Source organism: Rutilus rutilus, assembly GCF_951802725.1.
Source record: "Rutilus rutilus genome assembly, chromosome: 8".
Lineage (NCBI taxonomy): Eukaryota > Metazoa > Chordata > Actinopteri > Cypriniformes > Leuciscidae > Rutilus > Rutilus rutilus.
Genome location: NC_140222.1, coordinates 10,558,665 through 10,619,612, shown reverse-complemented (window position 1 = coordinate 10,619,612; position 60,948 = coordinate 10,558,665). Strand labels below are relative to the sequence as shown.

General features: G+C 41.4%; 3 protein-coding genes across 4 annotated transcripts; all 3 read right to left on the bottom strand.

Annotated features, from left to right (window-relative positions):
- Positions 1-5,785: 5,785 nt before the first annotated feature.
- On the bottom strand, positions 5,786-8,715 carry LOC311294842 (galactose-specific lectin nattectin-like). The gene is made up of 6 exons (XM_084415884.1): positions 8,658-8,715; positions 8,465-8,532; positions 8,163-8,293; positions 7,343-7,468; positions 6,202-6,313; positions 5,786-6,016 (listed from the first exon to the last, which is right to left on the bottom strand). Exons 2-6 carry the CDS (start codon positions 8,523-8,525, stop codon positions 5,949-5,951), a joined length of 498 nt encoding a protein of 165 aa, XP_084272010.1. The 5' UTR covers positions 8,526-8,532; positions 8,658-8,715; the 3' UTR covers positions 5,786-5,948.
- Positions 8,716-28,481: 19,766 nt separating this feature from the next.
- LOC311294960 (galactose-specific lectin nattectin-like) lies at positions 28,482-44,804 on the bottom strand. Of its 2 annotated transcripts, none has more exons than XM_084416087.1 (6): positions 44,281-44,804; positions 43,700-43,767; positions 43,529-43,614; positions 29,237-29,362; positions 28,948-29,059; positions 28,482-28,762 (listed from the first exon to the last, which is right to left on the bottom strand). In XM_084416087.1, the coding sequence occupies exons 1-6, from the start codon at positions 44,409-44,411 to the stop codon at positions 28,695-28,697; spliced, it is 591 nt and encodes a 196-aa protein (XP_084272213.1). In that variant the 5' UTR covers positions 44,412-44,804; the 3' UTR covers positions 28,482-28,694. The 2 variants fall into 2 exon arrangements, with proteins under 2 accessions (XP_084272213.1, XP_084272212.1); XM_084416086.1 differs by lacking the exons at positions 28,482-28,762; positions 28,948-29,059; positions 29,237-29,362 and adding exons at positions 41,591-41,788; positions 41,972-42,083; positions 42,261-42,386 and having other exon boundaries at positions 44,281-44,624.
- Positions 44,805-46,129: 1,325 nt separating this feature from the next.
- Positions 46,130-47,718, bottom strand: LOC311295564 (SLAM family member 9-like). The gene is made up of 3 exons (XM_084417036.1): positions 47,419-47,718; positions 46,881-47,186; positions 46,130-46,647 (listed from the first exon to the last, which is right to left on the bottom strand). Exons 1-3 carry the CDS (start codon positions 47,702-47,704, stop codon positions 46,511-46,513), a joined length of 729 nt encoding a protein of 242 aa, XP_084273162.1. The 5' UTR covers positions 47,705-47,718; the 3' UTR covers positions 46,130-46,510.
- Between the last annotated feature and the right edge of the window lie 13,230 nt (positions 47,719-60,948).

Sequence of the window (60,948 nt, the reverse complement as noted above, 5' to 3'; positions counted from 1 at the left end):
TTCATCAGTGGTGAATGTGAGTGATGCGACTCTCTCCTGGTACGCAGGAATCAGTGTATTGTCCAGCATCAGTGTGTGTGATCTCAGCATCAGTCTCTCTCTACCTCTGGAGGTGGAATATCAGGATAAAAACACCTACAGCTGTGTGCTGAACAATCCCATCAGCAACCAGACCACACATCTGGACATCAACACACTCTGTCACACATGTGCAGGTACCACAGCACTGATGATATATGTGTGTGTTTACTGACCTGATCTCTGTCTTCTGTTGTAGATCAGACACATTCACACACACTAATAACTGTGTCTCTTTTCCTCTCCTTCAGGTTCTTCAGTCTCAGTGTCTCTGATAGTGTTGATCTCTGCTGGATCTCTGATGATTGTTGCTGCAGTCGTGATCTTCTGCATCTGCAGGAAATGTAGAAAAACTGATCAAGGCAAGAGTTTTAAACAAGTATTATTACATGTAATGCTAAAAATATATATGTATAGCCCTAATAGACCTTAGTCAGTTTAGATGCCATGTAGATTGAAACGAGGCTGTGAAGGATAGAAGTAAAGTCTTTACAATGGCACGCACTGTAAAGGTCCTAGATCATGTCATTTTCACAACTTACATCCTTTAAAACTGTTTCATGGAGTTTTGTATACTGAAAGTTTTTTTGTCTGACAAAAAAAGGAAATGAATGTGACAAAAATGCACGTATTTCTGCTGTTCTCTGTACGTGTCAGAACAGAATCAGAATCAGAGTTATTTTAAAATTCAAATTCAAATTAGCTTTTAAACTAGCTTTAATAGTCAAACTAGCTTTAATAAGGTTACATTTACACAACACAAATCTGAACAGATTTTTCATGACATTTGAAATTGGTATTATGTAAAAATTGGTATTACTGTCATGTGGCATTATAATAAGTATTTGATTTCTGACAGCCTCTAAACACTTCAGTCTGTCATTAATATCCACTGTAATAGAATTTTTAATATTTGCATGTCTAAATGTAGTATGTCGATGAGACAGACATCTCAAGCTGCTTCACGTTAAGAGTAGCAAGGAGTTGGACCTGATCAGATAGTAGAAAAAACTGAACTCAAACTTAACATCATTTAAAGGCCAGATTTAAAATGTTGTATTATAATTATTATCTTGTGTTTTGAACAGAATGTTAAAGAGGAGGATGAAGTGGTGTATGCCGATGTCAGAAGATGTCTTCAGTCAATTCAAGATCCATGAGTCTGTGGTTGAGATTTGGGATTGGTGAGAATAACTAGAATATTAACATTAACATGTACATAAAAGTGCACTTTTATTTTTATTTTTAAGATTAAATGAAATACGTTTTCTCATACGTATTACCTCGTTATTTCATCTGACTCCATAAATGAAAACGGTTTAAATTATATTTGAGCATCATTAAATGAGTGAACGTTTGATTATTATTTTTAACTCTTTAAGTATATTTGACCCGTTCAGATTAGGAAACTATGTCGCTCGGAGGTCCTTACATCTTCTGTTTAACAAGGGTTTCAATTTCACAAGCTCGTCAGTTTTGGTCACTAAACAGAGGTAAATGCTATATACAGTACCTGAGATTGGTCGCATTCACGCTAAATATATTTTGGTATAGCCCCATGGAATTGCATACACTTGAATTTAAAGTAACCTTTACTTCAGTAGAGGTATGGCCACTACTACAGATATAAGCTGACCAACTTTACTTCTCTTATAATAGCTTTGGATTGGCCATGCCGTGGTTTCGCATGTACACTTATCTAAAGTAACATTAAATTAAAACAGAGGTAAGACCCACCCAGATATAGGTTGGTCAAGCAGCATTTGCTGTTCTAAACGGAAATTCAGAGAAATACTGAAATTACTGGCATCAGCCTTACACTAGCAATGCTGTCACATGTTATGTTTCATTGCATTTTTGTTCATGTTCCTGTGTCTCCTCTCAGTTAATTCTTATTGCCATAAATTCTCCCTGTTAGTTACCTACTGTATGTTACTGACGAATCACACCTGTATTTAGTTTTGTTCTCTGTGTATAAGTACTGTTTTGTTCAATCCTCTGTTGGTGCTTGTCAAGATATAGTGTGATTATTCTACGTCTATTCTCTTGGTGTTTATTAACCCTTGCTCCTGCACCCCCTATTTTGGTAAATAGAGCATAAATGACATACACAAAATAAAGATGTCATTCTGACAGACACATAACCAACATACTTTATGAATTTATAAAAATGATGTGGCTGTAGTGTAGACACTTAGAAACACGATGGTGAAGCCACAAGTTTGGTCATGCTTTGTTTCAAATCTGACGATGTTATCTGTAAAAAATATGAATTTTATGAGATGTTTTCTATGACCATGTCGTGTGTCGGTGTCACCCTGTTCTGCTAGGACCTGTGGTGGATTTTTAATAGACAAAATAGTAAACTGTATATTAGATTAACCATGTTACTAACATCTAACCTTACTTCCTTTTTCAGGCCTAACATTATAACGCTTTGAAACACAATGTACTTAAACTTTCTGTCCTGTGTTTTTGGATGTTGTATTTTTGCCATACCCCTTTGACTTTGGGTGTGTGAGTGTATAAATAACAAATTTAGGAAATGAAACTAGACAGGTGACTAAGTTTGAACCTTGTGATTAACAATGAAGTAATCATTAAAACAAAGTTTGCTTTACCTAGTAACAGAAGGGTTTGCATGTGAAGAATCAATCAAATTCATATCATTTTGCCATACTTCCCTATTCTATATAAACTGTTGTATTCGTGTTAGCTGATGGGATTCTCAGTGGAATTTGTCTGAGATCCTCCGGCCTTGCTTCTTCTTGGGGGAGATTCTCTGAGAACTGCTCGAGAGATCCTCCGGCCGTGATTAAAGCATTTAGAGGACATTTGCTAAAGTCTGTTTGTCGATTATTCCTGCGCAGGAAGAAAGCTAGTTAGGGAAGCAAGTTAGTTAGGTAGACTATTAAACGTCGATTGGAGACATTAGGGAACATCGATTGGAGACAGCCCAGGTGGACTTCTATGTTTTGTTTTTCATAAGAAAAAAGTGATTTCATTTAAAAAGCTTTGTTCTTTCATCTTCATCTTTAAAAACATGCAAGGCAAGTTAATTCACATAGCACATTTCCCACACAGTTTTAATTCAAAATGCTTTACATAGTCATTTAACAAAATAAAGGTAATAAACAAAAATGTAAAAAGCAGTAAAATGGATACATTCATTAAAATGCAGAAAGAAAAAAAGGGGTCTACAGAAAGAGTGCTCGATCAGGGAATTCACAGCTAAACAGATACTTTATCAACCTGGTCTGAAAACTAGCCACATAATCAGCAGTATTTATAATATGTTAATTAGAAGACAACAGTGTCACAGTGACAGATTAATTTCTAAATAAAAAAGCACAGCAACGTCTGCACTTCCTGAGAGTGCTCAGGAGGAACAACGTCGGGAAGGAGCTGCTAGTGACCTTCTACCGCTCCACCGTCGAGAGCATCTTAACTTACTGCATTACAGTGTGCCTAAGGCGGCATTCATATCGCGCCTAAAAACGCATAGAAAACGCTAGGCGCGCCACGTTCTCCTTTTTCCAAAGCGCTCGGGTGGTTGCGCTCCGGAGGCGTCTGTCGTTGCTAAGCTTGGTTCTTGTCACGTGACCTGCGGTGCGTTTGCGGCATTCTGAAAAGTTGAAAAGTTGAGATGTTTTTATCTCGATGCGGCGCGGACGCGCTTGGAAAAAAACTAGCACGGTGCTCACCGCGACCGCGTCGCTTCCATTATGAGCGCGCATACCGCGCGCCTACATTTGAAATAACGAACTTGCGCGCGCAAAAGACGCGATATGTGAATAGGCCCTAATGCAGTTTGATACAAAAGAGAATTCCCAATGACGAATGTAAAAAACAGTGCTAGCGCGCCCTCTATTGGCATCATGTAATTTGACACTCGACTAGTTAACCCTTTAGTGACAGCATATTCTATATGGGTTACACAACATTGTGCGGGAACGGCAGGGGAAGAAACAAAAAACAACACAAAACTCACTCTTGCACCCACACTCTCTCACACTTAAACACAATCTCTCTCTCACACGCACACGCACACGCACACGCACACGCACACAATAACAGCAGGCCCTGACAGGAGGAGGGCAGAGTAAAGGTACACAGGACCTACAATTTCCACACTTTTATTAGCTCCGGGTCATCATCAAACATCCTGTGTGTAATAAATTTGTGTGTGTGTGTGTGGGGGGGGGGGTGTACAGTGTGTGGTCATTGAAAATGTGTTCTGATAACTATTCTTCACAGAAAATGAGCCAAGGCCAATGTAATGGTAATTTTAATTTTCACACTCTAGGTGTGCTCCTGAATTTTCAATATAATGATTAATGTGAACACTGTGAGACAAAGGGGGAGACAGCTGAAAAGGGAACCTCTGACCCCTTGGGATCAGAGGTGGTCCCATTTGGGACTTCTGAGTTTGTAGGAATAAACTCAGCAGGATTAGGTCACTAGCAGAGAAACCTTCCCTTGTTTAGATAAGGGCCTGTGAGCAGAAGACCTTGAAGGTACTATAAAGGCTCCTCTGCCCTCCCTCCCTTCGTCGCACTTGTTTCACAGACTGTACTAATGACTTCTGTGTGGCAACTGGGCCTTCTTGCAAGAAGAAAATACTTTTTTAATGATCATTTGAATTTCAGAGTGTCTCTTACACAGTTGATGATTGTTTAATGAAAAAATTGCCACAACAGCCAATGAGTCTGAGTTTGAAAAAATAATTAATCGTATCATTTTTCTTTTGATAAAAAATTAAAACGGGTCCTGCAGACCCGAAAACCATACAAGGGTCAGTGTTACACTGCAATTCCGAGCATTCTCCCTGGTTTCGTTTCTCTTGGTTTTGGATTTAATGGCTCTTGGAGTCCCAGTTTCACTCAGACTGATGGGATTAGCACACGAATGATTTGTCTATGCAATTTGAATGATAGTGTTATGCTGATTGGGCCTGTTTTCTCTTGAGCAAGCCAGATAACCTGCCTAACCGGTTTTCACTTGATATGAGTCAGATCACTGAGAATCTCACTTTTTGTTCTGCAAATGGCTTTCGGAGCCCAAATGGCTCTTGGAGCCAAAGTCCCAGCTCCATACGTTGAATCGTTAGGCTGATTGGATTAGCAATGCAATAGACTGTTATGATGATTGAATTAGGATTGGCCAGACCCTCAGTCTAGGATGTGTTACCTAAACCTGTATACTCATTTACATGCTTTGTTTGAATTTGTCTCCACCTTCAAAAGTCCCTCCTCCTAAAATGCCTATAAGACACCAGGTAAAGTTATGTTACTTTAGATTGTTGGATGACTGCAGCAATGACAGAGAAGTTCTCAATAAAGAATAACTTCTGTTTGAACGCGATCCCAACGTCTCCTGGTCTTTGCTTCGATGAAGGATTAAGTTTCCAACACCTGTGTGTGAATACGATTCTGGATTACTTAAATAAACTGCATTTGGATCCTCAACCTTTGTGTCTCAGAGCAGTTTGTGACAAAAGGGCCCTGGATGAGTTCCATATTTGCTTATAATCCAGGAAACAAACATGTAAATGTCTTCTTTGCCAATGATAAAAAAAAAAAAATAATAATAATAATTTGCCAATGATGAAGCATGTGTGCAGCTCCAGCATGCTTAAACCCCTCTCCTGATGATGACATTATTTAATGCCATACTAATAAATAATATCCACAGTGCACAATTTGCTTTTTCAATGTTTTTATTAATTTGAGGAGTGTTTCAGAGAAGATATTGAAAAGAGATTAAAGTTTAGAAGAGATTTGATTTCAGAATAACATTTTTGTAAAGATAATATCAGAAAGATGTAGTAAACAGTTCAATCAAAGTAACTGTGGAGCAGCATGACGGTCTCACAGGTCCTTAACACAGATATAGGAGAATGATCTTGAACAGGGCTCATCGTTCCAGCAACGGTTAGCTGTAAGGTGGAATAATGAAATAAGTTATTGATTAAAGTGGTGTTAGAATCAAAATAAAATAGATCGTTCAACTTAAGTCACTTTGTGAAATCCAAATGAGTCATTTCATGTTACTGTATGATGTGAAATTGTAGGATTGTAAATTATATCTGAAAGTATTCAAATAATCAGACTGTATTCTTACAGGAAAAGTTGATCTCCAAACAGTTCTCAGGACGCTTGTAATTGTTAGGTTCTCCAGTGCACCAGTGGGTATACATAAAAAGAGTTCCATCACTCCACAACCATTGTCCATCCTAAAGAGTGAAGAGAGTGAATACAAAGAGTGAATACAAATTAAGGTCAGATTTGATGTCATGTTGTCACATGATGTATTCATTAGAAACTTTGCCTTTACTGTTTAAAGCAGAATTTTTAGTTTAGACAAACGATAGGTCTCTTTACACTCTAAACAAAAATTGGGTTCTTTTTCTACCCAAATCCTGGGTTGAGCCTTTTAGGTATTTTTGGGGGGTTATTTTATCAGTATTTGGGTAGTTTTCTTGTGTTACCCCAGAGCTTGGGTCAGACGTAACAAACCAGGGAGTGTGTTATTTATCGCAGGCTTTTGCCACAGGTGTCTTCAGGAGAGAGCACAGCACTGTCAAAATGGTGTAGGCCTATGTCTTCTGTAAAATACAGGTTTGTGTACATTTTCTTTCATCTATAAATTCGTTATTGTGCTGTATATTGTTTAATTTTATGCAAAGCAACACAGGGGCAAATACAGCAAATACAGGGGCGCGATGTGAGTCACCAATTCTACACAAGTGTCACATGACTCACGTCGGTCTTTTCGCCTGATGGAAATGCCGGATGCCTTGCATAAAATTTTATTCAAAAATATGCAGAACATAAATACATATGGTGTTAAATATGTTCTCAGAACTGTGCACTGATTGTTTATGGACAGGTTATTGAGTCATTCATATTTCGGCTACGAGTGCAGGGCGGCGGTCTGAAGTTAGAGGTTCCCCTGCTGAACACGACCCAAGTGCCGGCACAAGATCCATCGCCGTTACGGTGAAAACTGGACAACAGAGATGGGTCGATTACACTTGAATTACTTAAATGTTTATTTTTTACTTCTAATATTTCTTAAACAAGCTTAAATGTTGGCAATATGTACTAAAAATTATGTAAAAGAAAAGAATCAACTCTTATGGATTAATCAACCCAATTTGCTGTAAAATAAACCCAGCATGAGTTCTGTCCTATATTTACCCAGCCCGTGGGTTGTTTTTAACTCAGTGTTTTTAGAGTGTAGGACAGAAAATTGAACTTACTTGTACACCATCATGAGCACCAATCCAAGTACGTGTGGAAGGAGAAGGCAACAGACTCAGTAGGAAATCATTTTCCTCTTTATTATGCACAGATGCGAGATTCGCACCAATACTTTGACAGGTTCTCTAAAGAGACAGATTTTTTTTTTAGCATAAAGCAAGTGGCAACATTTTAGACATTTGCAAATAAGGTCTGCTCCACTTGATTATTTGCTCAGTACCAGTTTTCTGTACTATTTATTTGAAGAAAAGAACGTTTTAATATAAAAAATAACATTCCCACTTATAGTAGGTGTCTTTAACTAATATTACAGAAAAAAAAAAAACCTGTAAGATTTACTTTTTAAAATCCTTGTAAGAATTTGAACTAAAACATATTTTAAGTAAATTGTACTGCTCTGTTATTATCAAGTAAAATCTACTTACTATTGACCTTAACATTCATTGACATTTAATTGACACTTAACATTTAAGTAATTAAGTAAATAGTACTTAATTATATTTAATTAATTTACTTTAGTTTAGTACAGATTTATAAAAGTTGAGTAGGTTTTACTTAATTTTATATCGTTGATATTTACGCTTGAATTGAGTACTAATATAGAATTTTTCCTAACTAACTTTTCCATGTAGAAATTACATTTTTTTTTTTTTCTGTAGCATTTACTTCACCACATAATCATTTATATCAGTTTAAATTAATCATTTGACAATGCACTTATTTTGTCCATATACTGTATGTCTTTACATCTGTCTTTTAGATGTAGTTAAAGACACCTAATATAAAGTGTGACCAAATCATCGTGTTGTAACACATTACCTCTGCTGTGATCCAGTTAGCCGGTTGAGAAATGTACTTATATTTTCGGAGATCAAAATGTATCCATCCATCAGGGCTTTTTTTGGCAAAATCAACTGCATCCAGGCCATTAACATTTCTTGTAGCATCCACTTCAAAGAATGTTTTTATTTTTTATTTATGTAGCTTATTTTATGTTTGTGTGATTATGTGCTGAAAATATGTGTACTTTATACACTGTAAACCCCTTATTAATCATGAAAATATTAGTCAATGGAATATTGTACATTTCCAAAATGTTTGGAAATAAATGTCTTGGTTACCTTCTGTATTCCCCATGGAGAAGATAATGTAAAGAAGCAGACAACTTTTCAGCATTGCCATGATGAACCTGAAATGAATAAGCAGGAAAAGTTAAATGTCTGCATGCACTCATATGCTGCACACTGCAATTCTCAATGCATTTAAACACAAAGTACAACAATACTTCAGGAAGAACATTTATTCAGAACTCACTTTGGTTTTTAAATTGTTCCCTTTAGCAGATTTTGTGAAGAGCTAGAGCCTGTGCTATACAGTTCTCATATCTACTGAATGAAGAGGGGTAATATTAATACACATATCAGGAAGTAACAACCGGGTATCCTATGGGCAAAGATCAAACGTTACCATTCACGGCATATAAAGAATTATAGTAGTAATTAAGAGAGGTCAATGTTCATGTGTCTTGAGTTCCTGTATGTGTGCGAGTGTACCAGGGTTCAAGGTTCTTCACTGAAAAAAAAAATAAAAAAATAAAAAAAAATAATTCTTTTCTTTTTTTGCAAGTTTTTGCAAGTTTTTGCATTCATATTTTTTAAAGTAAATGTCACATATATGGAATTAACTAAGCTAGGTAAAATTAAAAAGCATAAGTAAATTTAACTTAGAGTTAGAGTTAGAGTTTGTGGAGTAATTTCTACTTACTCATTTGAAGTTTACTTCGCAATACTGTTTCAAGTACTGTACATTTCACTCATTCTTTGTTTGTAAATTTTACTCAATATACCCTGAAAAAATAACTTGTATGATTTACTTGATAAAATCCTTGTAACAATGTATACATTTTAAGTATATTTTCCTGCTTCTCTGTACAACTTACCTGTTATTATCAAGAACAATCTACTTAATATTGAACTTAAAATTAAGAAACTGAACTTAAAACATTTGATGTTTAATTGACACTTAACATAATTGTAGTAATTAAGTAAATATTACTTAATTATATTAAATGTATTTAATTTCACATACATAATCAAGTAACATCTACTTAACTAAGTTAAGTAAATTTAACAAAATTAACTTTTTACTCAAACAATATAACACTGAATGAAACCAAACTTTTAAAGTGTATACTTTACTTAGAAACATAAGTAAATAAAACGTCTCGGTTACGGATGTAACCCTCGTTCCCTGAGTGGGAACGGAGACGTTACGTCGGATGACGACGATTGGGGTTTCGCTTAGAAGCCTATCACCTTCGAGTATATAAAACGAGCCAATGGCAATGAAATGCCATGGGTCTGCGGAATTTGCATAGCGTAACTCCGCCCGCCGCAGGGGGTATATAAGGAAGTACGCTGCACAATGCAGACATGCCTTCGCTGAGGAGCCGAGACTGGCCCCAGGCGTTTTTCAGCGGTACAGCGGAAGTGGCAGGAAGACGTAACGTCTCCGTTCCCACTCAGGGAACGAGGGTTACATCCGTAACCGAGACGTTCCCTTTCGTGGTCACTCCGAGTTACGTCGGATGACGACGATTGGGGTTCCAGTCTAATCACGCCACCTCGGCTGTCTTCCAGTGCCCTGCGTAAGTCTGAGCTCCCTGTTGTGAGACTAGCACGAACGAAGGAGTCCTACTTAACACAGGGATACCAAGGTACACTGGGAAGCATATCTCCAGAGAGAAATATGCAATCATGCCCAGCCATGATGGGGGGGACCTAGAATACACATATGACCCAGAGGGATGCATATGGAGAATCACTGGGGTGTCCAGCCGCAGGTGGAATTTTAAACCCCAGGGGTGGCAAGGTGGCTTGCCAAGGGAAAGACACACGCTCACAAGGAGACTTACAGTGGAATACACATGTGGGGGTCGCCCAGAGGGGGAACCATGCACATGGAGGCACCTAGTCAAGCGCAAAGCTGCGTTATGGCAGATTGGCATAACTCAGGCGTTGACGTCACCAGTGCTGGAGGAACTCAGAGCTTATCAGACTCACCTGAGAGAATATCGCACGTATCCCGTCCGTGGAGAGGAATGGCGAGCAAGCGAAGACACCTGAGCAGAATCTAGCACCGGCTGGTTGAAGCGAGTACATGAGAAGAAACTGGCTCTACGCGGAGATTATAGAATCTCGCGAATGTGTTGGGTGTCGCCCAGCCTGCAGCTCTACAAATGTCTGTTAGCGAGGCGCCATGCGCTAGAGCCCAAGAGGAAGCCACACTACGTGTGGAGTGGGCTTTCACACCAAGGGGGCACGGGCGACCTTGCTGCTGGTATGCCAAAGCAATGGTATCCACTATCCAGTGAGATAACCTTTGCTTTGAGAGAGCCTTTCCCTTCAGCTTCCCACCATGACAGACAAAGAGCTGGTCTGAGGTCCTGAAACACCGCGTTCTGTCTACGTAAGCACGGAGGGCGCGTACTGGACAGAGCAGTGCCAAGGCTGGGTCTGCCTCCTCCAAGGGCAGCGCTTGCAGGTTCACCACCTGGTCTCGAAAGGGGGTGGTAGGAACCTTGGGCATATATCCAAGCCGGGGTCTCAGGATCACGTGAGAGTCAGCCGGCCCGAATTCCAGGCACGCTTCGTCAACCGAAAATGCCTGCAGGTCCCCTACCCTCTTGATGGAGGCCAATGCAACCAGGAGCGCTGTCTTCATTGACAGGAACTTAAGCTCCACTGATTGCAAAGGCTCAAATGGAGCACTCTGCAGGGCAGTTAGAACCACTGAGAGGTCCCAAGAGGGAACGAGGGGAGGACGAGGAGGATTTAGTCTCCTCGCTCCCCTCAGGAACCTGACGATCAGGTCGTGCTTTCCCAGAGACTTACCATCAACTGCTTCGTGATGTGCGGCAATGGCGGCAACATACACTTTCAGGGTGGAGGGAGACAGCCTTCGCTCCAACCCTTCTTGCAGGAAGGAAAGCACGACACTGATCGGGCATTTCGTGGGTTCTTGATGTTTAGAAGAACACCAGTTGACGAAGAGGTTCCACTTCAACGCATAGGCATGTCTCGTGGACGATGCTCTAGCGGAAGTGATGGTAGCCACCACCGCAGGTGGTAGGGTACTCAAACCTGCCTCGTCCCGTCCAGGAGCCACACGTGGAGGTTCCAAAGATCGGGACGAGGGTGCCATAAGGTGCCCCGTCCCTGAGAAAGGAGGTCCTTCCTCAGAGGAATTGGCCAGGGAGGTGCTGTCGCGAGGAGTACTAGTTCGGAGAACCAGGTCCGGTTGGGCCCAATACGGGGCAACCAAAATGACCTGCTCCTCGTCCTCCCTGATCTTGCGCAAGGTCTGCGCAAGAAGGCTCACTGGGGGAAACGCATACTTGCGTAGGCCCCGCGGCCAGCTGTGCGCCAGTGCATCCGTGCCGAGCGTGCCCTCGGTCAGGGAATAAAACAGGTCGCAATGGGACGAGTCGTGGGAGGCAAACAGGTCTACCTGTGCGTCGTCGAACTGATCCCAAACCAGCTGAACCGTCCGGGGATGGAGTCGCCATTCTCCAGCGAGAGGCCGAACTCGAGACAGCTCGTCGGCCGCCTGGTTCAGGTGTCCCGGGATATAAATGGCTCGAAGCGACCTCAGATGCTTCTGACTCCATATGAGGAGGTGGCGAGCGAGTTGCGACATACGGCGGGAGCGTAGACCACCTTGATGGTTGATGTACGCTACTGTTGCGGTATTGTCTGATCGGACTAGTACGTGCTGACCCCTGAGCAGCGCATGGAAGCGGTGCAGGGCGAGACGTACAGCCAGCAACTCGAGGCAATTGACATGCCAAAGGCGCTGGGGTCCTGTCCAGGAGCCCGCGGCAGCATGACCATTGCACATGGCGCCCCAGCCCGTGTTGGAGGCATCTGTTGATACAACAACATGCCGGGAAACTCGTTCTAAGGGCACTCCGGCCCGTAGAAAACTGAGGTTCGCCCACGGGGTGAAGGTCTGACGGCAGGCTGGAGTCACTGGGACTTGGAGCGTGCCGTGTTGCCATGCCCACCTCGGGACTCGATCGCGAAGCCAAAGCTGAAGCGGTCTCATATGAAGCAACCCCAGCGGCGTTACTGCGGCTGCGGATGCCATATGCCCCAGGAGCCTCTGAAAAAGTTTCAGTGGAACCGCACTCTTGCCCTCGAACTGACGAAGACAAGTCAGCAGTGACTGCGCGCGCTCGCTCGTAAGCTGCGCGCACATGGCGACCGAGTCGATCTCCATACCGAGAAAAGAGATCCTCTGCACGGGGCAGAGTTTGCTCTTCTCCCAGTTGACCCGAAGGCCCAGACGGACTAGGTGCCGGAGCACTAGGTCCCTGTGTTCGCAAACCTGGTCTCGAGAGTGAGCTAGGATCAGCCAGTCGTCGAGATAGTTCAGGATGCGAACCCCGTGTTCTCGGAGGGGAACAAGGGCTGCCTCGACGACCTTCGTAAAGACGCGAGGAGACAGGGCTAGCCCGAAAGGGAGAACCGCGTACTGGTATGCCTGCCCCTCGAAAGCAAACCGTAGAAACGGTCTGTGTCGAGGTAAAATGGAGACATGGAAGTAGGCGTCCTTCAGGTCGATCGCTGCAAACCAATCCTGCGGCCGCACACACTGGAGGATGTGTTTGGCCGTGAGCATCTTGAATGGCAGCCTGTGAAGGGAGCGGTTCAAGACGCGCAGGTCGAGGATTGGCCGTAACCCACCGGACTTCTTGGGTACAATGAAGTAAGGGCTGTAGAAGCCGGACTTCATTTCGGCTGGAGGGACAATCTCGATCGCACCCTTCGCCAGCAGGGTGGCGACCTCCGCTCTCATGACAGGGGCATTGCCACCGACCATAGTGAAGCGGATTCCCCTGAAGCGGGGAGGAGATCTCGCGAACTGAATCGCGTAGCCGAGCCTGATGGTTCTCGCGACCCAGCGGGACAGTCTGGGAAGCTCTAGCCAGGCCTCCAGAAAGTGCACCAGCGGGGACATAGGAACCACAGACGTACCGTCGGTGGGGCAGCGAGGCGGAATGACCGGCACCGGCGAGGGTGGCATAGCGGCCCTGTGCGGGGGCACGGTCATTAACCGCGTCCTGCCAGAGGAGGCCAGGGGAGGGCGCGCGTCCCACGGGGGCGTGCTCTGGCAGGGGTCTGGCGACAGAGGGGGATGAGAGGAGCGTGGCCCGTGGGCGGCGCGTGCTGTCATCCCACACCTCTGGGACAGAGGAGGGTGGCAGTGGCGGGACCCGAGGGTGGCGCGCACTGCGGCCCTCGGACTCTGTCGGCTCAGGATTGGGGAATTCAATTCTGTCTTCAACCACATCAAAGTACTGCTCGTCGTTGGACGAGCAGCGGGGAGTGGAGAACAAAAGATTCTCCCCCGGCCCTCCACCGGGGGAAGGAGTGGCCCTGCTACCAGCTCCTGGGACAGAATTGAAGCCAACCCTGAGCAGCCCGTCTCGGGAGCGCCGCTCGGCCTGGCGTTTAGCGGGCGGCGGGGCTAGAGAGGGCTGTGGCGCCTGCCTGCGGCTCTCTCCACAACGCGGCCCGGGTGAAGGTTGCTGCTGGGGCCGTGCGGGAGGGGCGGCCGCGGGAGGGCGCCCTCGGCGGCGAGCAGGCTGAGGATTCTGTGCCGACAGCTGAGCAGCGGAGCGTCGGGGCAGAATGTACTTGATAGCCTCAGTCTGCTTCTGGGCGGTCGAGAACTGTTGGGCAAAATCCTCGACCGCACCGCCGAAAAGGCCGGCCTGGGATATGGGAGCATCAAGCAGACGAGTCCGCTCGGGCTCACACATATCAGCCAGGTTCAGCCAGAGATGTCTCTCCTGGACCACAGCTGTGGACATCACCAAACCCAGGGAGCGCGCGGTCACCTTCGTCGCTCGGAGAGCGAGGTCGGTGGCGGCGCGCAGCTCATCAACGAGCCCTGGGTCTGTCCTGCCCTCGTGCATGTCACGAAGCATCTGGGCCTGGTAGACCTGCAGAATGGCCATGGCATGCAAAGAGACAGCTGCCTGTCCCGCCGCACTGTAAGACTTCGCCACGAGAGTGGACGAGAATCCACAGGCTTTGGACGGGTGCTTAGGATCATCACGTGATGAAGCGCCTGCCGGACACAGCTGCATCGCGACAGAACGTTCAACCGTGGGAATCCCAGTGTACCCACAAGCATCAGCTCTATCGAGGGGAGGAAAGGCGGAGAAAGCCGACGAACGATCGCGGGAAGACATGGGAGCCTTCCAGGACCGCGTGACTTCCTCATGCACTTCCGGGAAGAATGGTATTGGGGTTGGGCGGCGACGAATGTCAGCGGCCGCTCCCAAAAACCAATCATCCAGCCGCGAGCGCACTGGATCGAGCCCAATGGCCGCGGCTGCCCGGGAAAGCATGGCAGTCAACTCGGGATCAGACTCGGGCAATGCTGGCACGCCCGAGGGCGGCAACACAGCTGAATCCTCACTTCCCGAGGACTCATGCCCACCTTGTGATGCAGTGATCGACATTGCATCCTCCTGTGGAACGCGAAACGAAACGCGCGGGGCCTCCGTAGAGGGACCGGCGGTTTCGGTTTGCACGCTCGCGGGTACCAATGCTGAAGAGGGGTGTGTGGACCGTGGACGTATCGGCGGTTTGTCCCACACAGATACCCTCAGGTCACCCTGGCCACCAGCCGAAGTACAGCCTCTCGGGGAGACCGTAGATCGGGGTGTGGATGAGGGGACTCTCGCTCTGATGAGCTCATTGAGTCTCGACCGCAGCATGGAGATGGTCATGTTCCCGCAATGAGAACATGAATCATCCACAAACGCTGCTTCAGCGTGATCAACGCCCAAACACGCTAAGCAGAGATTGTGCCCATCAGGAGAAAATACATCGCGACCACAACCAGAAGTGCACGGGCGAGACATCTTTAAAAAGACGTGCCACATGCAATGCTCTTTTTGTGAGAGGAAAACTCCGCGGATGTTGAAGCGAACAGGGAGAAATCACACTAACTGTCAGATCACTGACAAGATCAGCAGGGAAGTGTGCACTCGCTGAAATCGCCGTCACACCAACACCGGAGAGCTCGCTCGTCTCGAAGGTAAGAGAAGACTAACTCAGAATCTTTGGCTTGCAGGAGTGGAGAAGTTCTCGGCTCCGAAGCGAAAGCATGTCTGCATTGTGCAGCGTACTTCCTTATATACCCCCTGCGGCGGGCGGAGTTACGCTATGCAAATTCCGCAGACCCATGGCATTTCATTGCCATTGGCTCGTTTTATATACTCGAAGGTGATAGGCTTCTAAGCGAAACCCCAATCGTCGTCATCCGACGTAACTCGGAGTGACCACGAAAGGGAACAATAGATATTGTATAGATTCCATACTGTTTAATAGAAGTAACATGGCTCCTGAACGCCTCAATACTTGGTACACAATGACAGTAACATTCGATAGATCGTTTTTGAGTATAAATGTGTCATTTTGAGTACCTTTTAGAAGAGAACTAACTTTTCATGTAGAAATTACATTTGTTTTTTGTTTTTTTCTGCAGTATTTACTACACCACAAAAAAAATAAAAAAAAATAAGCCATGCTTTTAAATATGGTTTACTTTAAAACATGCAAGTAAACAACACAGTAGATTTTGTGTTACACTTTGTAAGACTACATATCTACACCAACTGAACACTGGGACCTCAATACTTGGTACACAACAGTGAAAATGACCCATTTATTGTAGTTTTTGAGTAAATGGGTAATTTTTACAATGAGGGGTTGTTTACTTTGTTCTGTGTTTAGGGGCGTCACTTTGAGGAAATCCATTCCATATGTCATAAAACCAATAAAGTTACTAAACCTAACGACGATATGATATGGCCTAGATAAATATAGATATCTTAATAACTATTTGGTCCCACTTTATATTAAGTGGCGTTAAGTACTATGTACTTACATCAAAAAATAAGTACAATGTACTTATTGTGTTCATGTTGTATTGTAAAACACTTTTGCTGCTATTGAGGTGTGATACGGGTAAGGTTAGGGACAGGTGTGGTGGATTGGGTAGGTTTAAGGGTGAGTTAAGGTGTAAGGGAAAGGTCAACAGTGTAATTACAAATGTAATTACAGCTGTAATTACACGCAGTAAAAACATGCAGTAAAAACATGTAGTTACACAATAAGTACATTGTATCAAATTATTAATTTCAATGTAAGTACATAGTACTTAAAGCCACTTAATATAAAGTGGGACCAACTATTCTAAATATTTATTTATACCAAACATTTAATAACACACCTCTCCATGATATTATTTATTTTAAGTAAAGAAAACATCAAACATTAAATCGCACTCCTCTTGAAAGCTTACCTCATTCACACATCATTTCTCAAGGAACTGACTCTTCTTCATCATCATCATTCCAACCCCTGGGAACTACTGACAGATACATACCAAATGGATTACCGGATGCAGCAAAGGGATATCCGCAGAAAAGCATCGAATGGCTAAATACATTTTGTACAGATCTCGGATATCACAATCTGGCGTTCCTCACAAGCTATGGAGTTGCAACACCTGTCGCAGTCGCTGAGGCCCATGACACAACTGTCGATGAGGTGGACGGATGCCTCGGGCTCACAGGTCACCGGATTATCAAGGCTATTTTGGCTGTCATTTTGGAATTTTTGATCGAAAAATTAGCTCAGGCCTTGAGTCAGTACGGATGCAGCTCGCATCTACAGAGCGGTTGAGGCAATTTTGTTTGACCTCAGAGATGAGATGTACATAGTGGAACAACTGACCTCGATCAGGGACAAGCTCATTGATGAATCTTGCGAGGAGATTATTTACTCGGCCGTGGACCAATGGAAACTCGCCGTATCTGAAAACCCTGAGATTACCCAAGTGTGAAAATGGGAAACTCCTGCACCCAGGGCCGGATTGGGACTCATTTTCAGCCCTGGAGTTTCATGCCTTAGACCGGCCCACTTTAGTTCCCGACTGACTATTAAAATAATGTAATTAAACCCTCAGTATATAAGGCCCAATCTTTCAAGGGCTATCTGGCACTTCCCCCAATATGGAAGCTTGTTTCCGCCACAAAATAAAAATAAATAAATGATAATTGCGACTTTTTATCTCAAAATTGCGAGTTTACATCTCGCAATTCTGACTTTATTTCTCAGAATTGCGAGATACAAAGTCAGAATTGCGTGAAATAAAGTCACAATTGCGTGTTATAAAGTCAGAATTCGGACTTTTTTTCTCGCAATTGCGACTTTATATCACGCAATTCTGACTTTATAATACGCAATTGCGAGTTTATATCTCGCAATTCTGACATATTTTCTCAGAATTGTGATATATAAAATTGTGAGATATAAATTCCTATTCTAAGGGGGAAAAAAAGACGGACTTTTTTTTTTTCTCAGAATAGTTTATCTCACAATTCTGACTTTATAACACGCAATTGCGACTTTATATCATGCAATTCTGACTTTATATCTCCCAATTGCGTGTTATAAAGTCAGAGTTGCGTGATATAAAGTCACAAGTCACGCAATTGTGACTTTATTTCACGCAATTCTGACTTTATATCTCGCAATTCTGACTTTATAACACGCAATTGCGACTTTATTTCACGCAATTCTGACTTTATATCTCGCAATTCTGATTTTATTTCACGCAATTCTGACTTTATAACACGCAATTGCGACTTTATTTCACGCAATTCTGACTTTGTATCTCGCAATTCTGAGATATAAAGTCAGAATTGCGAGATGTAAACTCGCAATTGTGAGATAAAAAGTTGCAATTATCTTTTTTTTTTTTTTTTTTTTTTTTTGTGGCGGAAACAAGCTTCCATAAACATCTGACTGTGTTAAATAGGAATCCATTGTAATAAAGTTATTCTCATTATTATGCAATAGGCTATTGCTCTACCTGCTCTCCTCTCTCATCTCCATCTCCTTCTCTCGTTCTTCTTCTCTAGTCTCTTTATCTTTACCTGTAAATCTCCCCTTCCTGAAGATGAGCTTAGATTGATACAGTCTTTGTAAAGTGATTATTTATGTAGGTCGTTAAAAACAGCCGTTTAGTTTAGCCACGCACCTTATCTCGTGAAGCGTCGCGTTGGGATTCGCGCGCGGCCGCGGCTCGCGCTTCTGTGAACTTAAATCCCGCTTGCTTTGATCGGTCATCTCAAACATTTTGCCATTGCCGACGAGCGGTGTTTGAGTGCTGAAGCAGCTCAGATGATGAGGTCGGTTATCGTCGCGATATGCGAATCATTGCAGCAGGTAATATTAGGCAATTATTTCACAACGTTCATTATACACTCAGGAAAAATTACCGAGGTCCGGATCTCGGAGACCTCAATGGTCGGTACGGCCCTGACTCGTAGGCTTGGCCGCTTGAGTTTCTAGAGATATTTTATTATTCTGGCCTTTTCAGCGCCGCCTTTGCGCCTGTAGGCTATTATCCATGTTTTGTATCTCTTATTTTTTGTTCGCACATCTCTAACAAAGTGACTTTATTTTCATTTTTTTGTGGGGCTGCGATAAAATAATAATAAAAAAAAAAATAGTGGGGCTGCGCTATGACTGGAGCCATAAGGAAAGCATTCAACCCAGTGCCATGACAACACCGGCCCTCCTGGCCAATAAAACAGACCGGCCCACCGGGAATTTTCCCGGTGCTCCCGATTAGCCAATCCGGGCCTGCCTGCACCGTCTGGATTACCAAATATTTGTTTAAATCACAGGTTAAATATGAAATATCAAACCTCCTGTACAAGATTATTGATGATAATCATGCAACAAATACTGACATGACTGTGGATGATACACGTTTAACGAAATGAATGATTCAAATGAATACTGTGCGGAAATTATCGAACGACTGGAATAATATGGTAAACATATCTGTCAGCCATAACTTGTACGACTGTCAAAAACATTCTCGATCTAATGCCTGAGTGCCAGAACTCTCTTAGAATAGGAAATATTGTATGTATTTGTACGTATGTAACTGATGTCTGTAAACTGTTAAGAAAAGAGCACCAGGATGTTTGTAAAATTATTGATTTACTGCTTGAACACATCCTGGAGAGAAATTTTGAAAAGTGTCTAAAATTTATTTTGATGTTTGGATGATATATAATTCATCCATGTTTGCTAGTAACCCTGTACTTTTTTTCTATTCTGAAATAAAACAAATATATATAAATATATATATATATATATATATATATATATATATATATATATATATATATATATATATATAATAAAAAATCCATCATTGTTTGTTGATATATGCCTTGTATGCTTGTAAAATAAAAACGCAACAACATTGTAACTAGGCTCATTATTGTCTGAAAACTCACAGCGACGACATGTCTGAACTAATGAAAAAAATCTACTATGACCCAGCGAATTCTGGTGCTTTGGGGGGTAAAAACAGATTAAAACAAGCTGTATTAGAACAGCACGGTGTAAGACTATCTGATAAAGACGTGAGTGATTGGCTGTCCAGCCAAGACACATACACTCTCCATCGAACTGCACCAATAAATTATAAGCGGAACCGTGTAGTGGTGTATGGGAAAGACCACCAGTTCCAGGCAGATCTAGTTGATATGTCTGAATACTCGAAAGAGACCGACAATATCAGGTTTATAATTACTGTTATAGACGTTTTTAGCAAGTACGCGTGGACAAGGGTATTGAAAAATAAAACGGGCCCGGAAGTAGTTAAAGCTTTTTTGTCTATTTTGAGAGAAGGATGTGTACCTGTAAAGTTGCAGACAGATAAGGGTACAGAGTTTTTCAATAAGCATTTTCAACAGCTGACAAAAAAATATAACATACACCATTTTGCAACAGCCAGTGATTTAAAAGCGAGTGTAGTCGAAAGATTTAATAGAACTTTAAAAGGACGAATGTGGAGGTATTTAACAGCGATGAATTCCAAACGCTACTGTGATATATTGCAAGATCTGACAGAGGCGTATAATTCTAGTTATCACAAATCCATTAAAATGCGACCGTTGGACGTGAATAAAGAAAATGAAACTGTGGTGTTTAATAATTTATACGAAAAAATGCATAAAGAGACACCAGTCTTTAAATTTGCCGTAGGAGATATCGTCAGGGTATCTAAAGTCTGGAATATATTTGCCAAAGGCTATGAACAGAATTATACTGAAGAATACTTTACTATAAGTGCGTGTATACCCCGAAATCCAGTCGTATACAGGATACAGAACTATGATGGTGAATTAGTAGATGGTTGTTTTTATGAGCAGGAACTCCAAAAAATTATTGTGAGTGATGATAAATCGTTTAAGGTCGAATTTTTTTGGGATAAACAACGACGTGGAAAAGCCATGTACGTTCTGGTGAAATGGCTTGGATGGCCTTCAAAATTCAATAGTTGGATTCCTGAAAAACAGATGATTGATCTACAATCTCCCTTAAAACCGTAGCGAAAGCCACAGACGATGTCATTTATGCAAAAACATCTAAAATGTCTGAGGAGGAGGGGTTCTACGTCATGCTCCCGTGCAATGCATCTACAAATGTTTACCCCGAGAATCACATCTAATTACAGAACTAGATTGGCAAGAGCGATACATTTAAAAGGATTATGGGAAGTGGCGTTGGTTGAGTTTCACTACCCAAAAACTTGGCACACTTTCAACGAGGAAGACGCTGCTTTTATTATTGAATGCGATCAATGTTTGAACAACGATGAACGTAGCAAAGTGTGTGGGGATCTTAATATTAAAACTTTCCGGAAAGCCCTAAAAATATCTATGAATCATAATAATATAAAACACGGCTATTTTGAGGATATTTCAGTATTACTCAAGGAAATAAATGCAACTCTTCCACCGCGGGTGCAGCTAGCTGTTGATCATATAAGGAATAAGATATTTCTGAAAGCAGCTCAGAGAGCATCGCTAATGTTTTACGGAAAGCTCGCCGTCATTCTAGGATTAAAACCCGATGTTCCTATAGAAAATGTAAGCAGTACGGATGAACACGAAGACGTGAGCACATACGCACCATACCAGGCCGATATAAGTGGAGGATTTTACACTCTGTTTGTATACATAGATATAATAGAATATCAAGCAGTCGGTGACGCGTATGTTCCATTATTAGAGATGATACATATTAAACCGACCACTAACAAAGCAGTTAGTGTCAGATACGACAAGTCTCATTACGTCCGTCTTAATAAAAAAAACATCTCAGACATTGGGATCGAAATTAAAGACGATCAGAATAAAGACGTACGATTCACCTACTGAAAAGTTGTGACGAAGCTGCACTTTAGACCAGTGAGAAAACATTTGTTTTAAAAATCGCTACATATCATATTATCAGGCTCAGACTGGACACGGGATGCCTGGCTATGCCGGAAATGGGGTCATGTACGGTTCCGGTTTTGCGTCAGGGATCAGAGGTCTGTTTCGAGGGTTATATCGTATGGCAATTCCATTTCTAAGAAGGGGTTTCAGTATAGCAAAGCCGCACATAAAAGCTGCGGTAAAAAATATAGTAAATTATGTAGTTACCAGTGCACTAGCAAAGTCATAATAATAATAATGATAACACTGAGAGACAGAGCGGTCATGGTCTTATGGTGATGCGACGTAAAGGGTTAAAACCACCAGGGACCCGTATGAGGAGGGGGCGTGGTCACGGCATAAAGAAGACTAGACACGTCACTAAGAAACGCCCTTTAACGCAGACAGCTATTGAGAAAAACACTTATGTGGAAATCCCACCTGTGTCAGCTATTAATGATGCTTCTCCGATTGAATTTTTCATCGCGGGGACTGGTGAAGATTACACAGATCTGAATAACACATTGTTATATACCTGTGTCAAAATAACTTTGCCAGACGGAAGTGACGCGCCGCAAGGAGCTCCGGTGTCTCTGATTAACTACCCGGCTTCGACTATTTTCTCGCAAGTGGATGTCTCCCTAGGAGATCGGCTAGTGTCACAATCGTCCAATACGTATCCGTACAGGTGTATTCTTGAGATGCTCATTAATTATGGAAAAGATACCCTAGGGAATAACTTTTCAGCCGGACTGTTTTACAAAGATACAGCTGGTCATATGGATGCTACAGACCCAGCTGGTGCTAATGCAGGTTTAACAAAAAGAGCTGCGTTAACAGACGGCAGCAATGTTGTGGAGCTACTGGCTCCAATACACAGCGACATATTCTTTCAGCCAAAATTACTATTGAACGGCGTCGATATTCGTATTCGTTTAACTAGAGCAAAAGACGCATTCTGTCTTATGCGTGGGGACATGATCGATTATAAACTAAAAATAATCTCTGCTTCTCTCTTTATCAAGAGGGTGTCAGTTTCGCCCTCCCTCCACCTGGGGCACGCTCAAGCTTTACTGTCGGCCACGGCCAAATGAAGAACTTCTCCATACCGGCAGGAGCGCGCATCTCAAATCATGAAAACCCATTCCTCTGCACTTTACCAAAATCCATCATTATAGCAATGACCGATAATGGTGCCTTTACTGGCGCATACAAAAAGAACCCATTTGCCTTTAAACACTTTAATCTAGAATATTTAAATCTCACCTCTGACGGCCTGCACATCCCGACGCGTCCTTTTCAGCCACAATTTAATTTAGGAAACGCTGTTAGAGAGTTTTATCAGCTGGTTACCGCCACGGGGAGACATCTGAAGAATCAGTCTTTGGCCATAGACAGGGAGGATTTTCTCAATGGCTACACACTCTTTGGCTTTAACCTTACTCCGGACGAAGAGTGCGGACAGCATGTGTCACTGATTAGATCAGGAAATATTAGGTTAGAAGCCCGTTTTAGAGAGCCTCTAGTACACACTGTAAACATTTTAATTTACGCAACGTACGATTCTCTTCTTGAAATATCAAATCGGAGGCAGGTGCTGGCAGAACACTACTGAAGGTGGTTGAAATGAATACGGTTAAGCTAACAGGAATTATGGACAACATCGCGTGTAATGTAAATTTTTTAGGAGTACTCGCTTCCGACCATCTTCCCAAAGAACCATTGATAGATGCCCGGCTCTCTTAATTTGTAATACGGATCGATCGGATGAACCGGGACAGCACTGGTTAGCTACATGGATCGAAACGGACTCGGTTATTTTTTTGACAGCTTCGGGAATCCTCAGGATTCAGATTGTTTTCCTCCATCCATTCTCGACTTTCATTATTCTACCAGACAAGTCCAAGATTTTACATCAGTCACCTGTGGACAGCATTGTGTCATATTTCACGAGGTGTTGAGTATGAAAATATAATGAAATTTTACCATAACGATAATCTATTAAGAAATTATGCTATGGTGTCTCTTTTTGTGAAAAAATTTAAACCCATTGCCTGTGATAGTAAAACATTTAAATGTATCCAGTGTGTACAGTCTGGCAAAATTTTCCAGTCTTATTAATTCCTGTGTAACGAATAAATAAAGAATATGTAATGAATAAATGATTCGTAAACAGGTGAATAATTTTGTTTTCTTACTTTTATTTGACATCAAAAACAATAACACAATATACATCACATAGACGTTATAAACAACATGTTGTAGAATAACATACATAGTTTAAAAACTAAAACACAAATACAAAATCTCACACATGATAATTGTTACGGGAAAATTCAGTATTTCTTATTTTCATTTGTTTTCAAACTGTTAATTCCATTTAATCATATGTTTCTGTGAGGTTTTCCAGCAGCTGAGGGGGGACAGGAAAGAGCAGGCCAATAAAACAGATAGGCAGGAGGATAGTGAAATACCTGAGCATGAGAAAGAGTTTGGTTAGAAGAATACAGGGTTATTTAACTAATAAAAGAAGCACCAGGCCCTCTCCTTAGGGAAGCAGGAGGCAATTAGGTCATAGATGAAGGCCTTTGGGTGTCTCAGGGACAAAGAACAGTGTGACCTGCACCAGGGGGTAGAAACCAGTCCGAACCAGCTGAAGATAGGGGGTATCTTTCTGGAAATTGACAAGAAACCTGGAAGGAGGAGTTTTTTGCCAAGAAACTGTATAAAATGTCTATGCTTTATTGAGTCTACAGGTATTCTGTTTTCCAAACCGGGTAGCTGCGGTTTTTGTGAAAAGAATCCTCAAAGAATAAACTTTTCTCATTATTACAGTTTTGCCTCTTGAATGTTTCTTACACCTGTTGATGCTGTGTTTTACATTGAGATTTAAAAATTGCTATTACATAATATTTTGTAAAAAAAATAAAAAAATAAAAAACACATGTTAAAAATCCATCCATTGTTTTGCATCTACTCTGGGTGAGTTAAATATGTTTTCATCAGCGGCATGTGCGTGTGTGTGTGTGTGTGGTGTTTTTTCAAAGACTTAGTAGGTGCAGTACCAAAGTCATCCCCATGTGTTTTTCTTTTAAGCGATTCAATCATCCGTCTTAATTATGATTGGTTACAGTTGAATAAGGAATCTCCGCTGGGTGTGATTACTCTGGAGATAAGTGTACGAAAAAATGACTGTAGGCAGTCCAGCAGTTTAAATGCATTCCCATTTTCGAGTTGGAACAATTTGTTGACTCTAGAAAACTCATGTAAGATGGGCATAAGAAACTCCAGGTACAGTTTATTTACAGGATCACAGTACATCTGGTAGAGTACTTCTGCATCATAGCATCGTTTTGCATCTTTACACAGCTGGAAATTTACATTTACATTTCTTCATTTAGCTGACGCTTTTATCCAAAGCGACTTACAATTGCTATATATGTCAGAGGTCGCACGCCTCTGGAGCAACTAGGGGTTAAGTGTCTTGCTCAGGGACACATTGGTGTCTCACAGTGGATTCGAACCCGGGTCTCTCACACCAAAGGCATGTGTCTTATCCATTGCGCCACACCACCCCAAATGTAACTTCAGCTCATCCCATTGCTTTAACACACGGACACAGCAGTCATATATGGAGAGCCATCTAGTGCCTGAAAGCTGCACCAGCATCAATGGCGTTTCACCGGGGTTGATTAATTGGTAAATTTTGGCATATTCTCTGCGCCTCAGTGCATTGTGAGAAAACCAGTTGTGCGAATGTGAAATTAAAAACTCGAGATTGCGAGGCAGTGTTTCAACGGCTTTGCTGGCACAAAGTTGAATTGAATGACACACGCACTTAAAGGTAGGGTAGGTAATCCTTTTTCTAAAAAAAAAACATTCCAAATTTGTTTAAACTGTCTTTATATACCAATACATAATTAAAATGTAAGTACTCTGAAAAAGAAAATATAAAAATCGAGTGACTGTAGACCTTTTAATCTGCAATAAACACAGCTCATTATTTCCATTCACTCCCACCCCCTCCCTTCTGAGCTCCTTCCAAAGCCACGCCCCCAAAACACATGAACGCGCGACGCCAAACGCTCAGGCTCAGCTGGAACAAGACGCATTTATTACCTGAGACGAGTGGAGAGGAAGGAGCGCAGTACATACAGTGACATCATGTCAGAATCACATGTAATAAAATACCTAACTTTATCACTATGAATATAAACAAATAAGATTTATTTTAGTACTCACTATCAAGCTAGCATATCGATAATGGTAAAGTTTCATTCGGTAACGAGCTATATTTATAAGGCAAAACTAAAAACAGGTTGCATTGATACACGTTTTTCCATTACCATCAGTTACACTGTGATGAAGGTGAATTTCGCGTAAGATTCATAACATATACGGTGTTTTGCATGTAACAGTTTCCATGATGAAAACATTGTTGACTCTAATGAAGACTAACGTACACTCCGAGTCCGGAGACAAGTACCGCATCGTCGGTTCGAGGACAGGGCGAAGCAGAGGAGGTCGTTCAAGAGTGCGGGCAGGGTCCGAGGAAGTAGTTTTTGCCTTGTTTGCCTTCGCTGACTGCATATGCAGGTGCTTTGAGCTGAATATTTCCGGGAACGGTGACATGTGATGAGTGCACGCAAGGCAGCGCGCGCAGTGGGGCTCGGGCACGAGACATGAAGGCATCTGATTGGTTCTTTACATTCGCACCGAATGGCAGTGATTGGTCAGAGTTTTTACTGTCCTGCAGCTGCTACAGAGATCTGATTGTTTTCATTCCTTTTTCTGAACACATAATGTATTGACTACTATCAGGATGGAAGGACCATTTCACCCAGTATAAAAAAAAGTGTTTCTGAACAGGATTACCTACCCTACCTTTAAGTAGTTGTAGTTTCTCATTCTTTTTGAGAAGGTGAGTATAAGTTATGAGTATAAGGTGAGTTTTTCCATCCAACCATGACACTACAACCATCAGTTCCGATGCCTACACACTTCTTGAAATCCAGACCGATACTGTCAAGAAACTGCGTCAGTGTTGTCGCGATTGCTTCTGCCGTCTCTCCCTGCATATCCACTAAACCCAAAAATGTTGAAACAATTTTGTTTAATGAGACACTGAAGTAACGCACTACCACACACATCTGCTTTACCGAAGCGACATCTGTGCTCTCGTCGATTACCAGTGAATACGGAGCCTCTCCAATATCTTTTAGCAAGTCTTTAAACATGCAGGGTATGACATTGCTGATAAGTGCTGTACATTTTTTACGATGGATGCTCACGTCCTTTTCAAAGGCCGAATTTACCAATTCACCCAAGTGATCAACTGAACTAACTGCTGTGTGGCAAGCTATATAGCTTGCTAGCTGAAGCTCAGCCATTTGATTTGTAGTCGAAGGTTTTGACACTGTAAAACTGATGTCTGTTAGACGTGTTGACGAAAATGGTTTGGCATTCCGCTTGTGTTTGTCTGTGCTTACATGTTGTAGCAGGTCTCCATGGTGAGCACGAATCTCCGTTTTACAGTACCTGCACATCGCTTTACTCTGATCACCAACCACTTGGCCTATCCAGTCTTTAAGTTGTTTATCCTTTTCCCAGTCTTTGTTGTACTTTTTGCCATACTTGGACCACTTCGTTGGAGGCATTGTTTGTAGAAATTGAAATACGTGTATTTCTGTCGATCATAGCTGGATTACAGCGTCGCGCGCGCCGCCTGCACGTTGAACGTGATTTTTCTCCAATGAGGGGGATAAGGGGGCGGATTCGGCGGAATGTTTTGACAAATGTTATGCCACAGCACTTATTATTGCACTGATTGGCTATATCTGTGAGCAGACAGTGTCAATCAATGTATTGGAGATTGAGAAAACGGCAACCACCAGATGTAAAGAAAACGAAATTGCTTGGCAGATTTTCCTAACAAGCAACCATATATTTTTTAATAAGCCCAAAAAAACACAACCCGCAACCCGTGCTGTTTTAACGCGACTTACTAAAAAAAAAAGCCCAATGTCGCGTATTATAAGCGGACTTGGCAACTATGCCGGAAACACGGTGTCTCGCTCAAATGACGCAGAGAGAATGCACTCCCATAGCGACACCCCTTTATACGGAAGGAACACAATTACAGGGCACTCCCCCTTCATATTAAATAACCCGACAGAAATAAACAGTACTGCTACACCTAGATAGGCCACAGTGTGTTCCTCCTACCATTAGTGATGGGAGAAATTAATCTTTTCAAAGCATCGAATGAATTGAACCCAATTTTTCGATAAATGATTCAATGTTTTGAAGTGTTCAAAACACCACACTCTGGCGGACCCGGTCAGAACGTTGGTGCAACAAAATAATCAGGCTAAACACACATACAAAACAAATTTTTACAAAACAAATTGCTTTACTGAAAGTAAAACCTATCAAATGCAGTTAACTAATCATCTAATACCGTTAAATATTAAGTGTCTGAATGTGTTCTTTTATCAATTTTTGTTTTGTTTGTTTCATGGATTGCTCAGCTAAACAGGACAATAAGTGACTTTTAACGACTATTATTCCTTTTAATTATACTAATGTCTCATTAAACCTGTACAAATGTATAAAACTGATCAGAGATCATGTAAAACCATAGACATTTGTTTAATCTCACTGAACCCAGGTTGCTTCTCAATATCCCTCCTCGTCTCCTCGCTCCTCCATGCTACAGCTGCCAACTTTTGAGTTTAGCTTTTAGGTTAAAAATTACAACTCAATTAAATATAATGTGTTTTTTATTATGCTGTAATAACAACGTTATAGTATTTTTACATACATGAATTTGAGTCATTTGTGGAGTGTTTTAGAGAAGATATGGAAAAGAGATTAAAGTTTAGAAGAGATTTGATTTCAGAATAACATTTTTGTAATATTGGAAAAATGTAGTAAATGTAGTTAAATCAAAGTAACTGTGGAGCAGGATGACGGTCTCACAGGTCCTTAACACAGATATAGGACAATGATCTTGAGCAGGGTATATCGTTCCAGCAACGGTTAGCTGTAAGGTGGAGTAATGCAATAAGTTATTCATTAAAGTGGTGTTAGAATCAAAATTAAATAGATCGTTCAACTGAAGGCACTTTGTGAAATCCAAATGAGTCATTTCATGTTACTGTATGATATAAAATTGAATTGTAAATTATAACTGAAAGTATTTAAAAAAAAATCTGACTGTATTCTTACAGGAATTGTTGATCTCCAAACAGTGCTCGGCACGATTGTAATTGTTAGGTTCTCCAGCGCACCAGTGGGTATACAAAAACACAGTTCCATCACTCCACAACCAGTGTCCTTCCTAAAGAGTGAAGAGAGTGAGTACAAAGAGTGCACTACTGTTGTCAGACTAAATTTTTATTAAATTCAGATTTGAAATCAAACCATCTTCCTTAGAAACTTTGCCTTTACTGTTTAAAGCAGAATTTTTAGTTTAGACAAACAAATAGGTCTCTTTAGGACACAAAATTGAACTTACTTGTACAGCATCATGAGCACCAATCCAAGAACGTGTGGAAGAAGAAGGCAACAGACTCAGCAGGAAATCATTTTCCAGTTTATTACGCACAGATGCGAGATTCGCACCAAGACTTTGACAGTTTCTCTAAAGAGACAGATTTATTTTTTATTGTCAATACAAAATCTTAGCTTAAAGCAAAAGTAACAACATTTTAGACATTTGCAAATAGTCTGCTCTAATTGATTATTTGCTCAGTACCAGTTTTCTGTACTATTTATTTGCAGAAAATAATTTTTTACTATAAAAAATAGCATTCCCACTTTATAGTAAGTGTCTTTAACTAATATCACTGAAATAAAATGACTTGTAGGATTTACTTGTTAAAATCCTCATGACAATTTACACAGTTTAAGTACATTTTGCTTCTGCTCTGTACAACTTCATTTTATAGTGTTGTTAGAATCAAAATAAATTCTAACTTTTATTTTTATTATCAAAAGACAGATGTAAAGACATGTATGTACACAATAAGTGCATTGTCAAATGATTCATTTAAACTGTTAGAAATGATTCTGTGAAGTAAAAAAATAGTTTACTTGTTATTATCAAGTAAAATCTACTTACTATTGGACTTAAAATTAGTTTGACATTTAATTGACACTTAACATTTAATTGAAGTATTAAGGATATATTACCTAGTAATATTTAATTTATTTAATTTCACATATAGAATTAAGTAACATCTACTTAAATTTAACAAAATTAACTTTTTCATAATGTGAAAAATCAACATTATTAATTAGTAATGCCCCAGTGCATGATGGGAATACCAGTATAATAAAAGTTGAGTAGGTTTTACTTAATTTTATATCGTTGATATTTACGGTTTAATTTCCACAAGCTTGAATTTAGTACTAATATATAATTATTGCCTGAACTTTTTCATGTAGAAATTACTTTTTTTTTTTTTCTGCAGTATTTACTTCACCACAGAATCATTTTTATCAGTTCAAATGAATCATTTGACAATGCACTTACTGTGTACATACATATCTTTACATCTGTCTTTTAGATGTAATTAAAGACACCTAATATAAAGTGTGACCAAATCATCTTGTTGTACACATTACCTCTGCTGTGATCCAGTTAGTTGGATGAGAAAAGTACTTGTAACATCGGAGTCCAAATTGTTTCCATCTATCAGGGCATTTTCTGGCTAAATCAACTGAGTCCAGTCCATTAACATTTCTTGTAACATTCACTGCAAAGAATGTTTTAATTTTCATTTATGTATCTTATTTTATGGTTTTGTGATTTTGTGCTGAAAATATGTGTACTTTATACACTGTAAACCCCTTATTAATTGTGCAAATATTAGTCAATGGGATATTGTACATTTCCAAAATGTTTTTAAATAGCAAGGTTAAAAAAAAAAAAATCTCCCCATGGAGAAGATAATGAACAGAAGCAGACAACTTTTCAGCATTGCCATGATGAACCTGAAAGTAATAAGCAGGAACAGTTAAATGTCTGCGTGCACTCATATGCTGCACACTGCGATTCTCAACGCATTTAAACACAAAGCACAAAAATACTTCAGGAAGAACATTTATTCAGAACTCACTTTGGCTGTTAAATTGTTGCCATCAGAATCTCAGAGGAAGATTTTGTGAAGCACCAGAGCCTGTGTAACACCATAACATTCTCATATTTACTGAATAAAGATGGGTCATATTTATACACATAATATCAGACAATAACATCCGGGTGTCCTGGGCAAAGATCAAACTTTATAATTTCTAGCATATTAGTTATAGATTTATAGTAGTAATTAAGAGATGTCAAATGTTCAAATGTATGTGCGTGTCTTGAGTTCCTGTTTGTGTGCGAGACCAGTGTTCAAGGTCTAGTTCTTCACTGAAAAAAAAACTTGTGCAAGTTTTTGCACTCATATTGTTTAAGGAAATGTCACATGTATGGAATTAACTAAGTTAGGACAAATTAATAAAGTAAATTTAACTTGGCCAGTTAGGGTTTGTGGAGTAATTTCTACTTACTCATTTGAAGTTTACTTTGCAATACTCTGTTTCAAGTACATTTCACTCACTCTTTGTTTGTAAATTCTACTCAATGTAGCACTGATTTCCTCAAAGGGCGTCACTTCGAGGAAATCCATTCTATATGTCATAAAACCACAAGTTACTGATCATAACAACGATAACATAACAACAACAATAAGATAAGATAGACTATGGCCTAAATAGATGGCCTAGATAGATAGATATCTTGAAAACTATTCTAACTATCTATTCTTTAAGAGTTCTCCTAAATGGCAGTAAAAGTTCTTATTTAAGAGTTTCCTCTTAAAACCTATTCACTAAACTGCTGAGATCAACTTTTACTCAGGAATACCATTTTCACATAAAGTTTTTAAAATGTTTTGGTTTTTAAACTGTCGAAGGTAACTTGGTGAGTTGGCTCTCGGCTGTGTGTATGCCTCCTCTCGAGCTGATTAGACCGTTTGAACATGCTCCTCCTGAAATTTGCTTATAAATTAATTTTTTTTTGCTTGAATTCTGCAATCTCTCAAGATGCAGACATTTAAGAGGCACTTAGCCTACATTATTAAAAACTTATTTGAATATGGAAACATTTTTATTTTAAAATATTAATTTGAATATGGCAACATGATACCTCGTTCTACAATATTTCTATCACTGAGAGACTCCTCACCCATCAGCCAATCACTGTGGTCATAGTTAGTTATTCACCCACAAGTTGTTTCAAACCTGTATGAATTTCTTTCTTCTGTTGAACACAGGAAAATATTTTGAAGAATGTTGGTAACCAGACAGTTGATGAACCCCATTGACTTCCATAGTAGGAAAAAAAAATACTATGGAAGTCAATGGGGTCCATCAACTATATATCAGCTTGTGAGTGTGAGGCACAAACATGAGCCCAGCACTTCCCATAATAAAATAAAGACTTTTGAATGTTTTGTTCATCAATAACTTCACGCATTCAGTCGCTATGTGATAGCTCAACGTGGAAAACTGCGTTAATGATAAATCGGCTGATTTTCTGACACAGTTTGAGTCCCATGACAAGTATTTTATTGCTGTTTTTGTTAAACAAACTTTTGCCATTGCAAGTAATGAAATCTCTTATGTTTTCATCTTTACATTAATACCAGCATCATGTAGTGCAAATGTTTAATTGTAATGGACGTATTGCACAGGCTTTTTGAATCAACGAACAGCTCCATCTGTTTATTTACCAGTATAAAACTTCAGGTCGAGTTTTTTTAAAAGATATTTGAGGTGCAGAAGGCCAAGCAAAACCCATAATCATTACAAAGAGTAAAGATCAAGCGCTTAACAAAGGTCTACGTCCGTTGATTTGAATAGCTTGTTTTCCCCTACAGCATAAACGGATATGACGTTTTTGTGGGCATTCCCAGTAATCACGACCAGCTGTGTCAGAAATCGTCCCCTATACCTTTAAATAGGGTATGGATTGCCGCTGCTTTCACCACTAGCCGTTCAGCTAATCCCGCCTTTTTGCCCATTTTCGTTTATCCGGGAGTGACGTCATAACAAGATGGCGATGGCTGGCTCCACCGGTCTCAGAAGTTGAAATGCTCTTCCAGTCTTTGATCCGGTCTTTAAAGATGTAATATCTGTAATGTTTATGATGAACAACTTTGATTCTTTTATTATACCCTTAAATTATCATTTAGGCCTATGTATGATTCTGTTTATCAGTTCAATAAGAAATATTCAGTTTTCTGTTCAATTCTACAGGGATTTATTGGTGTGACATATTTTTACACTTGGATTTGTGGGGTTGCTGCATATAATTATAGCCTACAACAAAATGAAAACAGCAACATAACTAACATGGAACATAAAATGACATATTCAAGAATACTTATCGTGGTTTTGGCCACCAGATGGCCCACCAGATGGCCCAATACACCAGATTTGAGTAATGAACCCTTTACAATCCAGTTCAGAGTAAAACATTTCAAACACTAAACAATTAGACCACACTCATTTTAAAACAATATTTGCAATATATGTCACACTATTTATAATGTCTGTTCTGTTTTCTCCTGTCATCCTCTTGCAGCTCTGACGTCATTGACCAGAAGAACAGCAGCAGCCGCAGAAGCCACGCCCATCAGCGCAGTGACGACCAATCGCAGCACAGCTTCAACAGAATCACAACAGGGGGCGTGGCCTTCTGGAGAAACTAATGAAACAAATGATAAATTAAAAATTAAGATTTTCAACAAGCTGACATTAGTCTCTGTCATGACCTAAAAAAGATCTTATTTTGTGCTCCACACAAGAAAAAGAAGGTAAAAACTGTTCAGAAAGACACAAGTAAATGATGACAGAAGCTCCTACATTCTTTAAGTCATCCTAAGTTATCAGTCTCGAATCAACAAATTAATTCATTGAATATATCATCAGAGCTGTGGTACCTGCACATGTGTGACAGAGTGTGTTGATGTCCAGATGTGTGGTCTGGTTGCTGATGGGATTGTTCAGCACACAGCTGTAGGTGTTTTTATCCTGATATTCCACCTCCAGAGGTAGAGAGAGACTGATGCTGAGATCACACACACTGATGCTGGACAATACACTGATTCCTGCGTACCAGGAGAGAGTCGCATCACTCACATTCAACACTGATGAACACACCAATGAACATGATGATGATGATGATGATGATGATGATGAAGATGAACATTGTGAAGAGTTACTGATGATGACAGGAACAGGCAGATGAGCTGGAAAAGAGAGAAAAGTGAATAGTTTAGAAAGTGTTTATTGCAGCAGCAGTGTCAGTCAGTGTCTCGTGTGATCTTCATTCCTCTCATTATACATATAAACAATTATTATTTACACACATTGAGAAATATAAGAGAGGAAAATGATGCTTAATTGAAACGATTTCGTCATTTTAATAATTAAGATATGCCCACTTTGATGCTAAAAACAGATATTTAACTCACCATAGACAGTAAGATTGAAACTCTTTCCCACATTGTTGATCAGTAGTTTATAATCTCCAGTATGTTCAGTTGTGGTGTTTGTGATGGTCAGAGATCCAGTTTGATCGTCCAGCTTCAGTCTGTCTCTGAATCTCCCATCAAGATCATCATCATATACAGTGATTCTGTCGTCCTGTACATTGATTTCAGCTATTAAAGTGTTTTCATCTCCAAACCTCCACAGAATCAGATCATCATCCATCATCTCAGTGAGATCAGAGTTTAGAGTGACTGAATCTCCCTCCATCACTGACACTGACTTCACTGCATCTGTGTCAGCAAACACACCTGGAGAACAGAGTTGATCACAGATTAAGGGTCTCAAATCATTTAAATAGACCCGTTTTGTAACTCCAATGAAGAACAGCAGCACAGAGACAGAAGTAGCTGTTTACAGTAGCTGTAATATTTTTTGTAATGTTATTTTAAGTTATCAATACACTGTTATTACAATACAGATTATCTGTGGGAGGAGCCACACGGGAGATCTCATCTTAAATCTGATTGGTTCCTTCAGTGCCTCTGCTCTGGAGAATGAAGGGTTAAGGGAAGCCAAATAGAGCAAATCAGGAAAAGCAGATGAAAAACACTCCACTAATGTTTCACAGAGAAACATAAGATCCAAATGCACATATGAAAATATAGATCTCTCTTAATATCCAAACCTAGTATTAATGTTTCATTGTATTTTTTTATTAAGAAACCAGAAACTATACACAACAAACAGTAAAATAAACTTCAGAGTAGCAAGATTAACCAAAAATCATTTGATGTCATTGTTTCCAAACTGATTCTGCTGTTTTTGCCCCGTGATATAAATGAGTTTTTTGGTTAGTTTCAGTTTGGGTTGAGCATCTTTTATCTGAAATCTGATCAAAAGTACTTATAATGGCTCTGTATTAAATCTCTGTAAATATAATGCATTAAAACTAAAGTCTTAAAATGAATATGATTAACTCACCGACCAGACGGCACACGCAGAACAACACACACATGTGAAGCATTTTCAGAGAATAGCACTATATGTGAACACTTCAGAGACAGAGAGACTGTGAACTAACAGGACAGTGTTAAACTGTGAGATAGTGTTACTGCGTCTGATTCTCCACCAATAATATTTGAGACCGCCCTCTTACTGTACACGTACTGCTACTCTTCCACTGGTTATTAATATTCATCTGTATTAGTATTGCACTGTTGTAGGTGGCGGACCGGACACAATACCTTTTCAGTTTTTTGTTTGTTTGTTTGTTTGTTTTGCGAGCAGCCATATATTTCTAATATTTTATTGTAGGCCAATAATCAATATTTTGCAAATAATGTGTGAAGGTCTTAGGATGGTCACTAAGGGTTACTAACTAACACTAAATTTGTTTTCCATCAGTCGATCACACACACACACAAACCACACGTCTGAAGACACACTGATGCTGAAGGTTTATTTTCATCAACACATCAAACCACATCTCTGTACTGAAGTCAGCAGAGGTTTACTTTGAGCTGCTCGAGTCCAAGTCAACCACACTCATGTATGGTCTATGCTTCTTGTGTGCTTTGCTATATATATATATATATATATATATATATATATATATATATTAGTTAAATATATTTCTTTGAATCCTGCTGCTCATTATCACATTTCATGATTAACAACTTGAATCCACATGCAGTTTAATCTAAAAACATTCTGTTCTGTCATTTCCTCTGCATGATAAAAAAAAAAAAAATCAAGTTTATATACTGAAAATACTGTGCAGAACATTTACTGTTTTTACAGGACAGATCAATAAAACAAAAATATATTTAAATTACAAACACTTTTTATTTATTTGTATAGCGCTTTTCACAATACACATCACTTCACTTTTTAAATTCTGTGATTATTTATTTACTTTGTAACATTTTGATTCTGACATGTCTGTAAAAACACAAGAGCTTTCAGAACAACTGAACTTCCCCATGCTGACTGCACTAGGCCTGTAGGAGGCATAAACTCCATCTGTCATAGAACACACAAACACAAGAAGAAGAAGTATTGCTGATATGTCATGCATAGAGCATCATCGCCAATAATATAATCCATCAGCCGGAAAGCGTACCTTCCCCGGGCGCCGCCATTGATTAGCGGACCATCACCTGCTGTTAGCATTCCATTGACTCCCATTCATTTTGGCGTCACTTTGACAGCAAATATCTTTACATCTGAGGTATTTAAATAACACTTTGTTAAAATGTATTCCGTGAGTAATGTGCATATTTCACACTTTCAAAAGTGTTATTTTAACTCCAAAATGGAGGGAGTCATTTATACATTTCGGGAGTGTTAAATGCTTTTTAACAAAAGGAATCTTTCCAGAAATAAAAGCAAAGTATTTAACCTATTGATAACATTGATTGCACATCAAAACAATCCAGAAAGTTAAAATGTAACCTTAGTCTGGGATCATAGTAGAATTATGTTCATTGTAAAGTTAAAAAAAAAAAGGCAAAATGCAAACAATTGTTTTAACAAACTAGTTTTTATTAACAAACAAGTCCCTTTACATCATAGGTTAATTTAAAATAAATGAAAGCAAAATATAGGCATTTGTCATCAGAATTATGTGAAAGCTGCTCATCAAATGGTCTGTATCTTTGTAATAGTTCAAGTCCTGTACATGTCAGTGAATGTAAGTCCTGTGTCAGTGAAGTTGAGTCAATACCTTCGACTTTGCAACAGTACAGCAACAACATTCAACAGATGAAGAACAGTCGAAGGATATGAGTGGATCAGTTGTGTCCAGTTCCTAACAGTAAAGTTCAGTGCATAGTTGTTTCACAGATCAGGAAAGGCTGTGCAGATCCAACTTTCTCAAAATCCTGTAGTGCTGAGTCCCTAGACAACACAAAACCAGACCAATTACAATTAATACTTTGTGTTTTATAAATACAGCAAGTTTATGGTGGAAAAAGTTCAGTCATCTTAAACTTTCGTGACTCAAACAATAAACTATTTTGGTTAGATTAAGACTTGAATTTACTGATTTCCAAGTAAATTAAAGACTTAATTCATCCAAAAATGTAAATTCTGTCATTAATTATTCACCCTTATGTTGTTCCAAACCAGTAAGAGTTTTGCTCATCTTCAGAACACTTCAAGGAGAACTCCGGTCAATTTTAACATTGAGCTCATTTTTTTGTAAATTTGGAGTGCTGTCAGTACAGAGAACAACGACAAAAATCGGTGTTGCCTACACCGTGTTATCCCCTTTTTAAAATTTGCACCCTGTTGACTTCAATGGAGCAAGTTTTAAACCTGCTTTTAGCCTCTTAACATCCTTGATGTGTCATATGATATGAATAAAAATGATGTTAATTCAGCCAGCGCACATACCTGTGTTTTCTTCCTGTTTTCGGTCGAAGTCCATAGTAATCGATTGTCGAGTTCACACGCATAGGTTTAGTTACCTATGATCACGCATGTGAACTCGACAATCGATTACTATGGACTTCGACCGAAAACAGGAAGAAAACACAGGTATGTGCGCTGGCTGAATTAACATCATTTTTATTCATATCTTTCATATCTACTGCAGTCAGATTCACCCGTGTTCACCCCGAAGGAATCACTCACATTCGCTGTGCACTTGTAATGACACATCAAGGATGTTAAGAGTCTAAAAGCAGGTTTAAAACTTGCCTCATTGAAGTCAACAGGGTGCAAATTTTAAAAAAGAGGATAACACGGTGTAGGCAACACCGATTTTTGTCGTTGTTCTCTGTATTGACAGCACTCCAAATTTACAAAAAAATTAGCTCAATGTTAAAATTGACCGGAGTTCTCCTTTAAGATATTTTTTATAAAATTTCTGTCCCTTCATCGACAGCCTATTCAATGACCACTTCCAAAGCCACGGAAAGGTATAAAGGAAATCATAAGTAATCAATGTGACTCAAGTGGTTTAACTTCAAATTTTTTTTTTTTTATGAAGCAACAAGAGTGCTTTGTTTGCACGAAAAAAAAAAAAAAAAAAAAAACTCAACTTTATTTACAAATTATTAATCTTCGCTGCACACTCACTTAACAACATCTGCTTTCACATCAACAACATGCACAACTCGTAATGTTCTCATGAACGCATGTTGGAAATTAATATTTTATAAATGAAGTGGTAAATGTTTTGTTGCTGCAAACACAGCACTTGCGTAGTTTAATAAAAATGTAAGTTAAACCACTGGAGTCGCATGGAGTACTTGATGTACCTTTACACCTTTCTGGGTCTTGAACGTGGTATTTGCGTGGACTGTCAATGGAGGGACAGGAAGCTCTCAGATTTCATTAAAAATATCCTCATTTGTGTTGTGAAAATAAAAGAAAGTCTTACATGTTTGGAACGAGATGAGGGTAAGTAATGATATAATTTCAATTTGTAGGTGAACTAACCCTTTAGGAATAAATTTAGACACGCACCTTAAAAAAACTCACTAAATAGTCAGCTGACGGAAGAATCTTTGTTCCCTTCTTGTGACTTTGTGATGTTGGAGGCAGGTGATGGGCAGAGATTTCCCAGTCAGTTGAGTCTAAAATTAAAAAACAAGAAAACATCTAAACATCTGTAAAGTAATTTGACAGGACAAATTCAAAATGAGTGTTATGAAACAAAAAATCTAGTTATACCAAATAGCAACAAAGCTATGATTATTTTTTGTTTATGCACATGATTATCTCATATGTTATCTGTAAAATCTGACCCTCACCAGGTTCTAGTCTGTAAGTTACAGCCTTTAAAGACCAAGCCTGGTTAGCCTCATGGTGCAGCATGGAAATGCAACACAAATAGCAAAATCAATACATTTAAACATTAAAGCATATCCAAACTTCAACCAAAATTGAATCTGATAAATACATTTTAATAAACATTTAATCTTAAAGATTTACTTACACATTCTAAGAAAATTAGTTTTTCAGTTAACTATAGGTTTCAGTTAAGATAAGTTAAGTTAGGTGTGCTGGCAAACGAGAGTAAAAGATAGTTTGAGGATAAATACACTATGATATTTGCACATCACAAATATTGTCATAAAACAAAATAACATTATAAAATACGTATTGTAAATGAGTTAAAACACTTACTGAGTGTTTTCACTGTTAAAAGCAAACTCCGTGTCTGCACTGCGTCACGAGTCAAAGAAGATGCAGGGCATAACTTACGTCTGTAAGAAAGGTTTAGGCGCGCACATCACTATCGTTATAAAACAATATAATGCCATTAAATACATGTTGTAAATTAGGTTAAAAACACTTACTTTCGGTGTTTCCCCTGTTAACGTTACAACCATCTCGTCCTCAGCTCCGTATTGAGTCAAAGATGTCGCCTTTGAGAAAGGTTTCGGCTCGTTTAAGCATTTAAACTTCTCTATAAATCGATATGTTATAAAATACATATTGTAAATTAGATAAAACACTTACTTTCGTCGTTTCTCTGTTTAAAAGCAACCTCATCCTGGTCTGCTCTGCATCGCGCGTCAACGAAAATGCCTTTCTGAGACCTGTTTAGCCGTTCACAGCACATAAATATTGTAATAAAACAATATGATGTAATAAAAGTTTATAAAATGCATATATAAATGCGATAAAACACTTAATATCTGCGTTTTCCCTCCTCGTATGCCTTGCATCGCGAGTCAAAGAAAATGGCGTCTGTGGGAAAAAAGTTTCTGGTCGTTTCGTCGCGCCCGGCGCGTAAATGTCCCGGATGTAATTAATAACACTCTTTCGGTGTAAATTTAATAACTCTACATATTTACACCAGCCAGAGAGTGCGGTTTACACTAGCAGTGTTAATCCCTTGAAATTCAACACCAGAAAATTAACTCTTTACTCTAAAAGTCCTTAACACCAGGATTTCAACACTGGAGATGTTGCTGTGTGGGCAATAAAATTGTTTACATTTTTCAAGGACATGTCTGCTTGATGCCTACTATATCTAATAAAAAAAAAAAGTAAATAAACGCAGCAGTTCATAACAGACATATGCGGTATCTTATCTCCTTGGTGCTTCAGCTTTGTTTTCTGCAAATATTTTGGATGTTCAACACATAGACACAAACAGAGTGACCCAATTCCTTCCACAAGCTTTTCCACTGTGTGTGTGTGTGCACGGTGTACCCCCGAAAGTAGCAGTGGCCACCCCCTGGCCACCCCATGTATAAAACTCTAGTTCCGCCACTGGTCATACACCTCGCCTATTATAATGGCAATTTTCCTACAACAGCATCAAAGGCATAAGAAACATTCAAAGGCAGAATTGTAATAAAGAGAAAAGTTTATTCTTTGGGTAGCTGCAGTTTGTGAAAAGAATCCTCAGTTCGGAAAACAAAATACCTACAGACAAAACAATGCACAGACAATTACAGTTTCTTGGCATTCACTCCTCCTCCCCAGCTCCTTGTAACCCTATCTTGAGACTGGTTTGAACTGGCTTTTCCCCCCTTCGCAGGTCACACTGTTCTTTGTCCCCGAGACACCAAAAGTCCTTCATTTATGACCCAAATTGCCTCCTGTTCCTCTCAGGACAGGGCCTGGTGTGTTATTACTTAAAACCCCCGTATTCATTCAACCAAACTCTTTCCCGTGCTCAGGCGTTTCACTATTTTCCTGGCCATCGGTTTTATTGGCCCACTCTTTCCTGTCTCCCTTCAGCTGCTAGAAAACCTCACAGAAACATGATTAAATGGAATTAACAGCTAGAAAAACAAATGAATATAAGAAACACTAAATTTTTCCACAACACCCATCAAGTGACATTATCACTACTTTCCACCATACACCACACCTATCAAGTAAGGGTATTGTTGGCAGTGGAAACGCTAGCCAATTCATGGTTTTCCGACCCGAACCATACCGTACCACTCAATGGAAACGAGCCATTAGACTTCTAAATCTAATCACATTCAAGGAACATACGCACAGCAAGAACCAATCACAGCCGTTCAACGGCTCTGAAACCAATCAGGATTAGTCACGTGTGTTATTCGTTTTTTTCAAAAAAAAAGTAGCCTACAACATTTTTGGACAACATTTAAACATCTTTGGAAAATGTATCTATATGCAATTAAAATAATATGTTCATATCCTTGTGGGAATTTCAGTAGTAAAAACATCATGTAATGGACAACAGCCTAGCCCTTAAAGGTGGAATCAGTGATTTCAGGCCCAAAAAATATATATTTTTTTTTCCTAACGATCCACTAGCTGCCCGCCCCATAAGCATGCCGTCAAAAAAAAACACGTCTCTGTAGGCAGCCTAGGCTCTGAGATCTGCACGCAAAACAAATGGTTTCACCAAACACTCAAACACAAACACTGTCCATTTATTTATTTTTATTTCACGTTTTTAATGTACAATATTATACTATTATGCCACGGCTGCCACGTCTATTCCACGGCTCCACCTTCCCTGGCTTTTCACAGATATAGGAGAATGAGCTTGAACAGGGCGCATCGTTCCAGCAACGGTTAGCTGCAAGGTGGAATATTGAAATCAGTTATTCTGATCATATGGTGTTGTTAGAATCACAATAAAATAGATTTCATAAATAGCTACTGTTGGATTTGAGATTATAACTGAAAGTATATATAAAAAGATAAAAAGTTAAAAAAAAAAAAAAGAAAAAAAAGAAAAAAAAAAAGACTGCATTCTTACAACTAAAGTTGATCTCCAAACAGTTCTCGGGAACACCAGCATTGTTAGGTTCTCCAGCACACCAGTTGGTATACAAAAACAGAGATCCCTCACTCCACAACCAGCGTCCTTCCTAAAAGAGAGTGAATACAAAGAGTGCACTACTGTTGTCAGACTTCAGGAAGAAGCGGATTAAGGCCAGATTTGAATTCAAACCATCTTCATTAGAAACTTTTCACTAAAATTTCTGCTTTAAACAGTAAATGCAGACAAACAAATAGGTATCTTTAGGACATACAATTGAACTTACTTGTACATTATCATTAGCACCAATCCAAGAACGTGTGGAAGGAGAAGGCAACAGACTCAGCAGGAAATCATTTTCCAGTTTATCATTCACAGATGCAAGATGCGCACCAAGACTTTGACAGTGTCTCTAAAGAGACAGATTTTTTCATTGTCAATACAAAACCAATTCTTTGTTAGAATAAAGCAAAGTCTGATTTACTTGATAATGAATTAAGTTCATTTTACTGCTACTGCTCTGTACAACTGTTATCAAGTAAAATCTACTTAATATTGGGCTTAAAATTAGTTTGACATTTAAATTATACTTAACATTGAATTGAAGTACTTACGTAAATATTACTTTATATTTAATTTCACATGTAGAATTAACATCTACTTAGACTTTAGTAAATTTAACTTTTTACTCTGACAATATAATACTGAATTAAAGCACACATTTAAAGTGTATGCTTTTAGAAACATTTTAATACAATAGATATTGAATAGATTACATATTGAATCTATACATTGAATCACCTGAACACCTGTTTTGTTTTGTTTACTGTTTTTACTCTGGTAAAAGTGCCCATGTGACGTTGTTTGTGCGTCGTGACTTGTTAAGTTTCGCTTGACTAAACAGGAGGCTGGGACCTGCTGTATCCAATAAAGAGGTATTAGGCGTGTATAAAATAGGTTAGTGCACCGCGGCAGCAGTCCTCATCGTGTAAACAATGCTTTGAAACAATGGGTATTATGAAAAGCGCTATACAAATAAATTTGAATTGAACACCTCAATACTTGGTTGGTACACAATACACAATGACGGTAACTTTCGATAGATTGTTTGAGTGATTGTGTAGTTGAGTAGAAAATTAATTCAGATTATACAAAATGCAAGTTACTAAACCTGCCAACAAAAGCGATGATTAAAAAGGTGTAAATACAGCTGAAAAAACAGTGAAGTCAACATTATTAATTATTCATGCCACAGTGCATGATGGGAACACCAGTATTATAAAAGTTGAATAGGTTTTACTTAATTTTATATTGTTGATATTTAAGATATTATAGAATTGACTTTGTCTTGCCTGAACTTAACTTTCCCCATGTAGAAATTATATTAGTTTTTTTCTGCAGCATTTACTTCACTAGAGAATAATTTTTATCAGTTTAAATTAATAATTTGATACAATACACTTATTGCGTACATGTCTTTAGACCTGTCTTTTAGATGTAGTTAAAGACACCTAATATAAAGTGTGACCAAATCATCTTGTTGTAACACTTTACCTCTGCTGTGATCCAGTTAGTCGGATCAGAAAAGTATTTGTAGCATCGTATTTGTAGTCCAAATTTCGTCCAGTCAGTGGGGCAAACTGTGTCCAATAAAAGAAATATTGTACGTTTCCAAAAAGGTTTTTAAACAGCAAGGATTTTTACTAAATAAAATGTCTTGGTTACCTTGTGTATCCCCCATGGAGAAGATGATGAAAAGAAGCAGACAACATTTCAGCATTGCCATGATGAACCTGAAGGAAAAGTTAAATGTCTGCATGCACTCATACGCTGCACACTGATATTCTCAACACATTTAAACACAAAGCACAAAAATACTAAAAAACATTTATTCAGAACTCCGGTTGTTAAAGTGTTGCCGTCAGAATCTCAGAGGAAGATTTTGTGAATAGCCAGAGCCTGTGTAACACCAGAACAGTCTCATATCAATTGAATGAAGATGGATCATATTTATACACATAATATCAGGCAATAACATCCAGGTTTCCTGGGCAAAGATCAAACTTTACCATTTCTGGCATATTAGTTATAGATTTATAGTAACAATTAAGAGAGTTCAAATGTTAAAACACGTGCATGTCTTGAGTTTAAAATCTAGTTCTTCACTGAAAAAAAAAACTTGGAAAAAGTTTTTGCACTCATATTATTTAAGGAAATGTCACATGTACTGAATTAACAAATTAAGACAAATTAACAAAGTAAATTTAACTTGGCCAGTTAGAGTTTGTGGAGTAATTTTTACTTACTCAAGTATTTCTGAAAGCAACCCACGTGTAGCAGCACAAACAGCCTTCTTCAGAGTGTGCTTTCCAACCAAACAATTTCCTCTTTTATGTGTGCTAATTAGAAACACCTGAGTGACATAATACATGCACATACAGAGAAAGTCCACTAGGTGGCTACATTGCAAATTGAATCCAAAGACCAAAAAAAAAAAAAAAAAAAAACTATTATGATGAAAGACAAAAGTAGGCTAGACACAGAAAGCATATATCACAAAAAAGGACTGAAGTCTATTTCTTCATTCAACCCAGGGTATACTGTGGCCTGTAGCTCATAGAATGTTTCTCTCTGTAAAATTTACTTTAATCGGTCACCACCCCGAATACTTTTTTAATCATTTGTAAACCCTCAACCATTAGGGCTTCTGGATTATATTGAGCACATTTTGGAAGTGTTTTGCCATAGGGTAATCTAAATGAGCTTTTCTAATGGCATTTTTATGCTCCGATACTCTGTCTTTAAGACGTCTCTTGGTCCGGCCTACATAAAAGCATCCACATTTGCATGATAACCTATATACCACAAAAGTAGTATTGCAATTAATGAATGCTTTTATGTTGTACATCTTATGTGTCTTGCAATTACAGAATTATTTGCCTTCTTTAGAACAATGATTACAAGACCCACATTTGTAAGTACATTTTAACTGTCTGTAAAGCCAAGTAATCTGTTTTTTGGCAGGAAGATGACTAGGTACTATCTTGTAGTGTGAAACTAATTTTTGGAGATGCAGAAAAAACTTTAAGAACAGGATCACTCTTGTACAGTTTCTGTGTGATAGCCCCTTTCCTAAAAATTGGTTAGACATGACTTTAGCTTGCACTTCAGATATTCATTATCGGTATCACAAATACGTCTTCTCCAACAAGTCTCCATACACAAGTTCATGTCGGTATTTGTTCTAAAGTGGACAATGGTTCTACCCTCTCCAAAATATTTGAATATCATGTAAAAGTTTATTTATTTCCATAATTCCATAAAAAAACGTTAAACTTCTATAGATTATAGATTCAGGGCCCACAACTTAAACGATTTGAAGTATTTAGTTGTTTATTTGTACATAATTTGGGCTTCCAGCTCATAAAACCCACGGAAACAGGATTTCAAAACATTTGAATATTACATGAAATCACACAGTAATACCATGGTCATTGAACCAGGTTTTGGTTCTTTTGGCAGTGTGGGCAGTTGCAAATCGGTCCTTGCAATGAACCACTGCTTCGGAGCTTGTATCATTATGTCACTAGTCACGTGAAAATGACTTCTGAAGCAAACACACTGGTTCACTCCTGTAGTGAACCACCTGACTGCTTCGACAGCCCAACCCAGTGTTGACAGGTTTGAAACCTGGCGGCTGTATTTCTTTTAAAAGTGAAGCCAAACCATGGCAACACCGTGGGTTGTAGTAGTCGGTGTCTCTAAAGCTGGTGAAATTGTTTTTAAAAAAAAAAAGAAATTGCCTTTCACCAAAGACTGTGGAGAAAAAAATATTTCTGAATAAAACCATACGTCCATATTTTCATACTGTCTATGGCTCCGAACCACTGATTCAAAACAAAAGATTTGGAAATGTTTAGAAGCTTCATGAAGCAGTGTTTTGAAAATGCCCATCACCATACAGATTAATGAATGTGGTTACTCTGTATCATCAAAACAAGGTCAAAAGTCTCAGAAGTTGAAATGCTCTTCCAGTCTTTGATCCCGTCTTTAAAGATGTAATATCTGTAATGTTTATGATGATCAGCTTTGACTCTTTTATTATACCCTTAAATTATCATATGTATGATAGTTCAATAAGCACTATTTAGTTTTCTCTTCAATTCTACAGGGATTTATTGGTGTGACATAGTTATACACTTGTATTTGTGGTGTTGCTGCATACAATTATAGCCTACAACAAAATTAAAAAAAGCAACATAACATAAATTAAGAAAAGATAAAAAACAACAACACTGCAGTGGAAAAGAAATGTAAAATGGATGACATTAAAGAATAAAATGAAATATTCAAGAATACTTATAGTATCGTTTTTGCCACCAGATGGCCCAATACACCAGATTTGAGTAATAAAGCCTTTACAATCCAGTTCAGAGTAAAGCATTTCAAACACTACACAATTAGACCACACTCATTTTAAAACAATATATGCAATATATGTCACACTATTTATAATGTCTGTTCTGTTTTCTCCTGTTATCCTCTTGAAGCTCTGACGTCATTGACCAGAAGAACAGCAGCAGCCGCAGAAGCCACGCCCATCAGCGCAGTGACGACCAATCGCAGCACAGCTTCAACAGAATCACAACAGGGGGCGTGGCCTTCTGGAGAAACTAATGAAACAAATTATAAATTAAATTAAGATTTTCAAAAAGCTGACTTTAGTCTCTGTCATGACCTAAAAATGATCTTGTTTTGTGCTCCACACAAGAAAAAGAAGGTAAAAACTTTTCATAAAGACACAAGTAAATGATGACAGAAGCTCCTACATTCTTTAAGTTATCCTAAGTTATCAGTCTCGAATCAACAAATTAATTCATTGAATATATCATCAGTGCTGTGGTACCTGCACATGTGTGACAGAGTGTGTTGATGTCCAGATGTGTGGTCTGGTTGCTGATGGGATTGTTCAGCACACAGCTGTAGGTGTTTTTATCCTGATATTCCACCTCCAGAGGTAGAGAGAGACTGATGCTGAGATCACACACACTGATGCTGGACAATACACTGATTCCTCTGTACCAGGAGAGAGTCACATCACACACATTCAACACTGATGAACACACCAGTGAACAATTTGATGATGATGATGATGATGATGATGAAGAACAGTGTGAACAGTCTCTGCTGCTGACAGGAACAGGCAGACGAGCTGAGAAAGAAAAAAGTGAATAGTTAAGAAAGTGTTTATTGCAGCAGCAGTGTCAGTCAGTGTCTCGTGTGATCTTCATTCCTCTCCATATACATATAAAAGATTATTATTTACACATATTGAGAAATATCAGAGAGGAAAATGATGCTTAACAGAAATGATTTCATCATTTTAATAATTAAGATACGCCCACTTTGATGCAAAAAACAGATGAAACAAATATTTAACTCACCATAGACTGTGAGACTGAAACTCTTTCTCACATTGTTGATCTCTAGTTGATAATCTCCAGTATGTTCAGCTGTGATGTTTGTGATGGTCAGAGATCCAGTTTGATCGTCCAGCTTCAGTCTGTCTCTGAATCTCCCATCAGGAACATCATCATATACAGTGATGCTGTCGGCCAGTACATTGATTTCAGCTATTAAAGTGTTTTCATTTCCAATCCTCCACAGAATCAGATCTTCATCCATCATTTCAGTAAGATCAGAGTTTAGAGAGACTGAATCTCCCTCCATCACTGACACTGACTTCACTGCATCTGTGTTAGCAAACAAACCGAACAGAGTCACATATTAATAACTTTGCTGATTTTCTTAAATAGACCATTTTCATTACCAACGGTAATGGAGAACAGCAGCACAGGCACAGAAGTAGCCAGTGATTACATTTTTTCATGATATTATTTTTATTATTTTTTATCACTGTTATCACAATACAGGTGATCTGAGGGAGGAGCCACAGGGGTGATTGTGTCTCATCTTAAATCTGATTGGCTCCTTCAGTGCCTCTGCTCTGGAGAATGAAGGGTCATTGGAAGCCAAATAGTGCAAATCAGGAAAAGTGATTGAAAAACACTCCACTAATGTTTCACAGAGAAACATACTTGAACTAAAAGACCCAAATGAACAGCCTTTAAAACCACTGACTTTACTTTATACTTGCACATACACATATATAGTTCTCTCTTAGTTTAAAAATGTAGTATTAATGTTTCATTGTTATTTTTTAATTAAGAAACCACAAACTATACACAACAAACAGTAAAATAAACGTCAAACTAGCAATATTAACCAAAAATCATTTGATGTCATTGTTTCCAAACTGATTCTGCTGTTTTTGCCCCTGCCCCGTGATTTAAATGAGTGAGTTTTTGGTTAGTTTCAGTTTGGGTAGAGCATCTTTTATCTGAAATCTGATCAAAAGTACTTATAATGGCTCTGTATTAAATCTGTAAATATAATGCATTAAAACTGAAGTCTTAAAATGAATATGATAACTCACCGACCAGACGGCACACGCAGAACAACACACACATGTGAAGCATTTTCAGATAATAGCACTATATGTAAACACTTCAGAGACAGAGAGACTGTGAACTAACAGGACAGTGTTAAACTGTGAGATAGTGTTACTGCGTCTGATTCTCCACCAATAATATTTGAGACCGCCCTCTTACTGTACACGTACTGCTACTCTTCCACTGGTTATTAATATTCATCTGTATTAGTATTGCACTGTTGTAGTTGGCGGACCGGACACAATTCCTTTTCAGTTTTTGTTTTTGCAAGCAGCAGTACATTTTAATATTTTATTGTAGGCCTATGATCAATATTTTGCCATTAAAAGTCTGGAATGGTCTTAGGATGGTCACTAAGGGTTACTAACTAACACTAACTTTGTTTTCCATCAGCCGATCACACACACACACACACAAACCACACGTCTGAAGACACACTGATGCTGAAGGTTTATTTTCATCAACACATCAAACCACATCTCTGTGCTGAAGTCAGTAGAGGTTTACTTTGAGCTGCTCGAGTCTGCAGTGAATCACATTCATGTACGGTCTGTGCTTCTTGTGTGCTTTGCTATAAAAAACATTCTGTTCTGTCATTTCTTCTGCATGATAAAAAAAAAAAAATCATGTTTACATACTGAAAATACTGTGCAGAACATTTACTTTTTTTACAGGACAGATAAGTCCTGTAGTCCTGGAACTTTTTTTATAAGTTCCGCCCCTCACTTTTATCCCGCTGTTCAGAAACTGCTGGCACTGGAGTTCTGCCATAGACAGTATAAGAAATGGACACAGTGACCCCATAGACTTCAAGGGAGAAAAGTGAAGTAAAAGCACTCACTTCCTGATGGTTGAGCGTACTGCGCAGACTCAAACTGAGCTTGATGACGTAGATGTGACGTGAGCAACCCGTCTGTCTTCTAGCTGTGCCAAGAGAAATCTGAATCATTCCCTTCCGAAACTTGCAGAGACGGAGAGTGTGAGTAGGAGCTGTCCATGAGATAGCAGCAGGAGCAACTTTATGACTCTCTATGGGCTTCTCCCTTGACTTTATGCCTCCACGTCCCCCCGATTGACTGCGAGATTCTCCTCTCCTCTTTCTCCTTCTCCTGCTAGATTACCCTCTTGGGTTCTGCAGCTGGAGATCTCTCAATGATGGCTGATAAATGAGCTTGATTGACAGGACTGATTTGATTAGGCTCTTCCCCAAACCTATGTTTGGAACTTTATAACATAAGCCCTTCACAAACTTAAACTATTGTAATGAATTAGGATGCAATTCATGGAGTATCATAGCCTGTTACAGTTTTTGCCCGTTGCTTCAACACTATAGACCCATGCTTAGACTAGAGTAACACAACTTGAAGCTTTTGTTACCATACCTCAAACACATGTACCCATACCTTAAACAAAAGCGCTGCTTTGCACTCTAGTTGCAATTCTGCAACACACTTATTCCTTTATGCAACACACTTGGTCCTAATACTAGTGTCTATTTCATACATAAGACACTTAGTTCAAAAATGAAATCTCAGGGTGCCATTTGGAAAACACATGTATCCAAAATACAAAACACATCGGGTAATTGCAACCACTCAAATATACACATGAAGGCACTTACTTGCAAAACTGAACACCAATCAACCAGCTACAAAAGCCCTCAGTTTAGCCATTTCAAGAACTTTGCAAGCATGGATGGAGGGAGAGCAAGAGGAGGAGGAAGAGGAGGAGGAGGAAGAGGAGGAGGAAGAGGAGGAGGAGGAGGAGGAGGAAGAGGAGGAGGAGGAGGAGGAGGAGGAGGAGGAGGAGGAGGAGGAGGAGGAGGAGGATGCCGCCATGCACGGACCCCTATTTCTGATGATATAAGAGCAACTTTGGTGGACCATGTCATCAACCATGGCCTGACTATGAGGGAAGCTGGGCAGAGAGTCCACCCGCATCTAAGCCGCTTCACAGTGGCATCTGTAATAAGAACATTCCGACTAGAAAAACAGGTATGTCTACCTTCTACTCTACTCAGATGGTATTTACAGCATTGTACTACAGTATATCACATTACCACATCACATGTAGGGTATTGCAGGGTGCTAATGCTCCTTTTGCAGCCAAAGTGGTAGTTTTTGTGAAACATAACATGATGATTACTTACAGTATATTGAGATGTTTCAGTACAATGGATAATACAGTATATACAGTAAAGTACTGTAAGAAAAAGAAGCAAACCGATGACAATTTGTGGTTGTATTTCTCTAGAATGACTAGAAGACCTTCTGGGGGAGTTTTTTTTTCTGATTTATGTCAACGGTGGTTTATTCATGTGTAAGCTGTATTTAGTTGGGTTTTCGGATGTTGTTTGTTTTGAAACCAGCGTGTTAATGCTAGTATGTATGTTTTGTTTGTAGAAGGACTCTTTGAGTATCATCTATTTTCCTGTTTGGTGATGAGGCTCAAGATTGAAATTCTAACTGGAACATGAGTTCCTAATGGACAGGGTCTTCAAGGCCTGACTGTGTTCGTTTGGATGAAAGTCATTGTGGATTGTTACTAATTGTTGCTTCATCTCAGTCACGGGACTATTATTCTGTTCCTCTCCATCACTGCCAATGGAACAATTCATTGTATGATACAAAACATTGGATGAACTCTATGGATCACAGGACAATTGAGAACGTCTCGGTTACGGATGTAACCCTCGTTCCCTGAGTGGGAACGGAGACGTTACGTCGGATGACGACGATTGGGGTTTCGCTTAGAAGCCTATCACCTTCGAGTATTAGAAAACGAGCCAATGGCAATGAAATGCCATGGGTCTGCGGAATTTGCATAGCGTAACTCCGCCCGCCGCAGGGGGTATATAAGGAAGTACGCGAGCACAATGCAGACATGCCTTCGCTGAGGAGCCGAGACTGGCCCCAGGCGTTTTTCAGCGGTACAGCGGAAGTGGCAGGAAGACGTAACGTCTCCGTTCCCACTCAGGGAACGAGGGTTACATCCGTAACCGAGACGTTCCCTTTCGTGGTCACTCCGAGTTACGTCGGATGACGACGATTGGGGTTCCAGTCTAATCACGCCACCTCGGCTGTCTTCCAGTGCCCTGCGTAAGTCTGAGCTCCCTGTTGTGAGACTAGCACGAACGAAGGAGTCCTACTTAACACAGGGATACCAAGGTACACTGGGAAGCATATCTCCAGAGAGAAGTATGCAATTATGCCCAGCCATTGATGGGGGGGACTTAGAATACACATATGGCCAGAGGCTGCATATGGAAGATCACTGAGGTGTCCAGCCGCAGGTGGAATTTTAAACCCCAGGGGTGGCAAGGTGGCTTGCCAAGGGAAAGACACACGCTCACAAGGAGACTTACAGCGGAATACACATGTGGGGGTCGCCCAGAGGGGGGACCATGCACATGGTGGCACCTAGTCAAGCGCAAAAGCTGAGTATGGAATTTTGGCATAACTCAGGCGTTGACATAAGCAGTGCTGGAGGAACTCAGAGCTTATCAGACTCACCTGAGGAAAATATCGCACGTATCCCGTCCGTGGAGGGGAATGGCGAGCAAGCGAAGACACCTGAGCAGAATCTAGCACCGGCTGGTTGAAGCGAGTACATGAGAAGAAACTGGCTCTACTCGGAGATTATAAAATCTCGCGAAAGTGTTGGGTGTCGCCCAGCCTGCAGCTCTACAAATGTCTGTTAGCGAGGCGCCATGCGCTAGAGCCCAAGAGGAAGCCACACTACGTGTGGAGTGGGCTTTCACACCAAGGGGGCACGGACGACCTTGCTGCTGGTATGCCAACGCAATGGTATCCACTATCCAGTGTGATAACCTTTGCTTTGAGAGAGCCTTTCCCTTCAGCTTCCCACCATGACAGACAAAGAGCTGGTCTGAGGTCCTGAAACACCGCGTTCTGTCTACATAAGCACGGAGGGCGCGTACTGGACAGAGCAGTGCCAAGGCTGGGTCTGCCTCCTCCAAGGGCAGCGCTTGCAGGTTCACTACCTGGTCTCGAAAGGGTGTGGTAGGAACCTTGGGCACATATCCAAGCCGGGGTCTCAGGATCACGTGAGAGTCAGCCGGCCCGAATTCCAGGCACGCTTCGTCAACCGAAAATGCCTGCAGGTCCCCTACCCTCTTGATGGAGGCCAATGCAACCAGGAGCGCTGTCTTCATTGACAGGAACTTAAGCTCCACTGATTGCAAAGGCTCAAATGGAGCGCTCTGCAGGGCAGTTAGAACCACTGAGAGGTCCCAAGAGGGAACGAGGGGAGGACGAGGAGGATTTAGTCTCCTGGCTCCCCTCAGGAACCTGACGATCAGGTCGTGCTTTCCCAGAGACTTACCATCGACTGCTTCGTGATGGGCGGCAATGGCGGCCACATACACTTTCAGGGTGGAGGGAGACAGCCTTCGCTCCAACCCTTCTTGCAGGAAGGAAAGCACGACACTGATGGGGCATTTCGAGGGTTCTTGATGTTTAGAAGAACACCAGTTGACGAAGAGGTTCCACTTCAACGCATAGGCATGTCTCGTGGACGATGCTCTAGCGGAAGTGATGGTAGCCACCACCGCAGGTGGTAGGGTACTCAAACCTGCCTCGTCCCGTCCAGGAGCCACACATGGAGGTTCCAAAGATCGGGACGAGGGTGCCATAAGGTGCCCCGTCCCTGAGAAAGGAGGTCCTTCCTCAGAGGAATTGGCCAGGGAGGTGCTGTCGCGAGGAGTACTAGTTCGGAGAACCAGGTCCGGTTGGGCCAATACGGGGCAACCAAAGTGACCTGCTCCTCGTCCTCCCTGATCTTGCGCAAGGTCTGCGCAAGGAGGCTCACTGGGGGAAACGCATATTTGCGTAGGCCCCGCGGCCAGCTGTGCGCCAGTGCATCCGTGCCGAGCGTGCCCTCGGTCAGGGAATAAAACAGGTCGCAGTGGGACGAGTCGTGGGAGGCAAACAGGTCTACCTGTGCGTCGCCGAACTGATCCCAAATCAGCTGAACCGTCCGGGGATGGAGTCGCCATTCTCCAGCGAGAGGCCGAACTCGAGACAGCTCGTCGGCCGCCTGGTTCAGGTGTCCCGGGATATAAATGGCTCGAAGCGACCTCAGATGCTTCTGACTCCATATGAGGAGGTGGCGAGCGAGTTGCGACATACGGCGGGAGCGTAGACCACCTTGATGGTTGATGTACGCTACTGTTGCGGTATTGTCTGATCGGACTAGTACGTGCTGACCCCTGAGCAACGCCTGGAAGCGGTGCAGGGCGAGACGTACAGCCAGCAACTCGAGGCAATTGACATGCCAAAGGCGCTGGGGTCCTGTCCAGGAGCCCGCGGCAGCATGACCATTGCACATGGCGCCCCAGCCCGTGTTGGAGGCATCTGTTGATACAACAACATGCCGGGAAACTCGTTCTAAGGGCACTCCGGCCCGTAGAAAATTGAGGTTCGCCCACGGGGTGAAGGTCTGACGGCAGGCTGGAGTCACTGGGACTTGGAGCGTGCCGTGTTGCCATGCCCACCTCGGGACTCGATCGCGAAGCCACAGCTGAAGCGGTCTCATATGAAGCAATCCCAGCGGCGTTACTGCGGCTGCGGATGCCATATGCCCCAGGAGCCTCTGAAAAAGTTTCAGTGGAACCGCACTCTTGCCCTCGAACTGACGAAGACAAGTCAGCAGTGACTGCGCGCGCTCGCTCGTAAGCTGCGCGCACATGGCGACCGAGTCGATCTCCATACCGAGAAAAGAGATCCTCTGCACGGGGCAGAGTTTGCTCTTCTCCCAGTTGACCCGAAGGCCCAGACGAACTAGGTGCCGGAGCACTAGGTCCCTGTGTTCGCAAACCTGGTCTCGAGAGTGAGCTAGGATCAGCCAGTCGTCGAGATAGTTCAGGATGCGAACCCCGTGTTCCCGGAGGGGAACAAGGGCTGCCTCGACGACCTTCGTAAAGACGCGAGGAGACAGGGCTAGTCCGAAAGGGAGAACCGCGTACTGGTATGCCTGTCCCTCGAAAGCAAACCGTAGAAACGGTCTGTGTCGAGGTAAAATGGAGACATGGAAGTAGGCGTCCTTCAGGTCGATCGCTGCAAACCAATCCTGCGGCCGCACACACTGGAGGATGTGTTTGGCCGTTAGCATCTTGAACGGCAGCCTGTGAAGGGAGCGGTTCAAGACGCGTAGGTCGAGGATCGGCCGTAACCCACCGGACTTCTTGGGTACGATGAAGTAAGGGCTGTAGAAGCCAGACTTCATTTCGGCTGGAGGGACAATCTCGATCGCACCCTTCGCCAGCAGGGTGGCGACCTCCGCTCTCATGACAGGGGCATTGCCACCGACCATAGTGAAGCGGACTCCCCTGAAGCGGGGAGGAGATCGCGCGAACTGAATCGCGTAGCCGAGCCTGATGGTTCTCGCGACCCAGCGGGACAGTCTGGGAAGCTCTAGCCAGGCCTCCAGAAAGTGCACCAGCGGGGTCATACGAACCACAGACGTACCGTCGGTGGGGCAGCGAGGCGGAATGACCGGCACCGGCGAGGGTGGCATAGCGGCCCTGTGCGGGGGCACGGTCATTAACCGCGTCCTGCCAGAGGAGGCCAGGGGAGGGCGCGCGTCCCACGGGGGCGTGCTCTGGCAGGGGTCTGGCGACAGAGGGGGATGAGAGGAGCGAGGCCCGTGGGCGGCGCGTGCTGTCATCCCGCACCTCTGGGACAGAGGAGGGCGGCAGTGGCGGGACCCGAGGGTGGCGCGCACTGCGGCCCTCGGGCTCTGTGGGCTCAGGATTGGGATTTTCGATTCTGTCTTTAACCACATTAGGGTGCTGCCCGTCGTGGGACGAGCAGCGGGGAGTGGAGAACAAAAGATTCTCCCCCGGCCCTCCACCGGGGGAAGGAGTGGCCCTGCTACCACCTCCTGAACAGAAAGGAAAGCCAATCCTGAGCTGCCCGTCTCAGGAGCGCCGCTTAGCCTGGCGTTTAGCGGGCGGCGGGGCTGGAGAGGGCTGTGGCGCCTTCCTGCGGCTTCCTCCACGACGCGACCCCGATGACTGCTGCTGGGGCCGTGCGGGAGGGGCGGGAGCCGCAGGAGGGCGCCCTCGGCGGCGAGCAGGCTGAGGACTCTGAACCGGTGGCTTAGCAGCAACAGCACGCCGGGGCAGAATATGTTTAATGGCCTCAGTCTGCTTCTGAGCAGTCGAGAACTGTTGGGCAAAGTCCTCGACTGCACCGCCGAAAAGGCCGGCCTGGGATATGGGAGCGTTGAGCAGACGAGTCCGCTCAGGCTCACGCATATCGGCCAGGTTCAGCCACAGGTGTCTCTCCTGGACCACAGCTGTGGACATCACCAAACCCAGGGAGCGCGCGGTCACTTTCGTCGCCCGGAGAGCGAGGTCAGTGGCGGCGCGCAGCTCATCAAAGAGCCCTGGGTCTGTCCTACCCTCGTGCATGTCACGGAGCATCTTGGCCTGGTAGACCTGTAAGATGGCCATGGCATGCAGTGAAGCAGCTGCCTGTCCCGCCGCTCTGTAAGATTTCGCCACCATAGTAGACGAGAATCTACAGGCTTTGGAAGGGTGCTTTGGATCACCACGTGATGAAGCGCTTGCCGGACACAGCTGCATCGCGACAGAACGTTCAACCGTGGGAATCCCAGTGTACCCACAAGCATCAGCTTTATCGAGGGGAGGAAAGGCGGAGAAAGCCGACGAACGATCACGGGAAGACATGGGAGCCTTCCAGGACCGCGTGACTTCCTCATGCACTTCCGGGAAGAAAGGAATTGGGGTTGGGCGGCGACGGGTGTCAGCGGCCGCTCCCAAAAACCAATCGTCCAGCCGCGAGCGCACTGGATCAGGTGGCGGGGACCACTCAACACCAATGGCCGCGGCTGCCCGGGAAAGCATGGCGGTCAGCTCGGGATCAGACTCGGGCAACGCTGACACGCCCGAGGGCGGCAACGCAGCCGAATCCTCACTTCCCGAGGACTCGCGCCCACCTTGTGATGCCGCGATCGACATAGTATCTTCCTCTGGAGCTCCAAACGAGACGCGCTGGGGCTCCGAAGAGGAACCAGCGGTCTCAGTCTGTACACTCGCGGGAACCACTGCTGAAGAGGGGTGTGTGGACCGCGGACGTGTCGGCGGTATGTCCCACACAGTCACCCTCAGGTCACCCCGGCCACCAGCCGAAGTACTAGCCCTCTCGGAGTCAGTAGATCGGGGTGTGGGTAGGGGGACTCTCGCTCTGGTGAGTTCATTGAGTCTCGACCGCAGCATGGAGATGGTCATGTTCCCGCAGTGAGAACATGAGTCATCCATGAACGCTGCTTTAGCGTGATCAACGCCCAAACACGCTAAGCAGTGTTCATGCCCATCAGAGAAAAATATCTCGCGACCGCAACCAGAAGTGCACGGGCGAGGCATCTTTAAAAAGACGTGCTGCGTGCAAGCTCTTTTTGTGAGAGGATAAACTCCGCGGATGCTGAAGCGAACAGGGAGAAACACACTAACTGTCAGATCACTGAACAGACCAGCAGGGTAGTGAGCACTCGCTGAAATCGCCGTCACACCAACACCGGAGAGTTCGCTCGTCTCGAAGGTAAGAGAAGACTAACTCAGAATATTTGGCTTACAGGAGTGGAGAAGTTCTCGGCTCCGAAGCGAAAGCATGTCTGCATTGTGCTCGCGTACTTCCTTATATACCCCCTGCGGCGGGCGGAGTTACGCTATGCAAATTCCGCAGACCCATGGCATTTCATTGCCATTGGCTCGTTTTCTAATACTCGAAGGTGATAGGCTTCTAAGCGAAACCCCAATCGTCGTCATCCGACGTAACTCGGAGTGACCACGAAAGGGAACTAATGTTATCAGTCATTATTACTGCTGCTACTCATCAATGACAGTATTGCTTTTGTGTGAATCTTTGGGGTTTATATTATTGTATATTGAAGCTTTGCTGGGTGGTGTCTATGTAAATATACTCGTATGGGTCATCTGATATAAACTAAAAGCATTTCTATTGGTGTGTTGAGATTTATCTTTGAACTGTTTACACTCTTTATATTTTTAAAAACCAGTTTGGTCTGTTAGTCCCTCCCTCAAAAATTATCTTGTAGCATGTCTCACTAAGAGTGGATAGGGAGACTGTTACAGAATGGGTTTAAAATATGGTGAGTAAGGGGGCAAGTATACCACCTCAAATTGATTGTGGTTGGTGAACCAGGCCTAGACCAGAGCAGCCCGATGGAAATTATCCCATACCACCACAAACCTGGGCTGATCCGGTCTGTTCTGTACAACTATATTATGGAGAGCATCTAGAAATGTGAGTATATGTTGGCTATTGTATGGACCTCAAATGGGACCCTGTAGAGCTGCTTCATGGTGATGTTGTGTTTTCCAAAAATGCGTCTGATGGTGGTGATGCTCACATGGTTTTTGTTGTAGCTGGTGGAGACGGATGGCATTGTCTGCCCTCACTAGGTCCACAATGGCAAGTTCCTGCTGTTGTGTGAACAGGCGTTGGCGTCCTCCCCCAGAAGGTCTTCTAGTCATTCTAGAGAAATACAACCACAAATTGTCATCGGTTTGCTTCTTTTTCTTACAGTACTTTACTGTATATACTGTATTATCCATTGTACTGAAACATCTCAATATACTGTAAGTAATCATCATGGTATGTTTCACAAAAACTACCACTTTGGCTGCAAAAGGAGCATTAGCACCCTGCAATACCCTACATGTGATGTGGTAATGTGATATACTGTAGTACAATGCTGTAAATACCATCTGAGTAGAGTAGAAGGTAGACATACCTGTTTTTCTAGTCGGAATGTTCTTATTACAGATGCCACTGTGAAGCGGCTTAGATGCGGGTGGACTCTCTGCCCAGCTTCCCTCATAGTCAGGCCATGGTTGATGACATGGTCCACCAAAGTTGCTCTTATATCATCAGAAATAGGGGTCCATGCATGGCGGCATCCTCCTCCTCCTCCTCCTCCTCCTCCTCCTCCTCCTCCTCCTCATCATCATCCTCATCCTCATCATCCTCTTCCTCTTCCTCCTCCTTCTCCTCCTCCTCCTCCTCCTCCTCCTCCTCCTCCTCATCATCATCATCATCCTCATCCTCATCCTCATCCTCATCATCCTCTTCCTCTTCCTCTTCCTCTACCTCTGCCTCTTGCTCTCCCTCCCTCTATGCTTGCAAAATTCTTGAAATGGCTAAACTGAGGGCTTTTTGTAGCTGGCTGATTGGTGTTCAGTTTTGCAAGTAAGTGCCTTCATGTGTATATTTGAGTGGTTGCAATTACCCGATGTGTTTTGTATTTTGGATACATGTGTTTTCCAAATGGCACCCTGAGATTTCATTTTTGAACTAAGTGTCTTATGTATGAAATAGACTGTAGTATTAGGACCAAGTGTGTTGCATAAAGGAATAAGTGTGTTGCAGAATTGCAACTAGAGTGCAAAGCAGCGCTTTTGTTTAAGGTATGGCTACATGTGTTTGAGGTATGGTAACAAAAGCTTCAAGTTGTGTTACTCTAGTCTAAGCATGGGTCTATAGTGTTCAAGCAACGGGCAAAAACTGTATCTACATTTCAATACAATGTTCTACAGTGAAAGTAATCTGATGTAACAAGTACACTGTAAACACCAATGCAATGTAGAAACAGAAAATATTTATTAGGTCTAACATTATTGTAACATTACTGTAACATCTAACATTATAGGCCTATACTACAGTAAAGCAGTGATTGGTTAGTGATCAGTTAAGCAATTAGTGTTTGCACATGTGAGGAGTGTGTGTGTGACCTGGTGAATAAGTGTAGCATTTTGATGCTATGAAAAGGAAAGCAAGTCACTTCCTGATAGATCTTTGTGTTTTAGGTAGAGAATTGTGTGTAGTGTTTTGCAAAAAGTGTTTTATGCAATTGAAAACTGAGTCAAAGGCTGAGAAATAGCTTATGGTTTTGAAGATTTGGCATGTAGTTTTGCACTTTGAGTGAGAGGTTTCAAAAATCGTGTGACATGAAAAGATTTTGTGTGTAAGCAGTTGGAAAAAACTGTAAGAAAATTTTGTATTCATCAAACTAAATGGAGTAATTAAAAACCTAATTTTCACTAATTTTCAAACCACTTTTACAGTTTATTTAGAATCTGTAAAGTTTTTAAAAAATCGAAAAGGTATGTGGAGGAGGTATGATGTCAATTAGTAGGCCAATCGGCAGTTCGCATCACACTGGTTCCCTCAACAAAAACCTAAGAGGATTTTTTCATTGGATTTGGATTATCGCAAAAAACAAGCTCTGTGATCAACAAGAGTTTATACTTGCATGTCTTGTCCATCAAGATAGTTGTCACAAATAAACACAACTTTTATGAATTTTGAAGCCTAAACTCAGTCGCCAGAAGAACAAGGTTATAATCGAACTAACCCACGGTCCCACGACTTCAACCTCACCATCACTAAGCTTTCGATAACTCTCTCAGTTTTTAGAGCGTTTGAGTTATAATAGTTTAATGAGCATAATTATTTACGATGCTGTGAAAGCGGACTGAGTGTGATGACGTGTGTAGCCCAGCTCTATAAGCTCCGCCCCTCACTTCTATCCCACTGGTCTGAAACTGCAGGACTGAATGATTAGGCTCCTCCCCGAACCTAACTTCATAACATGAGCCCTGCACAAACCTAAACTATTGTAATGAATTAGGATGCAATTCATGGAGTAACTTTAGCCTGTGAATGTAGGTGATGATGAATTTACCCCCATGCATACACCCCCCAAAAAATTGCATTCAAGTTGCACATTTTCAATTCATGCTTTCATACATGTGTGTATTTGCTATAGAAAGCATGTAAATCCAGCCTCAGTGAGAAAGACAAATCATGTTCACAACTGATGTGCAAACAGGCTTGAATATGTCAGACTAGAACTAATTACAAGGTAAAAACCACATTCTATTTAAACAGACAAACCACAGCGCATGTTCTTTTCTAGCTCAGAGAATGAACGCAATTCAGTGACACCAGAAGCTCAGTTTGTGTGTCAAAGCGAAACCTCTGCGGTCTCATTTATTTCCAGAGAACTTCGACCTGATGTGTGGAAAACGTCTCAGGTTACGACTGTAACCTATGTTCCCTGAGAACAGGGAACGAGACACTACGTCAGAATGACGCTATGGGGAACGCCTCAGGCGTGACAGGTGTCTGAAATAAATATCAACTCACGTCAATTATGTTGACCGGCGACAGCCCGTGAATCATCAGCTTGATTGATTAACGCGCAACCTGGATGTATAAAGGGAAGCCTTGCATACATGACAACATCCTATCGTCTGAAGGGACTGTTGCAGGCAGGCCCCGAGGCATGGCAGGAAGACGTAGTGTCTCGTTCCCTGTTCTCAGGGAACATAGGTTACAGTCGTAACCTGAGACGTTCCCTTTCGAAAGGGAACTCTACACTACGTCAGAATGA

Bases quoted from the DNA above. Each gene is read 5' to 3' on its own strand.
- LOC311294842 (XM_084415884.1), bottom strand. From the start codon at position 8,525: ATGGCAATGCTGAAAAGTTGTCTGCTTCTTTACATTATCTTCTCCATG. The intron at 7,469-8,162 runs GTAATGTGTTAC...CTGTCTCTTTAG, and splicing joins CTAACTGGATCACAGCAGAG to AGAACCTGTCAAAGTATTGG. The intron at 6,314-7,342 runs GTAAGTTCAATT...TTCACTCTTTAG, and splicing joins GTGCTCATGATGGTGTACAA to GATGGACAATGGTTGTGGAG.
- LOC311294960 (XM_084416086.1), bottom strand. From the start codon at position 44,411: ATGTGCATGTATTATGTCACTCAGGTGTTTCTAATTAGCACACATAAA. The intron at 43,615-43,699 runs GTAACCAAGACA...TATTGGACACAG, and splicing joins CTCCATGGGGGATACACAAG to TTTGCCCCACTGACTGGACG. The intron at 41,789-41,971 runs GTAAGAATGCAG...TCCACCTTGCAG, and splicing joins TTTGGAGATCAACTTTAGTT to CTAACCGTTGCTGGAACGAT.
- LOC311295564 (XM_084417036.1), bottom strand. From the start codon at position 47,704: ATGGAGGGAGATTCAGTCTCTCTAAACTCTGATCTTACTGAAATGATG. The intron at 47,187-47,418 runs GTGAGTTAAATA...TTTCTTTCTCAG, and splicing joins TTTCAGTCTCACAGTCTATG to CTCGTCTGCCTGTTCCTGTC. The intron at 46,648-46,880 runs GTACCACAGCAC...TTGTTTCATTAG, and splicing joins ACTCTGTCACACATGTGCAG to TTTCTCCAGAAGGCCACGCC.